The sequence below is a fragment of the Aquarana catesbeiana genome, linkage group LG05 (genome assembly GCF_042186555.1).
Source record: "Aquarana catesbeiana isolate 2022-GZ linkage group LG05, ASM4218655v1, whole genome shotgun sequence".
Classification (NCBI taxonomy): domain Eukaryota; kingdom Metazoa; phylum Chordata; class Amphibia; order Anura; family Ranidae; genus Aquarana; species Aquarana catesbeiana.
In genome coordinates, this window is record NC_133328.1 from 604,886,690 (window position 1) to 604,958,778 (window position 72,089).

Sequence of the window (72,089 nt, forward strand, 5' to 3'; positions counted from 1 at the left end):
AACACATAGCCAAGTATTATTCTACACTATTGTTTTATTGTGCATTAAAAAAAGAAAACAAATAAATTAGAAATGCTATCTGCCAATAGAACTTAACCAAAAAGTGCATTCTATGCATCCAAAAATATAGAAAATATACCAAATCAAATCATTATTATTGAACCAAAAAAATAACATCAAAGCAATAACTCCAAGGCCAATAATAAATAACACGTTATCTCCTCCGATTCGCAACATGGCTGGTTGACTAACGGCCACTCAGAAACGAACTGAAAAGCATGAAATGAAAAGAGCAAACTGAAAAGCACTAAATGAAAATCGCTAAAAGAAAAGCGCTAATCAACACTCACCAAACTTCTACTAACACAAAATTAGCAGAAGAAGGCCAAAGGGTGAGGGACTTACGAGCTGAAAAACCACATAGTACATCACTACGTTTGTAATTGTTGGCCAACAATTGTGTGGCCATGTGTATGCAAGACAAGTTTGGGCAGGGGCGGACTGACAACTCATGGGGCCCCCAGGCAATAGGAGATTATGGGGCCCCCGGGCAATAGGAGAAGATTATGGGGCCCCCAGGCAATAGATTATGGGGCCACCTAGTATACACACACACATACAGTATACACACACAGACACATAATATACACACACAGTATACACACACAGAATACACATACACACACTGAAAAGGTACTGGAGAGGCGGGGCAGCTATAATCTTGGGATTGTTAAAAAAACACAGATTATTACATACTCTCCCTGGTTTTATTGAGGCTGGCAACCCTGATGGGGCCCCTTAGTGGCATGGGGCCCTCAGGCAGTGCCCGAGAGCCCGAATGGTCAGTCCGCCCCTGAGTTTGGGCCAACGCCCTTCGGACAAAATTCCACGGTTTTGTTGGCCAACAATCGAATCATGTGTACGAGGCTTTAGTGTTATACTAAAGCTAGCCATGCATGTTCATTTTTTTTCTCATTCAGCCCAATGGACTGAACAAGAGAAATCACTCAATTTACCCCATCCATGCTAAAGAGTGGATGGGGGAAGCTCCCCTGCCAGCTATTGTGTTCTGACACCCATGGCTGTCTGAATACTCAAGCAGTGACTGCATCTGACAGAATGCAGTCGCTGTTTGGCCAACAGTTTTTGAACTAGCTCCCCTGATTTTCTATTCAATGTTTGTCGAACTAGCTGGTGCCAACAGGGCAAATCCATTTGAATAGTCTGCCTAATGCACCACAAGGAACTAAAATCCATGCTTGCATCATTTTTGGCATTACCAAGCATTGCACTGCAACACAAGAGCACTGGGAAGGGGTGTTGGGATGCCATTCAGGATGACTGGCACTTCTTTACACCAATGCAACACAATGGTATAAAAAGGTGTGTGTATACACTGTACATAAGATAGATAGATAGATAGATAGATAGATAGATAGATAGATAGATAGATAGATAGATAGATAGATAGATAGATAGATAGATAGATAGATAGATAGATAGATAGATCTCCAGTCACATGTTTATGTGGAATATTTACTTTTTGGGATATTATTTTTGGAAATAGTAGAACATTATTTTTTGGTCATTGTGGAGCCTTATTGTGATTATTATTATTATCATGATTGTTTTAATAAAGAACTTTATATACAGTGTGTGCTTTTATATACTATTTTACTTTTTTTAAAGGCGTAAAATGTACCCCTTACTCATTCATATAGTTGGCTGGGCAGATAATTGGGGAACTCCCCTTATTTAACAGAAAGCTTCCAGATACCAGTAAGTTCCCCCTCAGACCCCCGCATCCACTGAGCCATGTGTATGCGGAAGAAGCCCTTGTCCCCATCAAAATGGGGTTAAGGTGCCTTCTCAGGTGCCCCCTGGTCAGGCCCCCTCCCTATGCTGAAGATACATGGCCTACTTTGGTTCAGAAGAGAAGTGTACATTCACTTCAACCCCCCCATTCTGGTCAGACCAGGTTGCAAGATCAAAAAAAAGAGCTTGGTATGGAATTTGAGGGGTCCCCATTATTTATTTTTTTTGCATGGGGCATTCCTTTAAAATTCATACCAGACCCAAGGTGTCAGGGATACATTTGGGAGTGAGGACCCTAACCCTTTTTTTTTGTGGGGGATTTGCATTAGATAGATAGATAGATAGATAGATAGATAGATAGATAGATAGATAGATAGATAGATAGATAGATAGATAGATAGATAGATAGATAGATAGATAGGGCCACTGATAAGGCAGTACACGGCCGCTCTCACCATTCAAATTTGAATGGTGAGAGCGGCCGTGTCGGCTGGCTGAGGCTGGTGAGGTGACGGTAGAATCAGCGGCACCAAATCTTCGGTTCTCCCCTCGTGGTTACGTCACTGTGTGAACGTCAGACATCTCACGTCAGAGGCTGCAGCGCTGGAAGGCGGCTATCTGTCATCTCCATCTTACAGTTATGTCCGTTAACGCCTGAGCTTCTACACGGAGAAGACTCCTTTGGGATAGCACCGCTAGGATTTTTACCATCTATCAGCCCTTGGCGTCTTACCTCCATTGCCAGTGAGCAACTTAAGCCTGTTTGACCCATATAGCGTACGCTCTGTGGGTCCCATCTTTCTGGTAAGCCTCCAGTCTTACGGGTGGTGGTTTTGCACAAGTGTTTATCAGCGCATATCGGATTATATTCAAAAGTTCTCACGATTATACCACTTGGAGTTCATCGCTATTGCATAAACTGTGTTTACCGCACTTGCTTATCCAGTTCAATATTATTGCAGTATTTGTGTTCACCACACTTGTCTATTCAGTTTTGGACAGTATTGTCATTTTTTATATTTTTTATACATATGGTGACCTTAAGGATTCTCAACACGATGGACTTTTCATATGCAAACTTTCATTAATATGCAACATTATTTTTTATATTGCATGTGTCATTGTAGTATTTCTTTTCATTGTTTATTTTCACCACTAAGCACTACACTTGGTTTTATACGTCAACAGAGGGGCCCAGCAGGAGGCGTAGGTGGATAAAGTCAGTGCCCTCAGTGGGGTTGGGTTAGGGGTGCCCCCTCAGGAAGGCCCAGTGATTTCTAACAGCAGCCCTGTAGATAGATAGATAGATAGATAGATAGATAGATAGATAGATAGATAGATAGATAGATAGATAGATAGATAGATAGATAATATAAAAACAAATATATAACATAATAGTTGTACATTTCAGCCTGAAATCCCCCCTGCTCTCCCCCAGCTGCAGGCAATATGAGACAACACAGTCCTAATCATTCTCATACTGTACCTAATAGAGAGGAGGGGCCTTTCAGCAGCCAGATCTCTACCCAGCAGCTAGAATGAATGTCAGATAACTAGCACTGGGACGCCACAACCGGCATATAGAAAATATATTCTGGCACAGGACACAAACTAAGGAAAAAGAGAATATTGGCTGGAAATGGCAGGAGAAAACCCAACTCATTAAATGGACAAAGTACAAGAAGAGTGTACAAAGGGAGAGTCTCCTAAGTGTCATAGTAAACCCGGGGACACATTGTCATAAGACATTGTCATGTGTTGTGTTTGTGTATTGCTATGACAATGGAGAGACACGAGGAGAACTGTGTATTTCAATTTAGGAAATAATGGTTAATCACCCCTATCATGCATGCTTATACAGGATCTGCCCTGGTAGACTAAAGTAGCCCATAGATTAGTCATTTTTTGTAAGAGCTTGCATTCTAAAACATGTATTATGTAATGTCAATGGTCAGCTTTAGGGTTCATATTTATCATCCTTAAGCTGTAAAGGCAGCTGGATGGAAGTATACACATGCCACAGTTGCAATGGTTGGCTTCCCTGTCATGCCCAGTGGGAAGTACTGCCACCGATTGCAAACCATTCAAGTCAATGCATGCAGTTGTAGTGTGACGGTGCAGCATTTACAGGGTTAAAACATTTTTTTTTTTAAGTTCAAATAGCAGGTTTTGTGACTTTTGTACAATCAGCCTGCCCATATATGGATCAAAATTCCGCTTGTCCCTGCTAAACCGACCAAACTTTGATCCATGTTTGGCTGGCTTAAGGCTACATTTAGACACACAGCAGACCTCGCTGCCTCTCTGAAAAGTGATCTGCGGTGAATCGCTTTTCAGAAGCATTTGACAGGTGGTAAGGAGGTGATATGTCTCCTCTTCATCCTCCGGTTTTAACCCTGTAAATGCCACACCACCAATCTGCAGCCACATGCATCGGCTTGAATGGGTCACAATTCATGGCAGTACTGCCTGCTGAGCATGAGAGGGAAGCAAACCATTGCGACTGCGGCGTGTGCATTCTTCCATCGGCTGCCTTTGCGATGTAAAGTGGGGTGGGGAGGGGGGTGATAAAAACAAGTCCTAAAGTTGACCGCTGACAATCCATAATAAATGTTATAGATTGCAAGCTCCCATGAGCAAGCCCCTGAACCCTTGTGTATTAAATTGTATTGTCACTGTACTGTTCCCTTTTTTTCTGTAAAACATTTTTGGGTATAGAGCAGTAGTTGTGAGCTAAAGGGGGGCCTCAGATGTGGCCCCGGTCATCACCAAAGGGTCGGACGTAATGTTCAATATATGTAATGTTTGGGACTCGGATTGTCAGAAACTGCAGACCTAATAGAGGAAATGAGGGTCAGAGAGTGACCAGGGTACATTTTGGTTGGGGATATGCTACGGAAGACAATATGAAACTGGGAACATGTTCTACAAGGGTAGTAGAGATCAATGCTATTACCAGAATCAATGTTCCAACTACAGATTGCTGAGGTCAGAGGGCCACATAGCATATACCACAAGGCCACATGAGGCAATCGGGCTGCAGGTTGGGCACCAGGGGTATAGAGCGTAAATTGCGGGCGTATTCGCGTTCACAGGAGTCAAAGCTGCTGAGTACAGCTGACCATTATAATGAATGGTTTATGCGTAAATGTGTATTACTGTACCTCCCTCCCCCCCCCCCTCAGATACAGACTGCCCAGGGTTGTACTGCGTCTGCATGCCTTTACACATGTAGCAGCATAAACCCGCATACAGTCCTACATTGCTGAACACAGCAACTGTATGTCCCGAGCACCCACATTTTATGTTCTATACCCAAAAGCGTCCATGTCCATCTGGTTCTAAGGACTTCTCAGCTGCATGCTACATTTTTTATACAATGTACCTGAATTTTATTAATTTTTGAAAATAAAAAGCTTCGTACACGCGATTGGATTTTCCGACAGGAATTGTATGATGACAGGCTGTTGGCGGAAAATCCGACCGTGTGTACGCTCCATCGGATAATTGTTGGCCAACTTTCCGCAGACAAATCTTGGATCGCAGGTTTATACATTTTCCGCGGACAAATGTCTGTTGTCGGATTTTCCGAGCATGTGTACACAAGCCCGGCAGACAAAAGTCCAAAGTACAAACACGCATGCTCGGAAGCAAGGACGAGCCAGAAGCGGTCGGTCTTGTAAACTAGCGTTTGTAACGGAGAATTAACATTCGTGATGCGGCAAATTATGAAATCTCCAAATGCAGCGCACAATTCTCTTCTTCTTTAATGGGATAATAATGAAGCTGCTTTGCTGGTGATACTGATGGAGTTATTGCAAACAAATCTTCAAAGGCTTTTTTTTCTAGTGATATAAAGAATAATATTATTATGCTTTTTTTTTTTTTTTATTTGGGCAAGTCACCACAACACCATTATCCCATAGTTTTTAAGATCAAAGATACAACTATGTTGGTTTCCCTTGTCAATTTTACATTGTATTTTATACAATGTAACTGCCTACTCCCAAACTGTCATTTGAAGTAAAACACATAGCCAAGTATTATTCTCCACAATTTTTTTATTGTGCGTTAAAAAAGAAAACAAATAAAAATAGACATGCTATCTGCCAATAGAACATAACCAAAAAGTGCATTTTATGCATCCAAAAATATAGAAAATATACCAAATCAAATTATTATTCAACCAAAAAAATAATGTCAAAGCAATAACTCCAAGGCCAATAATAAATAACACGTTATCTCCTCCGATTCCGCAACATGTCTGGTTGATGAACGGCCATCCAGAAACAAACTGAAAAGCACAAAATGAAAAGCGCAAAAAGAAAAGCGCGAATCAACACTCACCAAACTTCTACTAACATGAAATTAGCAGAAGGAGCCCAAAGGGTGGCACTAAAGAGCTGAAAACCCACGTAGTATGTCCCTACGTTCGTGATTGTTGACCAACAATTGTGTGGCCATGTGTATGCAAGACAAGTTTGGGCCAACGCCCTTCGGACAAAAATTCACGGTTTTGTTGGCCAACAATCCGATCGTGTGTACGAGGCTATAGAGTCATAGAAGCGTCAAACGTACAGGCTGTTATTAGTTATTACAACATTTGCAGTAGAAATATGTTCCATTTATATTAATGGGTTCTGATACACTTTAGTCTAATTATTTATTTATATATGTATATATTTTATAACATTTTATAATTTATTTTATGTATGTATTTATTTATTTTTATTTATATTGCATATGATTCCCATTTCTATGCAGAAACATAAAACATTTTTATATTTCCTAACCAGCCTATTATGGTAATATGTTAATAATTATTTTTTTATATATGTATATATTTTATAACATTTTATAATTTATTTCATATATGTATTTATTTATTGATTTTTATTTATTTACAGTATATTGCATGTGATTGCCATTTCTATGCAGAAACATAATATATATGTTTCCTAACCAGCCTATTATGGTAATAACCCCCCTCCTTGTCCCCTCTTCCACACTGCTTTTTTTTTCAGAGTGCTGTGCTTTGTAACAACCCCATCAAAATCATGTTAGCCAGTTCCACGTTTGCAATGAGATCTATGTGCCAGTATGTTTATTCACCTCTGGGGGGGGTAAGGAAGGAAAGATTTCCAGTGGCACTATTCAATAATCACTTGTCCCCCCCCCCCCCAGCCATCAGCAGAAATGGGTTGGTAATTTTATAGGGATGATGCTGTGGCACTATCACTTATTTACTGAGACTTACAGTGATTATTGCAAACTCAGCTGGGAGCACACTACAACTCTTGTTCCAGCAAGCTTGCAGTGTTCACAGCATTTTTGCAATACAGTGGAGTCTCACAAGCAATTCAGCAAGAGCAAAAAAAAAAAAAAAAAAACTTGCCATGAATTTCTCCATACTGTATATTTATTATTTTCTCAACAGCGCCATCTACCGACAGTTTCTCAAACTGCAGCCTGGCTCAATGACATTTAACTCTAAGTATCTTTTTTTTTACTATGGACTGAAGGGGAACTGGAGGGAAGTCCGATAATATGCTTGTAACTGTAGGAGGGGAAGGGGGCACCTTTTTTTCTTGGAAATCTGCGATGTTAGGAAAAAAAAAACTTTTCCTCCAATTAAAATAAAAAAGTGGTATTTTTTTACATCTCTGTCTTTTTAACCCTTCAATGGCTATGGAGGTAATGGTTTTAGAAAAGCAATCTGTCAGTGAGTATCGGGGGATGCTTTAATGGTCCAGTAGGTTGGGTGGTCACGTAACTACAGCAGCTGTCAAACTGCCTAAACATTTGCAAAAGTTTTCTGATGGTTAAAAAAATAGTAAAATGAATAAAAAAAATGCATCAGTTCTAAAAAAAAAATCTATCTAGTTCTAATATATATATATATATATATATATATATATATATATATATATATATATATATATAGATAGATCTATAGATAGATAGATAGATAGATAGATAGATAGATAGATAGATAGATAGATAGATAGATAGAAAGATAGATATAGTTCTACATTTAAATAAATCGATATAGATGATAGATAGATAGATAGATAGATCTCTCTATATATAGATATATATATATATATAGAGAGAGAGATCTATCTATATATATATATATATATATATATATATATATATATACAAAATGTTTTAAATATATATATATATATATATATATATATATATATATATATATATATATATATATATATATAACAAAAAAATCAAAAAAAGCATCAGTTCTAAAAAGTCTCAGATTTGCAGCAGAAATGCCCCCTCTAGCAGATCTCTATGTACAATATAAAAAATAAAAAATAAAAATTAGGTGGTGACAGCCTATGTTGGCTCATGCAATGGTTGCAATTATGGTATGTATGCTTTTTTTTTTTCTTCTTTAAACTCACTCCTGCCAAGAGAAAAAAAAGTGAATGAGTTTTTTTTTTGGTGAAGTCCCCTCCTCCCTGAGTCCCTCCCCTAATAAAGACAGGATCCCCAGCTCTATTTGCACTGGTTTAAAGACCCCTGTAACTTGGAGGAAGAAAGGCAACAGCATAAAAAAAGAGGAAATGTCAAAGGAGAAGGTCTGGAAAAAATTAATCGCTGATGGTTTGGAGAAGTTCTCTTAAAGAGGGCTCCACACTGGTGTGTCAGCCTCACAACAGAGACTGTACACTGATGCTGCACATCTGGACTGCCCACTGCTCAATGCCTTGCACTGTATGTACATTACCAGTCTTGGGTAGATAGACAATATAGGCTTTTTATTTAGTTTTTATATATTTTTAGTCTAGATAGATTTTTTATTTTTTTTAACTTGGAATACAAGTGGATTTTTTTTTTAATTTTTAATTTTTTTTTTTTTAACTCAACCACTTACTTGCTCCAAGTGGTTTTTCACTTTTTTATGGTTGCTTTAACATTGCTGAGCATACTTCATCTGTTATATTACCTCAGTGTTGGAAACTGTTTGTTCAAGAAGACCACACAAAGCCTGTGACCACCGGAACTCTGGGAGACTCAAGGTACAGTGATGCTTAAATGCAGAGCAAACTTTCTACTGCTACTTGATTTTACACGTGGTGCAAAAGTTTCTACAGTGCTTATGGGCAGGCTGTTGGGCTGGTATGGTGACCAGCTGGGATTTGTAGTTCTACAACAGCTGTAGGGGGGGGGGGGGTGATGGGTATGATTCTGTTATCATCATTGATTTTGGGGTAGGCTGTGGGACTGGTGGTCTGCAGGAACTTGTAGTTCTACTGCAGCTAAATGGGCACAAAGTGCCTGCTTCTCCTAAAAGTGATCTTGATTTTGCTTTAATTTTCTCCAATCAGTGATTCTAGGGGTAGGCTGTGGGGATGGCAGGGTGAACTACTGGGACTTTTAGTTCTATAGCAGCTATAGAGGGGTGATGGGTCTGATTCTGCTCCCATCAGTGATGCTAGGGCAGACTATGGGACTAGTATTGTGATTTACTGGGACTTGTAGTTCTACAGCAGCTCTAGAGGGGTGATGGGTCTACTTCTGCTCCGGTCAGTGATTCTTAGGACAGGCTGTTGGACTAATAGGGTGACCTATTGGGATCTGTAGTTCTATAGCAGCATAGAGGGGCGATGGGTCTTATTCTGCTCCTATCAGTGGTTCTGGGGGCAGGCTGTGGGACTGGTAGGGAGGTCTGCTGGAACTTGTGGTTCTACAGCAGCTAAATAGGCATATTGTGCCTGCACTTCCCCTAAAAGTGGTCTTGATTCATAGTATAGATACATAGAATTTTTTTCAAAAGGGGATGGACTGTGACGATGGTAGGGTGACCTACTTCGATTTTTAGTTATTTGCTAGTTATAGAGGGAGTGATTAGTCTGATTCTACTCCCATTAGTGATCCAAGGGGCAGGCTGTGGGGCTGGTATCGTGATCTACTGGGACTTGTAGTTCTGCTGCAGCTCTAGAAGGGAGATGGGTCTAAATCTGCTCCCATCACTGATCCTAGGCACAGGCTGTTGTACTGGTAGGGTGACCTACTGGGACTTGTAGTTCTACAGCAGCTATAAAGGGTTGATGGGTCTAATTCTGCTCCCATCAGTGATCATAAGGGAAGGCCGTTGGACTGGCAGGGTGACCTACTGGCACTTGTAGTTCTACAGCAGCTATAGATGGCTGATGGGACTGCATTTGCTCCCATCAATGGTTCTGAGGGTGGGCTATGGGACTAGTAGGGTGACCTGCTGGGATTTGAAGTTCTACAAAAGCTATAGAGGGGTGATGGGTCTGATTCTGCTCCCATTAGTGGTTCTGGGGGCTGGTTGTGGGACTGGTTGGCTGGAACTTGTGGTTCTACAGCAGTTAAATGGACAAAATATGCCTGCTTCCCTAATAGTTGTCTCGATATATAGTATTTTTTTTACATTTGTTTGCAAAATGTTTTAATATAGTAGTTTACATTCAACTGGACTTTTCACTCCAGATTTTTTTTTTTTAAATTAGACTTAGATAAATAAAACATTCACAGTTAAATATAGATATAAGTAGAATATATATAAATATATAACAATCATTACAATAAAAAGTGGAATTTTCATGCAATAGTAACATGATATAGATAGATAGATAGATAGATAGATAGATAGATAGATAGATAGATAGATAGATAGATAGATAGATTTTTTTTAAACATATGTGCTGTTTACAGGCAATACTAACATTTATTATATATATTTATAAACAGAAGTGTCACTTACATGTAATAGTAACATTTATTATATATATTTATAAACAGAAGTGTCACTTACATGTAATAGTATCATTTATTATATTCAGGCATGCAAAGGACATCCTCAGGCAATATATTCTCACAGTTGCTAATAAGTGTTACATGTGTGTATTGTAATAGAATGTATCCATTCATTGTAGTACTCAGCCCCTTCCCTTATAAGTAAGGCAGGCGATGATGTCTGCAGAGGAGGGGAGGGGGATGTGGCTCTGATTATTGCCTCCAGGAATATATAAATACGTGCCAAAGACTTGTCTAGGTATGGGGGTGGGGGGTGTCAAGTCCAACCTCAGGGGCAATGACAAAAAGACTTAAAGATGATGTGTCCCAGACACCTCTATTGGAATTGTGGATCCAGGATGGGCTTTGTCCAAGGCTGTCCCCATTGGCAGGTCTGTCTTCACACCTCTCCAGCTCTGCATTTGAATGAAAGAAGGATGTTCTGTTCAGCATCCCACCTTGTCCCAAATAACATTAGTGTTGCCGGCCTGGAGGAGTATAAAAAATTATCCTAATACACAACCTTCTAGTTGCTCTATTGTATCACCAGTCTGTGGGTTGCTAAACTGTTATATTGTATCAACACTTCAAGATTCTAGATAGAAAAACCAGGGTGAGGGGAACATAGTGGCATCACCATTGTAACCAATCACACCTTAGCTAATTCTGAGACCTAGTGCCAACTTTTTAAATATGTTGCCCAAGTCAATAAAGACCTTTTTGTGGGGGTGGAGGGGAGGGGAAGGGGGGATTTGCCATTGAGACCCTCAACATTATTAGCTTCTCTAATAAAAAAACCCCAACTGAGTATATGATCATCTGCAGAAAAAATTCTTGGACCTCATTTGGGGGGCGGGTGAGTCAAAGCTGTGCATCCCTGTTGGATGTTGGAGCCCAAGTCAATGAAGACTTCATCCCTTTCTGATCTTGTACTATGGATTCTTGTTGCTATTAGCAACAGGTCTTTGCTTTACTGTAGCAGCAGTATTTAGAGTTCTAAATCATTAAACTGTGCCAACAAATTAAAATTTTATAACATTGACAATAGTTGACTAAAAAGAGAAGCAAGGGTAAAAAAATGATTGTTGCCATAGCAACCAATCAAAATGTAACTTACATTCTTTAACATGCACAAGGGATGGGTCTATTCAATGTACCTGCTTTTCCCTTCTGCACTGTATCATTGTTATTAGAATTCAAAAGTTGCTACATTGTATCAGTTAAGAGTTATTAGCTAGCTACAGTTTGTGGTTGCGCTGCATCAGCATCTTAAAATTCCATACCCATTACATGACATCATCAGTTTAGAATTCTATAATTGTTATATTCTATGAACCGTTTAGAATTTTATAACTGTTATAATCCAGGAGCCTTTTAGAATGCTGTAACTGTTACATTGCATGGGTCAGTTAGAGTCCTTTAGATGTTACCTTGTGTAAGCCAGTGTTTCTCAACTCCAGTCCTCAAGGTGCCCCAACAGGTCATGTTTTCAGGCTCACCATTATTTTGCAAGCATGATGTGATCAGTTTCACTGCCTTAGTAATTACCACAGCTGTTTCATCTGAGGGAAATCCTGAAAACATGACCTGTTGGGGCGCCTTGAGGACTGGAGTTGAGAAACACTGGTGTAAGCCATTGAAAGTTCTATAGATGTTCCATTGTAGGAGTCATTCAGAATTCTATAGATGTTACATTGTCTGAGCCATTGAAAGTTCTATGGATGTTACATTGTATGAGTCATTGAGAGTCCTATACAGTAGAATAGATGTTACATTGTAGAAGTCCTTGAAAGTTCTATAGGTGTTACATTGTTTGAGCTATTGAAAGTTCTATCGATGTTACATTGTATGAGCCATTGAGAGTCTTATGGATGTTGCACTGAGTGAGCCATTGAGAATCCTATAGATCTAACATTGTAGGAGTCATTAAGAGTAGATGTTACATTGTGAGAGCCATTGAAAGTTTTATGGATGTTCTATTCCACAAACCATTGAACATTCCATAGATGTCACAGTGTAGGAGCCATTGAGAGTTTTATAAATGTTACATTGAACAAGCCATTGAGATTTATATGGATGTTCACCTTGTTTGAGCCATTTAGAGTCTATAGATGTTACATTGTATGAGCCATTGAAAGTTCTACTGATGTTACATTGTAGGAACCATTTAGAGTTCTTTAACAGTTACAATACAGGAGCCATTTAGAGTTCACTAGAAGTTACTTTGTAAGAACCATTTAGAGTTCTACAGCTGTTGCATTTGTATGAGGCTTTTGGAACTCTATAACAGTTAAATCATAACAATCCAAGCCCTAGACAGCCCAGGTTCCCTTGCTTTGATAATTAGACTGAAACGTGGCATGCAGGGTACCTACTTCAATAAAAGCCTGTTTAATGATGTCCAGGGTGAGGTTACTGGCAGCTGAGCAGCCTCCAGATAGCCATGCTGTATTAGAAAACCACATTTGTGATCCCTCCCTGTTTGGGCTCGAACCCAGAGCTCCGCTGGATCCAACAGTCGGGGTTATAACGTTATTCTGGCAAATTTCTAGCATAATGAAAAGCTAAGTCATTAAGAGAGGCAGGGCCAGCCGGAAAAGGGAGACAGAAACGAGCACGTGGGATTATAACACGCGCATAAGGCTCAGTTCACAAAGCTAACACAGCGGGATAAGTACCCTTATTCAAAAAAAAAAAAAAGTGACAGTTATTTTCAGTCAAGTCCAATGACATTTGACAATTACAGTCACATGAATAACAGCAGAGGGGGCGATTTACTAAAACTGGAGCGCTCACAATCTGGTGCAACTGTGCATGGTAGCCAATCAGCTTCTAAACTCAGTTTGTTCAATGAAGCTTTGGCAATATAACCTGAAGGTGATTGGTTTCTCTGCAGAAGTGAGCCTAATTTTGCACTCTCTAGCTTTAGTAAATAAACCCCAGAGTGCCTTAGGCTGATGTTAAAGTGGTTGTAAACCCTTACAGACCACTTTGACTGACAGGTAAGCCTAGCTTTGTAAATGTGATTTTTTTTTTTTTTGCAAGAGGCACAATTTGCGACATGACTTATTTTGCGTGAAGTCAGCAGCGTGCTTGTTTGCACAGAAAGTCAGGAGCGAGCAGATTATTTAAATCATAAAACTCGCTGTACTGAGAGAGCAGTGTATGAGGTTTGGCTCAGCTCCTGAGCAGCAAGCTCCCAGAGTTATGAAGTTGCCTCTTGTACTCTATTCTCCACGTGATCCATGTAGGGGGAATACCTTTGACGTCACCGAGATGTAGACCTCCCTGAGTGACGCAACATCTGCTGTGCCTGGGGTTGGATGGCTGCTGTAGACTAGATGAGTTCCCTGTGTTGGAAGGCTGAGCTAGAGATAGCAAAGAGGGATGGATGGTTTTTAGAGAGGTGATGACAGCCCCCAGATAATCTGGCACTTTATTCTGGGAGTCTGAAGCTGTTCCAATGGGGACAGGAAGCTGTTATCTCTCCATACATTAAAAGGGTGACTTCCCATTGGATAATAGTGGCACATTTTCCAAGGCTTTGGATTCTTCACTGTCACCTTCTGCCTTATCTACTATGACCAAATATAGAACCTACGCTTTTTATTCCATTTATAGTGAGCAGGCTATAGTACTTAGTCCTTGGGTTTCTTTTCAAGGAGGCATAGACTGAAGCTGTATGGAAACTGCAATTGCTGAATATTTGAAGATGCTAGTTGACTAGTTATGATGATCCAAAGGCTTACATGCTTTCTGAGTTCATGTAAACATGTAGATCAGGAGTTTTGATTTTTCTGACCTCATGTTCTGGGTGATTGGCTAAAGAAAGCATTCTCCGGGATAAGGAGAGTAATGGTCGCTTTCATATTTCTCCCACTACAGTTTTCCTGTACAGGGCCTTGAAAAAGTATTCATACCCCTTGAAATTTTCCACATTTTGTCATGTTACAACCAAAAATTTAAATGTATTTTATTTTGATTTTATGTGATAGACCAACACAAAGTGACACAATAATTGTGAAGTGGAAGGAAAATGATAAATGGTTTTCAAAATGTTTTACAAATAAATATGTGAAAAGTGTGGCGGGCATTTGTATTCAGCCCCCTTTAATGGGATACCCCAAACTAAAATCTAGTGGAACCAATTGCCTTCAGACGTCACCTAATTAGTAAATAGAGTCCACCTGTGTGTAATTTAATCTCTGTATAAATGTTCTGTGAAGCCCTCAGAGGTTTGTTAGAGAACCTTAGTGAACAAACAGCATCATGAAGGCCAAGGAACACATCAGACAGGTCAGGGATAAAGTTGTGGAGAAGTTTAACCACTTCAGCCCCCAGAAGATTTGGCTGCTCAATGACCAGGCCATTTTTTGCGACACGGCACTGCATCGATTTAACTGACAATTGCACGGTCGTGCAACGCTGTACACAAACAAAATTGCAGTGTTTTTTTCCCACAAATAGAGCTTTCTTTTGGTAATTGAGCACCTCTGCGTTTTTTGCTTTTTTTTGCGCTATAAACAAAAGAAGAGCGACAATTTTGATAAAAACAATGTCTTTTACTTTTTGCTATAATAAATATCCAAATGTAAAAAAACAAACAAACATTTTTTCCTCAGTTTAGGCTGATATGTATTCTTCTACATACTTTTGATAAAAAAAATTACAATAAGCGAATATTGATTGGTTTGAGCAAAAGTTATAGCGTTTACAAAATAGGGGATAGTTTTATGGCATTTTTATTATTATTTTCTTACTAGTAATGGCGGTGATCAGTGATTTTTATCGTGACTATTGCGGCGGACACATCGGACACTTTTGACACATTTTTGGGACCAGTGACAATTATACAGCGATCAGTGCTATAAAAATGCACTAATTACTGTATAAATGTCACTGGCAGGGAAGGGTTAACACTAGGGGGCGATTAAGGGGTTAACTGTGTTCCCTAGGTGTGTTCGAATTGTGGGGGGGGATGGGACTGACTAAGAGGAGATCGGTGTTCATACTCAGTATGAACACACAATCTGTCACCTCTCCCCTGAGAGAACTGGGATCTGTGTGTTTACACACACAGAGCCCGGTTCTCGCTCTGTCAGGAGCGTTCGCGGGTGCCCGGTGGTCATCGCACTTGTCGGGCACTCACATTGACTCATTGAGCCGCGGGCGTGCCTCCGGCGGCACCTGCGCGCCCCCTAGTGGTCAATAGGCGAAGCGACGTAAGGTAACATCGTTTTGCCTAGGGAAGCCAACCTGACACAGTACAACTGCATCGGGAAGGGGTTAAAGCAAGGTTAGGTTATAAAAAAAATATCCCAAGCTTTGAACATCTTACGGACCACTGTTCAATACATCATCCGAAAATAGAAAGAGTATGGCACAACTGCAAACCTATGAAGACATGGCCTAACTTGAGAGGCCGGGCAAGGAGAGCATTAATCAGAGAAGCAGCCAAGAGGCCCATGGTAACTCTGGAGGAGCTGCAGAGATCCACAGCTCAGGTGGGAGAATCTGTCCACAGGACAACTATTAGTCGTGTACTCCACAAATCTGACCTTTATGGAAGAGTGGCAAGAAGAAAGCCATTGTTGAAAGAAAGCCATAAGAAGTCCTGTTTGCAGTTTACGAGAAGCCATGTGGGGGACACAGCAAACATGTGGAAGAAGGTGCTCTGGTCAGATGAGACCAAAATTGAACTTTTTGGCCTAAATGCAAATGCACACTTTTCAGATATTTATTTGTAAAAAAAAATTGGAAAACCATTTATCATTTTCCTTCCACTTCACAATTATGTCCCACTTTGTGTTGGTCTATCACATAAAATCCCAATAAAACACATTCAGGTTTTTGGTTGTAATATGACAAAATGTGGAACATTCCAAGGGATAGGAATACTTTTTCAAGGCACTGTATATATTATAAAATGATATAGGTGGTATTCCTTCATTGTTATTTTTTTCTGTCAGCACTCTAGAATTCCTATATTAAATGTCACAAAACTCTTGCACCCTAAAACAATATAAAAAACCCCATAGGCTTGAATTTTGATCCCTTCCTCCTGATTTGCCAAACTTTGAGTCACGAGTGGCCCTGCAAGTACCACCCTGCTCAATATAAGTCAATTTAAAAATCAACTGAGACTGGGAGAACATTTTTGACTAAATGGTTTGGCAATGCCATTGTCAGCCAGGGGTGCCACGGATGCCTAAATACAATAGCTGGCAGTGGAGATGCCTTCAGTCACTCAGTTAGCATGCTAACATGCAAACTAATCAGTTACCTGGTTGATTGATTATTTCAATTTTTTTAAACTATATTGCATATATTCCACTGCCATTTGGTTTCTCCTTTTGACACTTTAAAATAACCAGGCTTTGATTTTTGCTTTTTCTGGAGCCATTAAATTATTTATAGGCTTGGTTTTAATTAGAATAAAACTAACAATAACCAAAATGAAAAAAAAATATAGAAAAAAAATCATTTTTTTCCAGTATGGTGCTGACTCGCTGTATAATATCTTCTCTTTTGTGATGGTGACCTGCAGAGACCACATTATTAAAAGCAGTAAATATGTACAAAGCATAAAACAATAGAACCGTTAATGTCAACATTATTAATTGCCTTTTGTATCTCATACAGTAGTAGTGCCATCCCACTGGAGCCCCCTACTGGCCTTTTGTTGCCTTACAGTCTGAGGGTGGTCTATTCCTATCCATGGGACCAGTAGCACTTCATTTTCCTTAAGATTCCAATTTATATTTTTTACTCATACTGGAGGAAGAGGAAATGTTTTGAATGTTTTAGCATGGGAAACGTATTAAATAACCCACAATGATATTTCCATAATCTTTCCTTGTGGCAGTCCTCTAATAATCCTTTCAGAGTGGAACATTACATCCAGAGAAAAATAAATTCTCAGCAAAGTGGCCCACTTACATCCCTTATAAGCTGATAAACCGACAGTCCAAATAATTCATCGTAAGTTTGACAGTTTGACTTGAAAGCAGGAGAGATGAGAAATATCATTGGCCTTAACCAAGATTTGACTCCAAGTCAAACTCATAGGTACATGGATATTGGTAAATACCGCAACCAATGAATCCCTACTCATCATTGAAGTAAATTGGAAGAGCGATCTTTGGGACCCTCTCTACTAACAGTCCTTATCCAATGTCTAGGAGTGCAGTCTCCCTTCCCCCCACTCTCCTGCCCTTCAAAATCCACTAGCAGTGTGTGTTTTAGATAAATGACCCAAAATGACTTATAGCGACTCTCTTGCTACATTATATATATATATATATATATATTTTTTTTTTTTTAACGGCATTAAAGCAATTCATATTTACCTACTTGCTGTCTGTGCCACTCAACTCTGCTGCATTAAAGACCCAAGATTGTTGAGGAGTGTTCAGCATTGGACACTTATGGAATTGTCAGTTGCTTGCCTTCCCCTTCTGTGCTAAGGCCTCCTATGACAGTCCCTATGCAGTAGTGTCGGTGAAAGGAACCACAGGGTACAACTAGTGGACCAGACATTGGACACACCCAGAAGCATAGGGGCAGCATAGTGACTTATTGGTCACCCCTTTTCCTTGCGGCACTGGTAAACCCAGGCTGAATCCCGGTCAGGACACTATCTGCATGGAGTTTGTATGTTCTCCTTTTGCTTGCATTGGTTTAATCTTGTTTCCTCCCACACTCCAAAAGCAAGCTGGAAGGTTAATTGGCCCCTGTCCAAATTGGCCCTAAGGTGTACTGTACATACTGTATCTATATGAGACAGAGACCTTTGATTGTAAGCTTTTTGAGGACAAAGACAGATTTGAATGCACAGTATGTAAAGTGCTACGTAAATTGTCAGCACTAAATAATTGTGTTAATAAATAAGAATGATCATCACTCAGCAAGCTTAGATTTTCAACACAATGAAGTTTAATGCTACAGGCAGTAGGACAGGTAAGGTCTGCCATCTTTCCCCTTTTTTTTAGATTATCAACAAAGTTGCTTTAACCAATAGGAAATAAGGGGGCTATGATATTTTCTAACGAATAAGTGATATTATTATAAATAATGTGAAGGAGCATGCATGAACCATGGACCAAGTTTAAAAGACCCCTTTACCAGTTCACTTTAAAGGGGGTGGGGTTTATTTAACTGGTAAAAAAATGTGTTAGGATTAACAAACATTTAGGATTACAATAAAACTAGATATAAAGTACATGAATGTTGTATTAGGCTTTATTCACTAAGCTATAACCTATGTATTGTTACCCACAATGCTCTCTATTTTCAGCCAGGTGACTGTTATTTTTATTTCTCATTGGCCTGCCATTGCTGAAAATAACATTCATTTGGGTAAATTACAATACTTCTGTTTTGTACAATGCAGAATCGTTGTATACTTATTGGTACTTATTGACCCCCTTTTTTCTTTTCTTATTTTTTTTTTTTTTTGCATTGAAGTGTCATGACATCTGTCCCTAGCAGTTGGGTAGGATATAGATGTCGGCAAGGGTGTCACCTCCTGCCACTTGTGTCCTCTTCTGCACCTCTCTGAGCTGGTCACTAGCACCTGGTATTTGGCATTATTTTCTCCTGGGAAGGTGGAAGATCTAAATACTTGTAGTGTTCTGTTTTTTCTAACTTAACACATATAATTTGTTATATTTATATGGTTATATTTTTGCTATATTTAAATAAAAATCTCGCTTTAAAAAAAAAAAAAAAAAAAAAAAAAGACTTTTCATACTGAAAGGTTTTTTTTTTTTTGCAAATGTTATTTCAGATTTCTACCTCTTTCTTTTTTTTTTGATGATGATTCAAACATTTTTCTATTGGCTGCTTAGTTTTCTTTTCAGAAAGAGTTCTTCTGTACTGAGGATTGCAGGGCTTGTTATCTTTGCAGCAAACCAGAGAGTTTGGGTAGCAGAGAGATTCAAAACGCAGTGCTAAGCACCTTTAAAGCCAGTATTTAGGTGGCAGAAAAAACAGAATTAGAGCAGTTTTACACACTACAGGAAAAGGTTAATAGATATATGTTGCTGGCACCAGGGTCTGGACACCAGTGTTTGTCAGTGCAGGAAAGTAAGGCTTTGATGCAGAAGTAAGATAGTTAGTGTTAGCAAAGGAGTTACAGGGAGCAATAGTGCTGGTTATTGTCAGAGCTACAGGGAAAATTAGTATTAATGCTGGGGTTAAAGGGAGGGTTTGTGTGAGAATTAGTGTTAGGGTCACAGGAAGGATTAGTGTTACAGAGAGGGCTTGTGTTAGTTTTAGGGTTACAAATATGATTAGGTTAAAGAAGAGGTTAGTGTGGGAGTTAATGTCAGTGTTACAGGGAGAATTAGTGGTGGGGCTACATGGAGTGTTAGTGTTAGGGCTACATGGAGTGTTAGGGTAACAGGGAGGATTTGTTGTAGGACTACAGGGAAGGAGGTTAGTATGTAAGTTATTGTTAGGTAACAGAGAGGGCTAGTGTTAGGGTTACTGTGAGGACAATTTACAAATTTTTCTAGTAGTAGTAGGGTTACAGGGAGCATAGTTGTTAGGTTTACAGGGAAGGTTAATGTTAGAGTTGAAGTGACAGTTAATGTTAGGGTTACGGGAGGGGTAAGGATAGGGTTACAGGGAGGGTTAGTGGTAGGGTTACAGGGAAGATTAGTGGTAGGGTTACAGAGAGGATTAGTGGTAGGGTTACTGGGAAGATTATTGATATGGTTACAGAGAGAATTAGTGGTAGGGTTACAGGGAAGATTAGTGGTAGGGTTACAGAAAGGGTTCGTGGTAGGGTTACAGAGAGGATTAGCGGTAGGGTTACAGAGAGGATTAGCGGTAGGGTTACAGAGCGGATTAGCGGTAGGGTTACAGGGAAGATTAGTGGTAGAGTTACAGAGAGGATTAGTGGTAGGGTTACAGAGAGGATTAGTGGTAGGCTTACAGGGAGGATTAGTGGTAGGGTTACAGGGAGGATTAGTAGTAAGGTTACAAGGAGGATTAGTGGTAGGGTTACAGGAAGAATCAGTAGTAGATTTACAAGGAGGGTTAGTGGTAGGGTTACAGGGAAGGTAAGCATTAGGGTCGGTTTACAGGGAAGGTTAATGTTAGAGTTGAAGTGACAGTTAATGTTAGGGTTACGGGGGGTAAGGTTAGGGTTACAGGGAGGGTTAGTGGTAGGGTTACAGGGAAGATTAGTGATAGGGTTACAGAGAGGATTAGTGGTAGGGTTACAGGGAAGATTACTGGTAGGGTTACAGAGAGGATTTGTGGTAGGGTTACAGGGAAGATTAGTGGTAGGGTTACAGGGAGGATTAGTAGTAGGGTTACAGGAAGAACCAGTAGTAGATTTACAAGGAGGATTAGTGGTAGGGTTACAGGGAAGGTAAGCATTAGGGTTGTAGGAAGAATTTGTGGTGAGGTTACAGGGAACATACAGTATGTGTAAGGGTTACAGGGGTGATTAGAGGAAGGGTTACAGAGATGGAATGTTTTAGGGTTACAGAGAGGATCAGTGGTAAGATTACAGGGAAGGTTAGTTGTAGGGTTACAGGAAGGGTTAGTGTTAGGATTGCAGGGAAGGTTAGTGTTAGGGTTATAGGGAAGATTAATGTTAGGGTTACAGGGAGGACTAGTGGTAGGGTTACAGGGAAGGTATGTGTAAGGGCTACATGGAGGGTCATGACTTTCATGGATGAGGGATGTTTTTAGCATTTAATCATGTAGTTATATCAATGTATACAATTGTGTTAGTTAAACAATACATTTATCTATACAAATCTGTGTACAGTATAAGATATACAAGAGGAACAATTGTGGAAGAAAGAGGAATGTACTGATTTGAGTTGACAAAGGGCAACTTAGAGAATGATATGCAGTAACTTATAACAACCAATAAACTTTTAGCAGTTGGCTGTAATCAGACATAATAAGGGTGATTTGGTAAGTTGCTGTGGGTTACCATCCTATTGTTATGCTGCCCACACTCTGCACCTAATAAATGAAAATCCGTGATTGTTTTTCCTCAAACCTATTAAAAAATACGTATAAACCGTTTATGCTTGGATTCCCGGCATCTCCTAATTCCAGGCCCCTGTGAAACTTGGCAGCAAGGCGATCTATGGGACCACAGTAGACATGATATAATTTTCCAGCACAGTTGTACATGCATCCAGTAACACAGACCCTGCTGGGTAATCCAGTTAAGGCTGCATTCTTTACATTAATCCATCCCTTCCTATTCACTTACATGCTTAGATTGTTCCAAGATTTCTGTTAAAAAAAAGAAACTTGTATTGTTATTTGGAGAACAAAAATCTATCAACTGTGCTGTGCAAGGGCAAAATATCATAGAGTATACAGGATGGATGTCTTGCTGCTAGCGATGGGGATGAGACATCTATAAAGCCTTTATGTTATGGTACATGTTCCAGGTTGAGAAAGGAAAATTCTGTCTTGTGATGGTGGGAAGCGCTAGTTTGTGCACTATATGGAAGATCTATATGGTTTAGTCCTCACTTGACTATCTCACTGGGCTGCTGGTTCGAGATGGTACTTAGCCAGCCATGTAGAGTACCCTTATACTGAGAGGCGGATATCTCATTAACAGAGGTGACTCCCGAGACTACTGCCTATAACTGACTGCACTGCCATGATTCTGGGACCTTCTATAATGTCCCATCTGGGTTAACTGATGAGCGTGGGCACACATGTACAGTGAAGTACTTATTTCCACAAAAAAAAGAACCTTTCCCTCCCTCTTGCTATCTCACCTAACAGCTATGAAAAGAGGCTGCTGTAAGAGCTTTATTTCATCTTATCCACTATCAAGCTCCATAGAAATCCCCAGATAGCAACTATGCAAAAATGGAAAGAAGTTAATGGAATCCCCTTCTCTCACTAGCATGGACCCAGAAGGGGTTGCTAGTATGCTGTCAGCTATGCAGCATCACTGGTTGCTAAGACATTTTTTTATCTACACAACCTCTTTGGTTGCTAAGACATTGTGGACTACACAGTCCCACTGGTTGCTAGGACACTGCCAGCTACACAGCATCACTGGTTGCTGGGACGTTGTTGGCTACAATGTCACTAGTTGCTAGGATGCTGTGTTGACTACACAGTCCCACTGGTTGCTAGGACATTGCCAGCTACACAGCATCAATGGTTACTAGTACGTTGTTGGCTATACAATATCACTAGTTGCTAGGAAGCTGTTGGTTACACATGTCACTGGCTGATAGGATATTGCAGGCTACACAACATCACAGGTTGCTAGGATGCTGTTGCTATGCAGCTTCACAAGGTTGCTAGGATGTTGTTTGCTACTTGGTACACTGGCTGCTAGGATGTCGTTGGCTACACAGTATCACTGGTTGCTAGAACATTTTCGACAACACGGTGTCCTGGCAGCCAGTGATGGTATACATCCGCATGTCTCCATGTGATAAATTCACGTAGCTGTTTCCAGAAGAGACATAAATATATTTCCGGGATCAACATTTGTTGCACAGAGACACAATACAATCCTAAACTTTGTCTGGAATTTGAAAGGTAAAGGCAATTTCTGAAATTCTGCAATGCTTTTTGTGCTCCACCATTACTGGCCTCACAAGTGACGAAGGTGTATTAGCGGTGCGTGGCGCTCTGTTTTCCTGCCTACAGCTGTGCCAGGCAAATAGGAAAGCAGACACAGAACAAATACAGACTTTTCAGCCTAGTGTGTGCATTATATTAGGGCATTGTACACTAATTGGAAAACATGGCTGGCCTAATGATCACAATCTGGTCCATTTACTATGTATGAAATAATGTGTTACCAAAAATCGGTCAATTAACATCTTACAATAGTCCATGTGGAATGTTTTTCAAACAAAGCATGTGCGGGATGATTATTGGACTGACTCCAACACAGGAATAATTGCTGGAAATTATTTTATGAATTGGAGTATGACTAACACTTTAAAACCTTCAGTCTTTCAAAGTTGGTGGTAATATCATAAGAGCATTCCTTCACAGTAACTATCTATAGCTAGTGAACCTGCCATAAGATAAATAGGGGGCTGCCATTACTTATTTCTTTCTGAAAATGCTACTTTTTTGGCTGTTATGCTGATCCTCTGGATTTAGTTTTTTCTAAATCTCTTATCTGGCACAAGTACACCAATCAGAAAGTTAGAGGAAAGTAAGAAATCCTTATTTGCATGATTGTTCTAGGTCAGCCTTTCTCATACTTTTTACCCTAGAGGTACCCTTGAAATAAGAGCCCAGGGAACCCCTGTTAGGATTAGTTCTTTGGGGAAAATGCTACAGATTGGTGGTGATATAGCCAAAGCTCAAGGAACCCCTAGCAACCTCTGGAGGAACCCTAGGGTTCCACAGAACCCTGGTTGAGAATGGTTGTTCTGGGTTATAGGTTTAAAGCCATTCTAAGGCTAAAATGCAACTGTGATTAAAAGGGCTTCCTGCAAAGAAGATAGTACATACCTCACCCGCTGCCCGTACCACTGCAATACAGAGAATTCGCTGCTCCAAGACTCTTAAGAAACCAACACTTCAGGGAGTGTTGATCTCCGGATCCCCCACTGTGCCCAGTGGTGCCTCCCGCCAACTCTTTTGTCACTTAAGGTAAAACTAAAGGGGTGAATACTTACCTGTCTAACCGTCCCTCACCAGCGCCAGCATCTTCTTCTGAGTGTCGGTCTTCAGGCCTCTTTATTGGCTAGCGGGGGATGACGTCACCCCTGTGTGAGCACAGAAGCTAGTCATCTTGACACTCAGAGACTGCACCAGCACTCTAAACTAAGCTGCGCTTGTGCAGCTCAGTTTGCAGCGCCAGAGAAGACAGCGAGCAGGCAGGTAGGGGCAATTTAATGCAGAATAGACAGTGTTTCCGGGTCCCATGCTGAGTGACTGCCTTGCCACACTTAGTAAATACAGAAGGTCACTCACTTGGCATGGGCACCATTCAATGTACAATTTTCATTTTCGGAATGAATGCAAATCATTCTCTGATTGGATGAGTCCATTGTGACATCACTGCCCCACCTCACAAGAGTTTCCACGGTGATCCCACAGGTATGGCACATACATACTTACATTGGTCCAAGCTGTAATGAAACTATGCTAAAAATGCCATGCCTAACAGTGGCCCTAAGATCCATGTTTAAAATGTCTAATGAGAGCAACCAAAATTCCAGAGATCCAAATAATTTTAATATTAGTGTTTGCTCGTAACAAGACAACATGGTGCAGCCATCATGTTTTGGGGGTTTAGACACTCTTCCTTCATCAGGCTTATAAATGCTGTAACTTGACTCATTGGGGTGCTTTTAGCAGTTGTTTGCATAACAAAGAGCAGTACACTCCTCTGGAATGCAACTTGCCAATACTGCCAATACTGCTCTTTGTTATGCAAACAAGCACTAAAAGCACCCCATTGAGGCCAGTTATAGCATTTATAAGCCTGATGAAGGAGGAGTGTCTGAAGCCCTGAAACATGTTGGCTGCTCCATGTTGTCTTGTTATGAGCAAACACTAAGATTAGTGAGATTTTTCTTCACTTCCTGTTCCTGTAAAGCCTGCACAAAAGTGGGGAGAAGACAGAAAGGCATAGATAAGAAAAAATAAAACACTGTGAGGAGTTCTAATCCTTTCCCACTCTTCAAAAGTAATGTTTTGTCTGGGTCTTTGTTGTACAGATTTCCCCTCCTGTCCTGACAGGAAGTAAGGAACCCCCCCCCCAACAGAGACACAAATGGCAGTAAAATCCTAACAGAAGCTCTAATCCTTCTCTTCTCTTTTCAAATGAAGTATTTGTAAAGTTTGGCTGGACTTTAACATATGTAGGCCAGAAGGCCGGAATCACAGCTGGGTAAACAGAAATTTAGAAAGGGCAACAATTGCAGCCATGCCTCCCTCATGACAGGGTTACTTTAAAGTAGAGCTAAAGGCAAAACATTTTTGTTTTAATTTTGGATATAGTAAAGGAGATTTATAACCTCTGTCAGTTTTGTTTGCATCGGTGTGCAATTATGGGAAATTTCCTTTTATTTCCTGTTCCATAACCACAACAGGAAGTGAGAGGAAATCCCTCCAAAGCGAGGGGATCCTTGTTTGTTACCAGAGTCACCAGAACTAGTGTCCCAATTTGAATATTTCCCCTCTATTCCTGTTCTGGAAACATTCCAGAAAAACATTCCATATTTTCTTCCATTTTCACTCTCAGTGATAATGGTCGCCATGACAAATAGAGTGAATCTTTGACCCCATCTTCTAATGGGGGCAAAGGCAATGAAAAAAGGTGTTAAAATCCCTCTGTGCTTTATCCAAAACTAAAAAAAGGTTTGCCTTTTGTTATATATTAAAAAGTTAAAACATCACAGAAGGGGTAGTTAGGAGGACTAATTTACCCTAATGCATTACACTTCTTGTCAGACATTTTGGAAACCATGGAAACCAGCAGGCTAACTCATAGCGTGCTCAGTTTACCATCTGTGTCTGCTTATTTTTTTTTTCTTCAGGAAACATAGTATGACTAGTCAGTGTGTTTTCTAATCAAAGTCACCAGCCCAGCGTTAATTGCATTATATTAGCTCATTTACCGCAGCCTTTGATGAACAGCCCCTATATTATTTTCACCCGCCGATAAACATCGCCGACTTTGATATACATTGAGTACTTTCCAAAACTGTGGACGCTCTTGTTGCTTTTTTTCTGCCCCTTTAAATGTACCCTGAAAGGTGATTCTGTCACATTCGGTGAAAGTACGGACTTTTGTGCTATTAAAAATAACATGTGCTATTTGAGGTAAATTCACAACATTCCAGCACCACAGAGAGGCCTTTAAATATCCTGGCGTTCAGCCTCACAGCATAATGAAGCGCGCGGCTCTTCGACAGAGAGGCCGAGCTACCATACCACCGAGCCTAGGAATGTGCAATGTCTTTTTGAAACGTTGCTAAAGAAAACCTGTCATGAGAGAAACGTGCCATTTCTTTTGAAAATGCTAGTTTCCCAGCCCTCTAGATTAAAAAGCCAGTCAGTGACATGGAACACATATGCAAATAAGGTCTTCTGACTTTTTACTGACTTTCCTGCATACTTGTTCCAGCCAGTGAATCAAAAAGCATAGGAGAGCCCATAGGTGTGCACAGCCTATTGCATTAGGGTGTGCACCCCAACATGCGTGTGTATGTGTCTATATATATGGCCCTGGCACATAGATCTCCCTGCCGTCACAGTGAAAGAGAAGTGGGTAAGCACTTCTCTTATGACATAGCTGGTAAGAGGGAGATCTTTCCCATCTCCCCGCTGCTACACAGAGCAATAATGCTAATGCGCACTAGGTGATTAGGGTGTGCCCAGGCACACACAGCACACCCTGTGTGCACGCCTATGGGAGAGGCTCAGCATCATAAGTGTGCGCAGCCTATTGCATTAGGGTGTGCACCACAAATCTCAAACACACACGCCTTTCTCTGCAGCCTCAGCGGCACAGGACAGTGAATGAATGGGAAGTGCTCTGCGCTGAACGGCTTCCCGTTCATTCACAAACTGAAGCCTAATAAACACATTTTACTATGCTTCAGTTATAAATGGACACAGTGAATGAGTGTGTTCACTGGGTTCATTTAGAAAAGAAAGGGGCCAGTAAATGACATATTGACTAGCCCTTTTCTCCGCTCTCCATCCTGAAACATCCCCTGCAGCAGCCGAGGTAAGCCAGCAGCACTGCGGGGGGTGGGAGGGTAAACATGGAGGGAAGCCTGGGCAGTAGGGGGAGTCAGCACTGCCCGACCACCCCCCCCCCCTCCTGTGCATGCCTGTAAAGAGCCTCTCCTGTCTCTTCAGTGCGAAAGCCCTTGGGCTTCAACACTGGAGCAGTGAGCTTGAAGGACGGTAAAAAAAGTCCTGCAAGTAGCATCTTTGCAGCGCTGTAGGAGTGGTGTATACACCGCTCCTAAAGCGCCCCTGCCCATTGAAAACAATGGGGCAGTGCCGCTGCAGCGGCACTTTGCGGGTGGTTTTAACCCTTTTTCAGCCGCTAGCGGGGGTTAAAAATAGCACCGCTAAAAAAGACGGTAAATCGGCGCTAAAAATAGCCCAGCTTTACCACCAACATCAGGGTGCATTCAGTGTGAAAGGGCTCTTAAGCTAAGACAGTTTCAGTAAATACAGAAAATACCTGTTGATCTTGCCAGAAATGCTGTCTGTCTGTCAATTCCTGTGAATTGCACAGAAGAAAATCGTCTTTCCTAGCTATCTTGTAATGGAGATGAAGAGATATGGACTGTTTGCAGTGCATATCAGAAGAGCAGGCTAGAGTAACAACCTGGGCTCCCTCCATAGATACAGTGGAGGAGTGATGTTGCCACCCAGGGACAGGAAGTAAGTTATTTGAATTAGGTGAAAATAATACAAAAGATGATAGAAAGAAGGTAATCAAATGCAGCCACCACACCAAGGACAAGTAGGTGACAATATATTACATTTTTGGCTTTGGGTATAAATACACTTTAAGCCATTTTCGTTCCCTATTGGGCCTGTTGTACATTCCCAGGGGTAGTTTTGAAACCCTAATTCCATCTTTTTGTCTCCATGCTCCCCGAGCTAATGGAAGTGGGCCAGTAATGGCAGGCTCCATGTTTCATCTGGGAAAGGTTTACTTTGACTCACCAATATCTAACAAAAAAAGTTGATATATAAAGCAGCAGTGTCATCTAAACACAGAGATACCACTACTTTTTTTTAAAAAAACTCTCTGGCATAGCATTGTATATTACAAATCTGATTCCTGTTTTGCTTGCTTAGGGATCTGAAGCAACCAAACCCCCACTGATGCTAATAAATGGGGGAAAACCAATTACCAGAAGGGGAAACACATCCCATGACTTTGAAAGGAGACGTAACAAGGCTCTCCTATCCTGAAGTGTCCTTTGCCACTGTAGTCAGAAAACTCTTTCAAGGATGCCACAGGCTCAAAACCTTTCTACGCATGGTTTACCAGGGGTCTCAAACTGATGACCCTCCAGCTGTTGCAAAACTACAAGTCCCATCATGTCTCTGCCTGTGGGAGTCATGCTTGTAACTGTCAGCCTTGCAATGCCTCATGGGACTTGTAGTTTCGCAACAGCTGGAGGGCCGCCAGTTTGAGACCCCTGGTTTAAACAAAACACAAAGGGGTACTGAAACTGGAGCGTGCAAAATATCAGCTTTCAGGTTTTATTGTCAAAGCTTAATTAAACAAGCTGAAGTTAGAAGCTGATTGGCTACCATGCACAGCTGCACCAGATTCCGAGTGCTCCAGTTTTAGTAAATCTCCCCCAAAATGTTGATGTATTGTGGTCTAATCACTACAATGTCCTACAAAGAGCATGGAGCAGACATCACGCTGCCTTGTAAATGTAGCGCTCTGTATTTTTTTAAGATAGCATAGCATCCTATGGGTATTCCTCTTCTTTGACAACATAATTAGAAATTGGGTTTGGGTATACATCAGTGATACCCATATACCCATGCTGCTTGATATCGTAAAGAAAATATAGGACACTCAGGGGCTAACTTACCCCAATTGACCTTTGTATTAGTTTTCTCTTCTCCCCAGTACTGAAGAGCAAATTTAATCTCCAAATTCATCAAATAGCCAGCAAAGGTGCTCATGAAAATTTTTCTAGCCAGCAAATAGCACAATTTTAGAATACCTAACAGTGGACTTTGTGGAGAATAGTCTATGGCTGCTTTCACACTGCTCCATTGCAACAACGTGGTAAATACGCATATGAGTTTTTGCAGTGGGTTTTCTGGTTGCTTGATATCAGCATGGACCTGTGAAACATCGACATGTGTCTTAAAAAAAACCTACCAAAAATGGCACTGCGGGTAATTAAATTTAAATGGGTAGATGTGTTTTTGGTGTGGCTTTAAACATGCACCGAAAAATGCAGCAAGCAGGACTTTTAAAAACACAACTGACCAGTGTTAAGAGTTCCATAGGAGTTAAAGGAATGAAATTTTCATTTTTCTTTTACGTTTTTTAACTGAAAAAACTGTGAAGGGCCTCAAAAGTAGATTTTTTATTTGGGAATAGCTGTTAGCTGAAACTTTATACTAAGACAATCAGCCTTCGTTCTTCTTCAACTTCTCCTAGCAGTCTGAGGCAAAGTTGATCCTACTGTGTAGACTGTAACATTTTAAGTCAGGCTGTATTTGTACTGCTTTAGACAGCACAGGAAAAGCAACATTTGCTGTTGCATGATGTAAGAGGGTGTTGTTCCAAGAGGCGGCTGAAGCCAAGGCATGATGTGAGATGAGCCTAATCAGAGCAAGCTCCGCTGGCTGATAAAATACAAAGGGAAGAAAGGCCAGCAGCAAGCTTATCATGCTGTTCCCAGGACCCAAATCTATTCCCTGAATAAAAACGAGCTACCACCTAAGCTTATAATCTGGGTTGTCCTGGGGTTCTGGAGGAGGCTGGAAAAATTGACTAAAAGCATCTGTGCCATTAAATCAGATCCTACTTAACCTCTGTACACAGAGGCTCCACCCAACATACCTAGTTTTAAAAAAACAAAAAGGGGCATCTAAACAGATCATTATACTCATCATTGTGGAGTTAACTTTACAATTAAAGCTCCGGGAAAGACACAAATCGCCCCTTTTAGCTGCCCCCACACTGCATTGGTTAAAGGCTTGTTTAGGGTACTGGAAAAAACACTTTTATAGACTTGATTCCCTGCTCATGCAGGCTCTTTTCATACTGCTAGACTGGTCTCCACAGCCGCTTCTCCTCTATGGCCTTGCACTGGATGTGTGAGGACGCCAAGGGACATTCTCTGCCAGAGCATAGAGGAGAAAGGTAGTGTGCCGACTGCAAGGGCAGTGGGGGATCAGGTAAATAAAAGCGACCTAAACATGCACCTAACCCTTTGAAGGAGGCTGTAGATTTTTTTTTTATTCCATAGAGATAGGCTCTAAAGAGGACCTAGTATCTGATTGTTCATGCTATGTGTAAAGTAAAGCAAAACACTTCCAGGTATTTATTGCGTATCGCAGAGATCACAGTACCCCGTAATCATGCCATTATTTACTTTTTACCCCAAGAGGAGAGAGACAATTTTGTGTAGACATCACCCAGGGTCTAAAAGCCATGTCCTGGACTGAAATGTTGGCTCAGAGATGCTATAACACTCGGGGAGAGGAGGCTGAGCATACTTCCTCTTGCTTGCAGCAGACTGCTAACACCATCTCAGCCTAGGCCAAGAAACTGGACTGGAGCTCTAGGAAGGCTTTTTAACAACAAACTTCTCACTGGCCACCAATGTAAGGTGCCTTCTCTCCACTGAGGCTCACTGAGACCTGAAAATTATTTCAAAGGTTCCTCAGGGTTAAAAAGGTTAAGAAAAGCTGCTTTAGGCCTTCATACATAGGCTGCTTATTTATTTATATATCTGTATTTATATAATACCCCACACTTTACATATTGTACATTCATATTGGTCCCTGCCCCCAAGGAGCCTACAATCTAATATTCCTGTCTCACATGTATGCCTACTAGAACCATTTGGAAAGGAGCCATTTAACCTATTAGAACAGTGATTCACAACCGGGGTTCCGTGGAACCCTAAGGTTCCTCCGGCTATTGCTCGGGGTTACTTGAGCTTTTGCTGTCTGACCTCCTATTTAATGACACCTGCATTGTTCCAGGGCCAAAGCCATTTAGTAGAACCCACAGCATGACACCAATAATCTTTTTAGCTGCCTGTATGGGTGGAATTCTGACCAACACTAAGGTGGTTCAAACCTCCTACTTATCACCACCGCAAGGAGCATTTTTTCCTATTAACCCCCGATAAGTTGGTTTTAGTAAGAGATATGAAAATTATTTTAGGGGTTCCTCTGGAGTAAAAAGGTTGAGACAGACTGTATTAGAATGTCCTTGGAGTGTATGAGGAAACGAGTAAAGCCAAGCAAACACAGGGAGAAAAAGTAAACTCCATGCAGGTAGCCTTGGTTGGGATTTAAACCATTTCATTTAAAATACTTCTACTATTTGTCTTCCCACACTCCCCTGCATAGCATAAATTAAATTAGAGATGAACTAGAGACTTATGAAAACTCTTGTTATATGAATTGCATGTGGAAATGTGCTGGTAGTGTAAGGGATAGCATCATTCACACCAGAAACCTTTGGCAGAGCTAAGTCCAGGGTGAATCTACTGGTCACGTTGGAGTTTATTGACCAAAACACAGTTATTCTTCCAAGACAGTGGCACCAAGGGAAAATTGGCTCATCATTTTGGCTACCTGCAAACATATGACCACATAATGTTTTTTTCCCAATCATGTCATTAACGGATTTTGTGTCTCTTTTGTTGCAGATGCATTGTGAACGATTTATTTGCATCTTAAGAATAATTGGAACAACCCTCTTCGGAGTGTCCCTCCTACTAGGAATTACGGCTGCTTATATCGTAGGGTATCAGTTTATCCAAACGGACAATTACTACTTCTCTTTTGGACTGTACGGTGCAATCTTAGCCCTCCACCTTCTCATCCAAAGCCTCTTCGCTTACTTAGAGCACAGAAAAATGAAACGTTCCCTGGAGACCCCTATAAAACTGAACAAGTCCGTCGCCCTTTGTATTGCTGCATATCAAGAGGATCCTGACTACTTACGAAAATGTTTACTCTCCGTCAAACGGTTGACCTACCCCGGGATGAAAATCATCATGGTCATCGACGGCAACTCCGATGATGACATCTACATGATGGACACCTTTCGCGAAATCATGGGCAACGACCTAAGCGCCACTTACATCTGGAAAAATAACTTCCACCAAAAGGGCCCCGGGGAGACGGAGCAATCACACAAAGAGAGCATGCAACACGTGACTCAGTTGGTGCTCAACAACCGATATATTTGCATCATGCAGAAGTGGGGTGGGAAGAGAGAAGTGATGTACACGGCATTCAATGCACTGGGGAGAAGCGTGGATTATGTGCAGGTAGGTCATAAGATGCTGCATGTTCAGACAGAAGGGCCTTTGTATAAGGCCAGCAGAAAGTTACAGGATACAGCAGGCTCTTTTGAACATAGTGGCCCATTCACGATGTTTAGAATACTCTGCTACATGAAAGTGTTTTTTTTTTTATTAACCTTGTACAAACTGTAAACTGTATTGAAAGTGCATAACGTCACTCTGGAGAAGTGAAGGGTCTCAAATCTAGCCTTAGCCCCCCCCCCCCCCCCATCCCCCAACACTCACATATGTTCCTAGAAAGGCGCGACCCTTCAAGACGATGGGAAAATGAAACTCATTCATCGAATGCCAAAACAACACACACGTACACTGTCAGCTGTAACTTGTTTAGGTTAAAATAATACATGCAATGGGCGGTACAGTACATTAACATTCTGAAAGTAAGAAGCCTGCAGCTTGTTTGCCTAGCACTTAGCTATAGACAACTTTTAAACTGAACTTCGGCCTTATGTTTAGTCTTGTACAGTTATACAGATTCCTCTCCTGTGCTGAAATGACTTACTCTGATGTCACTGCACACTGTGAGCTTCTCACAATGTGCATTAAAAGCTGCAACAAGATAGAGCCTGAATTTTTTCCTGGTACCATCTAAGCCTTTCCTCTCCAGCTTTACTGTTTTTGGCCCACCCCTTTCATTTGTTGGATTTCAGTTGTTTCAATCATGGAGGCTCAGCATCACATCACATAACCTAGGAATGCCCTCTTCTCCAGACTGATATCTGGTTTGTTTTTTTACCTCCCCCAACTACAAAAGTAAATAAGGCCTTGATCTTGTGATTATCATTGACACTTATTACATTATAGTGAATTTAAACCAATAACTGCCCATGTTCCATCGCTTTAAAGCAAGTCTTCTTCAAGTTGACAACAAAAATTCAGTCATGGTGTATGACAAGATACTGTGAACTACAACATAAATGAATGCAAATATGTATCTATATAGAGCAGTGGTCCCCAAACAGTGGCCTGTGTGCCAGATGTGACCCTTTGCTTGCCTTTATGCGGCTCTTGGGGCACCATTGCTTCCAATGATACAAAGCACTATGCCCCCCGGGGACCATTTTTTCCCCAGGTTTAATTCCACTTTATATTTACTTGTGCCCCAAAGTCATGCATGCAGCGGTCTGATCATGGAGAGAGAGAAGACAAAGAAAATACTTCCTTCTACCCCCAGCAGAGTGATCACAGGGGGTAGAAGGGTTCACTCGGTTTTATTGGTTTGCCACTTTGCTGCTAAATCATTCTGTTATGTTAAGCTAAAACCATTTGTTAGAATAGACCTTCCCTCACTTCAGTTGCTGGCAGGCCACTTTATTGGTTAGGTAGGATCAGGAGTGAGGGCCTCTTAATCTAAAGGGCTTAAACCATAGGGAGCGATATATAGTAAAAAAAAAAAACTTTTACGGGCTGGTGTTCCCTATGGTTTAAGCCCTTTAGATCAAGAAGCCCTCACTCCTGATCCTACCTAACCAATAAACTGGCCCCTTGTTTAGAAAGTATGGAGACCCCTGATATAGAGCATAATTAACAGAGAGCTCACCCTATCACTATGCTGCTTCTACTTTAGATGTGCTGCTGCTACAGTAGATGTCAATGACTTGGTTGAGATGTCTAGCAGGGGTTCCTCGATCACATTAGGTGCGCAGAACTACTTGGCAGGCAGCATAATTCACAGATATGCATTTCAGCTGTGTCTTTAGATGCTTTCCTAGAATTCAGCTTCACAAATTAAAAAAAGCAGCACTGAAAATTAGGCAATACATTGCATACATGGATTTACTGTTTTTCACCCAGGCAAAGCTGTGGTGCACCAGACCATCCCGCATACAAAATACCTTCCCATTATCTAATGTCATTATAATGGGTTGAATGTTGCTTTTCTTGACTTGATCACTTAGTTCCCTTGGTCATTGCTGTCAGTTCTGTATCCTCACACCTTACTGACAGCTGCAAAATTTCCACTCAGATACCACTATCATGAAAAACGTCAGAGGGGCTGCCAGCAACTAAAGTGAGGGAAGGTCTATTCTAACAAATGGTTTTAGCTTAACATAACAGAATGATTTAGCAGCAAAGTGGCAAACCAATAAAACCGAGTGAACCCTTCTACCCCCTGTGATCACTCTGCTGGGGGTAGAAGGAAGTATTTTCTCTGTTTTCTCTCTCTGTCATTGATCAGACCGCTGCATGCATGACTTTGGGGGACAAGTAAATATAAAGTGGAATTAAACCTGGGGAAAAAATGGTCCCCGGTAGCTTTATGCCATAATGTAGTAATATCCCAGATATCAAGCAATTGAGCTGCAAGTTTGAAAATGACTCGCTAAGCTATTGCTAGACTTGTCAGGCTTCACAAGTTTGTTGCACAATTGCAGCAAGTCCGCATTGCATGACTCCAGATCAACTTTCTTTGCAAACTTTCTGTAAGTCTGCTGCAAGTTTTGGTTCAGTTATGTTGTGCAATAGTCATCCCACCACAGGGGTCACTGTGGCTGAATTTTAATCCTGTAGACTTCCAGAGCTCTTGCTACAGACTCACCACTGCAACTTTGCTCTTGCTAGAGACTTGCCATCCAAATTTGCTACAAATTGAAAAGGTGTCAACTAGAACTTGTGCTTCAAGTGCTCTGCAAGTGTATAACTTGCCAGTGAAAATGTGCAGCAAGTTAACAGACTTACAGTTCAACACTGCCACACATTTGTGGCAAGTTATCCTTGCTTTTTGGGATGCACAGCATAGCAGCACATTATGGCAGACTTACCTGCCAAGTGATCCCCTCCAGCACTTGGTTGTCAGCTCTCTCTGCTGTCGCCGGTGCTTCCATTTTCTTCCTGTCTTCCTTCTGGGTTCAGGCTCTTCAGATGCTTGATTGGCCATGCTGCAATGACATCGCTCCTGGACATGTGCACGGGAGTCATATTATGACGGGACAGAGGGGGGGGGTATCGTAAATGTACAATGAGCTGCATATGCGCGGCTTAATGTACATTAACCCTGACAGGCAGGGAAAAGCAGTTATGACATAATAGACTAGCAGGGTTTCCTCTGTCATAACTGATTCTCACTGCCATTGTACACTGCACGCAACTCTGTGTAGAATTTTGGCCTCCGCCGAGAAGAATGAACTGCCTTGCATGCGTAAGCGTGATATCATCCAAGCCTATCAAAATGGTTGAATATCAGAACCTGAAAGGAGACCGAATGAATATGACAGCGGCCAGCAAGGGACTTCATGGCTGTAGTGGAGGTGAATATAGTTCCACTGTCAGGTCCCATCCAGCCCCGAAGCCTCAGAAAGCATCTATGGCGTTTGACACTTCCAGGAGTGTCAAATGTCCACCACTGACTGCTGGTTCCATCTTCTGATCTTTAGACCACTGCTTGGTCCTGTTGTCCTGTCTGGGTTGAAGGAAGGTACCAAAGCACAAAACAGGAGAACAAAAGGGAATTGTACACTGAGCGACACATTTTAGTGTTGTTGACATTGCTGGTAGACAAGCAAGACCTTTTTCTTGTTTTTTGAGAAGAGACAGCACCTCCTCTGTGCTATAAACCTGCCTGCCAGCAGTATTAAACCCAAAAGCAAACATTTCTTATATTGCAGCTTACCAATTCTTAGATGTGATGACTGCATTCATTTTCTTTCTTAGGCTTTCTTTCTTCTGTTTTCATCTGGTGATCCAGCCAGTAAGTCGATTGTTTTTCAAAAGCGCAAGCTCTCTTGAAGTTAGAGAGATGATACACTGACAGGGGTGCTTACAAAAATCAGCTTTTATTTATTCAAATAAAAACTTTATCCCAAAAGGAACAAAACTGTTTGCTGATTATGCTGTTAACTGATTATGGAGTCTGGCCTCAACTTGTTAGTGTATTTAAATTTTCTAGCACATACTCCCCAGATTAACAATGCCGCTGTCAGAAATGTGACCCCTGTGCTCCTTCGTTCAGAGTGGGGGCACTCTAATACAGGAGGTGTGTTAGTGGCCTGATCACCAGGAGGGAAACAGAGGAGTGGGGGTGGAAACGAAAAAAACTTAACGAAAAAAAATGCAGCCACCACATCTTATGGTTGGTAAGCTGCAATATATTCAATTTTTGGTTTTAATACCACTTTAAACATGAGTTTAGTTCCATGTTAAGTTCCCACGCTTCTTCTAATATCCCATTTTAATTTTTACAAAAAAATATTTTTAACTTTTATAACAAAGCTGCCTTTTCATTTCATAAGATCCTGCAGATGAAACACATGTCAGATTTAAGCCGTGTGTTCCTGATGTACATATGGTCTACACACGTTCCTTCAGTTCTCATGCTGAACAACACCTGAAGGTTGGCAATGGTCTTTAATGTTAGCTGAGGTCAAGCCAGCCTAATCCTGTGAGTTTTAGGAGTTTACGCTGTCTCCAGGCATGGGTTAGGAAGGCAGTAGATTTGTAAGTGGAAACGTAGCTCGTTGGCAAGGTGAAACAAAGCAATGTTTTCTCCAGAGAAAGCCATTTAATTTTTCTACGATTCCCCGGATGGGTATCACCTTTCAGAACCATTTGACTCTCCTAGCTATGAGTCAGACAGGTCTCTTATCCCTCAGGACTCTCCGTAGGGAGGGTCTCCTCACCCCGGTACATCTGGTGAAAGTTGTTTCAGCGGTTGATGTTAAATATGTGAATTTTCTAATCCCTGAACAGTCTAGTGGCATTTTTCCAGGAAACTCAGTTCTCATTTTAAGGAAAGATTTTTTTTTCTATTCTATTATCCTTTGTGTTCTGTTACTTCTTCTCAGGACAGCTGATCAACTTTTTGTTTATGTTTGAAGGATCATCTAAGCCAATATTATAATGAGGTTTATGAAAAGGAGTCATTAAAATATCAATTTTCTTTGTACATATGTAAAGGTTTTAATGGCTGTAGTGCTTTCCCCCTAAGGAGCTACTGGATTTTTCAGCCTGTAGGTGGAGTACAACGTGGTGCGGTGGCAATATTTCACACAGACAGGTCTAGTAAAGAACTTGCAGGAACGGTTCACAACAGCACCTGGGGGAAGAATCCACTCAGCCGAGTACATTCACGTTTTGCAGAACTGAGGACGAGGCGATGCTCTGCTGGACTGACAGCATCTGTAAAGAGAGCAGAATGCGGCCTGGCCTTCTCGTGCCCAGTTGGGAAGATGTCCAAAGGAATCACTATTCCTATGCTTTCCCTTCTTGTCAGGAACCTTTCCCTACTGCTAGTACTGTCCCTGACAGCTAGGGTACCTCTCCCTACACTGTCCACTCACATGAAGCGCTCCAAACCCAGGTGCCAGGACCTTAAATAGACCCGAGATGGCTGATGGACACACGGGGCGGCAGCAGCCAATTGGATAGCTTACCTAGTGACCCAGGGAAACTAAAGAGGAACCCTGTTACTCTTGACTTCCTCCTCCAACGACAGTGGCACATATGAGAGCGCCACCTGTCATGGAGAAAGTAGACTGCACCTGCCTACAAGCACCTATTGGTGGCCTGGCATTCAGCACATCCTAACCTGCCGGCAGCGAGAAAATGACTATTTTCCATTCTGTTAATCTTTACTTGCAGTTTGTTTGGCTCAGTATCTAGCAGAGAGAATGACAGGGTTTACAGCAGTGGTCTCCAAACTGTGGCCTGGGGGCAGGGTGTGGCCCTGTGCTTGCTTTTATGTGGCCCTTGGGACACTATTTCATTCACTAACTCGAACGATGGGGCAGAATTCCTCCCAAGGACACCAAAGAAGGGGTCCAATGACACCAACCATGTGGCACAGTTCCTCTCAATGGCACCAATGATAGGACACAATTCCAACCAATGACACCAATGATGAGGCATTGTTAATTCCAACTGATGCTGGGACATTTTCTATTTTCTACTCCCAATGGCCACAGTCCGGCCCCCCTAAAGTCTGAAGGACAGCAAACCGGCCCCTTGGTTTACAGGATACCTAAAATGCACTGCTATTCCCTACAAACAAAAAACTTGAGCCCCTCTAATGAGTCAGGAATGTGCCTTTAGACCGAGACAGGCAATGGACTAAGTAAACTTGTCTGGAGGTGGTCCCCTTAGTAACTATCTTCCTGTCTTCTAGGACAGTGGTCTTCAAACTGCAGCCTGTGGGCCTTATGTGGCCCTTTGCTTGCCTTTATCAGGCCCTTAGGGAGCTGATCCTCCCACTGACACCAAAGATGGAGAACTATTCATCCCATTGACGCCATAGATGGGGCACTATTTCATGGATGGGGCATTATTCCTCCCACTAACACTTAGAATGGGGATTGTTCTTTCCACTTTTACCAATGATGGGGCACTGTTCTTCCCACTGACACCAATGATAAGGCACTATTCCTCCAACTGAAACCAACGATGAAGATTGTTCTTCCCACTAACACTAATACCTCCTACTGCCCACAGGCATTATATAATTATTTTACCTCCACTGACCACCAAGTCTGAGGCATTTTCTACTCCCACTGGCCGAAGGCTAAAGATTTCTGACAGCCTACTGTCAAAATACCCAAACAGCTACTGGAACTGATTGGATACAGCTGCTGTTTAACTGAAAATTTCCACCCGACTTTTTGATTTATCATTCGGATGATGTTGATTGGGAGGTGACTGACAGGGCCACTACCAAGTGAGTTTCAGACGAAATTTCTACAGTGTATGGCCAGTTTACAGCAAACAAAAATTAAATTTTTAAACCTGTTAGCACTCATTGATAGCATTGCTTTCATTAATGCATTTTCAAATCCAAACTTTTTATAGTATAGGGTTTTTAAATCCCCAATTGAGTTTGGGGTCGGAAAGTTTTCTTTTCACTTCCTGTTCCAGAGATACAACAGGAAATGAGTGCCAGTTTCTCTTAACTGGGGGAAAATCCACTCCTAGACAGCTGTCATCACCATCCTGTTTATTTTTTTACTGTCAATGTTCTGTTTGGGAGATTTCTACTCTTATTAGTTCCTGTCGCTGAGATGCAACAGGAAGTGAAAAGAGATTTATGTTTAGCCATCATCTTTATTTTTATTTTCAATAGAGAGTTGAAGGGTTAAAACCCATCTCAGTTTATTTCTTCCTGTCTGTCTCCTGTTAGGAAGAATTACACTCCTTCACTTCCTGTCTCAGCGAGTCAACAGGAAGCAAAAGGAAATCTCTCCAAAGTGTAGGGAATTCCTTTTTTTTAGATATTTGTCACCGTAATTAGCATTCCCAGTGGGAAGATTGTCTCTCACCTGCTGTTTTGGTGACAAATGTAAAATTTTAGATTTCCCATGACTTTCTTTCCCGGTAGTAATGGTGACTAGGTGAAATAGAGACAGAATCTCCATAAAGGGGACACAGATAGCAATAAAAACCTGAATGAGGTTCTAAAAAGTCTTGGCTTTAGATATACTTGTAGCTGATCATTGCGGTTCCCGGAATATCAATGGGGAATATGCATTTTGTTATGGCATTGCCCTTATATCGCATCAACTTCTCATTCAGCGCATACCATATAACATTAGTCCCTGTCCCCAAAGGACCTCAAAAGTTAATGTCCCTACAAAGCATACATTAACCTACCGGTATATTGTGGATTGTGTGGGAAGCACCCAGAAGCAATTTCTACAATCACGAGGACAGCATACAAACATCATACAAAAAGTGTCAGAATAGAATGCTAACAACTTAAGAAGGAAGTTGCACTTTGTAAGGTTATTTTACCTAGCTTAGTGAATGTTGAGAAATTTTACTTTGCAAAGAATACCCAATCACAAGCAAGGAAAATGAAGAAACAGCATTTTTGTTTGCATGTTATCAAATAATAGACATCAGCAGAGCTTAACCTTATCCACTAAGCTCTGGGAAAAACGCAAAGAAAACAATCTATTTGCCTGTAGCAAATCAGCCCCCCTGTGGCTTTCAATTTATTGACATCTGCTCCTCTAATTTACCAAAGTCTCTTCAACTCTAGCTAATTTTCTATTTTATTTTTTTTATTTGTAGTTTTAGATGGACTTAGGAAGAGTAAATACTTTGGTTAAGTTAATACTGGTCAAGCAGGGAATGGTTATAACTTGTGTTCAGATTTTTAATGCTGTCTGTGTCCCGTGTGGGTAGATTCACCTTCTCAAATTGTCCCGAAAATCATTGTCCCCAAGACAGAAAATGAGTGAATGTCCAAATGTTACACTAACACAACCAGGACAGGAGATGAGGAGGAATCTTCCAATAAGGACAGCTGTTCTGGTGATAATAGTGCTGGAGGGGATTTCCCCCCACTTTGAAGAGGTTTCCCCTCATTCCTTTTTGTAACTTTGTAACGGGAAGTGAAGCTCCCTAAGAAAACCACCAGGAGTTTTATTAATCCCTCCTTACTTTGATACAAACAAAAAGAAGACTTATAGGCTAAATATACACTTTAATATTCTGTTATAGTTGCAAAGTATATAGTTTGGGCCCCAGCTGCCATCCACTTGGCAGCACACTGTGATGCCCAGGTCTTCATTGTGGTGGTTCTTCACCTTATTGGAACCAGGGTCATGTAAATTCTTCCAAAATCTTCCATGCCCCAATATAAAAAAAACGTTATACTCACACAGTAAAGATATGGATGGGGCTAGGTGTCACTGTGGGAGGATGGGTGTTCTGGAGGAACGTAGGGGACTCTGTAGCAGACTTGGTGCCCCCCCTCCCCCAAGTAATGAGGTTTCTGGATCAAGCTGGGGTAAACTGTGAGGGACAAGGTCTCTCCAGGAGACTTGGAGCTTTGCAACGGGATGAAGGGCAACTAGAGGTTCTGAAGCAAGCTAGGGGGTACTGCAGGGTGCTGGGTGGCATTGTGGGAGGTTAGGGAGCACTGCAAGCCACTATGGGAGGTTTGGAGGCACTATGGGAGCTTAACGCCACTGTTGGAGGATGTGGGATCTCCAACTGACTGGAGACCCGGAAGGAGGGAGGCCATGGCCTGGTGGTTCAGAACAATTAGACAATAATCATTACTGAGTAACACACAAAATGTTAGAATACTGATCTTTAATGTTGCATTAGCTGAGATGTAAAGCAGCCTGAAAAATATTATATTAGGCCCTCCTTGATGAGACACAAGAAACAGAGGAAGGCTAAACTTTTTTGTGTTGGGATCATCTTTCTCTACAACTCGATGATGTTCCCACAGTACGAGGCACCTGCAGTGTGTCTGTTACAGCTATACAGCCTGGAGCTGTGCCTCTGCTACATTCATCTAATCAGAGATGGCTTTCACAATTGACACCGAAGTGGGAAATGATCACTGATGGAGCCAGAATCATTTAAAGATCATCTTGAGGAAACCCTGCCAAAAGCTCAGATCTATTTTTTTGGTTCAGGGGAAAACCGAAACCTCAGTTTTGTCTGTGTTCTTAACACTTAGGAAAGAATTTGAATTTTCTCACAGTTAATTCTGCCAACCAGGAATTTCAAGCGCTCCAGAGAAATAAATAAAACCAGAGATTAGTTTACTTGTGTATTCCTCCCAAAGACCCCAAATCATTTTTCTTAGTTCAGTTGGTGTTGTTATTCACAATCTTTTTTATACCGAAGCTTTCTTCACACCTATGTACTGCGGTAATGGGTGGTATAATACCTATGGCATGTTACCGTAAAACACATGGCACGCTGTGTGGTGCCATTAGGTCATGACAGGACTGCACTACAGCACATGGTATGCACATTGTGGTATGGCTGTGGGTAGGGCTATCCAGGTGGTAAAGATTTAAAATAAATAAGTGGTTTAACTCCTTCTTTAACAAGGAACTAAGGTAATTTTTTAAACTATTATAAACCAGCAGCTAAAACATTCTGTAGCTGCTGACTTTGAAGACATTCACCAGCCTAGGAGTCCAGCACTGTCTTCACTTGGGTAAGTTCTTGGCTGGCCTTCAAATCCCCAGTGCCAACATCTTGGCTGTGAGAAGCCAGCTGTGACTTCCTGCTGTTTTACAGCCGCTCCTCACTGTGCATGCACAAGATAGTGCTGCGCTTTCAGACTGGCCTGCAGCATACTGGGACATATGGATATATGTTATACATTCACATCAGTCCCTGCCCTCAAGGAGCTTACAATCTAAGGTCCCCAACTCACATTCATAGATACACATACCAGTGTCAATTTGGACAGGGGCCAATTGATCTTCCAGCATGTCTTTGGCGTGTGGGAGGATGCTGGAGTACTTGGAGGAAACCCACACAGGCAAAGGGAGAACATGTAAACTCTGTGCAGATGGTGCCGTGGTTGGGACCTGAACCAACGACCCACTACTAAACTGACATAGATCCATACTCCAAATAACCCTAAAAACATATTTAAATTAAAAAAAAATATGGGGCAGACTCAATGGACCACTTGGTCTATTTTTTTCTGCCGTTACTCTTCTGTTTCTATGTTTCTATCATTTATTATTTTAATGAAAGCTGCAGATTAAAACATTTTGAAAATTGTTTTTTGAAGTTCCATAATGAGGTACAACTTGAATGAGAATTTAGTGACTGGGTTTACGTCTACGTTAGGAAGCCTATTGTATCTAACTCAAGGGATTAATAAAAAAAAAAAAGAAAACATTGTATTATTGGTAAAGTAATGGTAATAGTTATAAATATTCTGAATAGTAACAAATGCCTATTTTCACAGATTGTATATTTCACATACAAATACATTATTGATTTATCTAATTTTAGATATTTATTATGGTTCATCTAATGTCCATTATGTTTCTGTTTCTTAGGTCTGTGACTCGGACACTGTGCTTGATCCGGCATCATCTGTGGAGATGGTGAAGGTTTTGGAGGAAGATATCATGGTTGGCGGTGTCGGAGGAGATGTACAGGTAAACACTTCAACTTAGATATTGATTTTTTATTGGTTTCCTATAGTATAGCTAAAAATCCCACCCAACTGCTGGTAATTGAACTTGCATATTGCCCTTTCATGCCATAGGGGTTGATTTACTAAAGGCAAACACACTGTGCACTCTGCAAGAGTAGTTGCTCCAGAGCTTGGTAAATGAGTAAAAGCTCTGCTGACTTCCATCATCCAATCATGTGCAAGCAAATAAATGAATTTTTTTTATTATTTACCTTTGCATATGATTGGGTATTCTTTGTAAAGTGAAGCTTTACCTCCTGTACTAAGCTCTGGAGCAACTGCACTTTACAAAGTGCACAGTCTTTGTGCCTTTAGTAAATCAAACCCATAGACTGGTTTGTTTAAAATGTATGTCTAGTGCAGTTTTAGGCCTCTTGCACACAGATGCCTAAAAAAGCCACTTTTTTAGGCATATTGGCTTGTACAACATGCCCCAAGAAAAGCTAGAAGAATTGTATGCATCTACGAGTATGCACAAAAACATGCATTTACTATATAGCCCATCCTTGTGTTTTTAGGCAGGATATTTCTGCCAAGAATCTGATTTTCATACATCAGTGTTGTGTGCAAATACCCTTTGTTTTTAATAGAGTAGGAAAGAATTAGAGCCCCTGGCAGGTGTTTCCTGCTCTTTAGGGCTCTGGTAAAGAGATATCCCCTCCTTCACTGTCCTGGTGGTTTTAACCGTTTTAACAGCCAGGAAATGATTAAAAATCTTTTTTATTGCTGTCTATGTCCCTGATGAATCTTTTCTCTTATTTTACTCACTGCTTTCTGAACAAATCCCATGTATCCTTAGTGCATTGTATTAATAAAACTATCTGCAGTTTTCGTTTATTTAAAGCTGAACCTCACCAGCCTTGCACAATTGTATTATCATTTTTATATAAAAATTGATAAGGAGATTAGCGTATTGATGATGGAGAAATGAGAAACCGGGGAAGGTAACATATAAGCAGAATAAAAGTCAACTCTAAAGTCTATGACAATCATAGGTGTGTGCAGCCTATTGCATTAGGGTGTGCACTCTAAAGCTCAAACAGGTGTGTGTGTGTCTACATATATATGAGCCGGGCACCTTGATCTCCCTTCCAGCACAGTGAAAGAGAAGAGCATAAACACTTCTCTTATGGCATAAACGGCAAGAGGGAGATCCTTCCCATCTTCCTGCCGACATATAGAGCGATAATACTAATGAACATAGGGTGATTAGGGTGTGCCTAGGCACACCCGGCACACCCTGTGCACATGCCCATGATGATATTCTAAAACTTTTTTTAGTTTTGTATCGAGATGGAAAGGATTAAAAACCGTTCAGTTTATTTTTTGGAAAGTTTTCTACTCCTTCAGTTTCTGTTCCAGGGATGCCAAGGAAAGTATGAGGACATTTCTCCAAAGTTAGGGGAGATCCTCTTGGGCAGCCATCACAGGAACAGGGGTTAACATTGGGAACATATCCTTACTTCCTGCTCTGAAGACACATTTAGAATTTCTCTTTTTTTTTGTATCTGTGGTCACCAGGGTAAATAAGGAGAATGTTACCTCCCAGTGGGGACACAAGCAGCAATAAAAAAAATGGCAGTAGTTATTTACGCTATCCAAATAAAGTTGCCTATACATTATTCCGTAAGGCACTATAAAGAGAAGATATAATTTACAAGTACATTAACCCTCAAGCAGCCAACCAAAATCATTTTATTGTAAATCAGACAAGTGAAATCTGGATGCTGCATCTGGTTTTTGCACCGTATGCCCCCTTTGTACTTTGCACTTTTACCACACCAAATGAACCCGAGCTTGAAAGAATACAGTTGCCTAATTTTAGTATTATGTAGTTTTATTTACATGACCTGGCCGACATCTTTCTCTTATAGGGAAGTCTGCCTGTAACCCAGCCAGACAACACTGCTTGTCCCTTCCCAAAGTTTCTTGCTGGTTTAGGCTAATTCCATCCCTTTGAAAGTAATACCTCCTTGTAGTCACTTGGATGACATGGGGCTCGTCGAAATACAAATTTATGACTTTCCCGAGGACTGGCAGGAAGTGCAGCTCTGCTACAGCAGCAGTTGTGCTTTTACAATTAAAGTAAAATATGAGCAATGGAGGAGAAAGACTTAAGATCTTCCTTTTGATGTTCAGCTCACTGCCCTATTGTTCCTCGTCCCCATACATATAATTTAACCTCCTCATGATGTTTTCAACCGAGAGTAATTATTCCTGTGTTAAATCTCCTACATTTAAGTTGGCACCATACACTTCCTTTGAGTATCTTCTGTATATTTTAATTATTGTTATTAGTATGCTTGTATCAGGAATGCAGAAAGGGTTTGCAACAAAACTGATAAATATAAAATCAAATAAAATGTCTTGCTTTCCTTCTTTCTTTCCTTCTTTCTTTTCTTATTTTTTTTTTTTTTTTCATTTTCTATGTATTTCTCTTCTGTTCATTGCCTTTTTTTTTACTTTTTTTCCTTCTTTCCTTTTCAGTTTCTTTCCATACCACTTGCTTTTATTTTATGCTTCTTTCCTCTTTTTTTCTTTCTTATTCTTTCTTCCCACGTAAGTAACTATTCTCTTTTGCTACAATAGAAGTGGCCATCAATTAAAATTCTCCAGTCACTTGAGCTCAGCTACCTTACAAGGTTAACAAAAACATACACAGGTAGAAATATTGCCCTCCTCAACCACCACCAGCTGAATGGCCGGTATTGGCATACTATTGGACCATCCCCTTAAAATGCTTGCCAATTTAAAAATTATTGGGGGTGAATTTTTGACCAACCTAATGGCTTATTCCACCTAACACCATACCAACACCTAGATATTTGGTGGCCTCTACAACCTATGCTGGGAGCTTCACCCAATGCCAGCAATGAGGTTTGCCTGATACAATCCCTTGCCTGCTTCTCATACCGAAAGTGAATTGACACTTTGTTTAATAGGCCTGACTACCTTATCTGGTTTAAAGCCAAACAACATAGCGATGGCTGCTATGACTGGCACCTCCAACAAGGTGTCATCTCCCCAGCTTCATCAAGTCTTTTGGTACCATAGGTTTTATATCATCTATGTAGGTTTTTTTTTTTATTTGCTGGATAACATAACGCTTAACCCAGCTGTCTGCACATTGAACATAAGTTCTGTAAAGTACAAGACACAGAAAAAAGAAAAATAGCATCATTTTAAAGTTTACTAAAACAATTTAGATAAATGTACCAAAGTCCGGTAGATTTAAGTTTGATTTAAGTTTGCTTTGCGAAGCAGAATTCAGCAATGTCTCCTAAACGTAGTATTAATTGTATCAATAACTAATGTAATGTCTTCTTTTTTTTCTGACAGATTTTAAACAAATATGACTCATGGATCTCCTTCTTGAGTAGTGTGAGATACTGGATGGCCTTCAACATCGAGAGAGCTTGTCAGTCCTACTTTGGGTGTGTTCAATGCATCAGTGGACCTCTGGGAATGTACAGAAATTCACTACTACATGAATTCATAGAAGATTGGTACAATCAAGAATTTATGGGCTCCCAGTGTAGCTTTGGAGACGACAGGCATCTAACTAACCGGGTCTTGAGCCTTGGCTATGCAACCAAATATACAGCACGGTCTAAGTGCCTTACAGAAACACCTACTGAGTATCTAAGGTGGCTTAACCAGCAGACTCGTTGGAGCAAGTCTTACTTCAGGGAGTGGCTGTACAATTCAATGTGGTTCCACAAGCATCATCTATGGATGACCTACGAAGCTGTGATTACCGGATTCTTCCCTTTCTTCTTAATTGCAACAGTCATTCAGTTGTTCTACAGGGGACGTATATGGAACATTCTACTCTTCTTGTTAACTGTGCAGTTTGTTGGCCTTATCAAGTCTTCCTTTGCCAGTGCACTCCGAGGCAATATAGTAATGGTTTTCATGTCTCTTTACTCTGTCTTGTACATGTCCAGTTTACTACCAGCAAAGATGTTTGCTATCGCCACCATTAACAAGGCTGGGTGGGGCACTTCAGGTAGAAAAACTATCGTCGTCAATTTTATAGGGTTGATTCCTATAACCGTTTGGTTTACAATCCTCTTGGGTGGAGTCTTCTACACTATATGGAGGGAAACAAGAAAGCCATTTGCAGAATCTGAACAGACGGTTCTGATCATTGGTGCAATACTTTACGCGTGCTACTGGGTGATGTTGTTGACTTTGTACGTGGCGATGATAACAAAGTGTGGCAGGAGGAAGAAAGAACAGCAGTATGACATGGTACTTGACGTATGATGATTACTTACCTACAACGTTTGCAAAACTATTAGACTTTCTGAAAAAAAATCTTTAATAGACTTAGAATTCCTAGAAGTATTAGGGACATGAAGTCATGTCTTGAAGGGAAACGCAACACTGCTGCTGGGACTTAAACAAACACTATTGTGACTTGTCATGCATCCAAAGCAAAAAAATTGTAGAAAACTTTCGAGAAAATGAACACAACTTTAAACCAGGCCTTGCCTTGTTTTGGTGAAGCCATTTTATTATGCACTTTTTTTGATTGTGCATATGCCTGACAGTGTTATGTTCTGAATACCTCACTGGTCATGCTTATGTCGTGGTGAACAAAGCCTTCTGAAATATTTTTAGGCCTACAGGATCTTTTCTAAGTGTGTATTTTTCCTCTGGGAAAGTTCCTTAAAAGTGGGCCAATCGGCTCTAGCAATAAAGGACAACCTTATTTATAAACTTTGTTTTTTAAAGTTCTTTTTCTAATTTTATTTTATTTTTTTGTTTTAGGGATGGCCCCACGGCCATCAATTTATAAATGTCATACGTGCTTTAAATACAAGCACGGTGGAATGCTGTATTTTTATATTATTGAATTAATTATGTTTTTTATTTGTATGCCAATGTTTAAAAAAATGCATATTTTATATTTTACTTATCCGATAAATAATTTGGTTCTCTATTCTTTTTAAAATGTGTTTTAAATTTTTTTTATTTTTAACTGATACTGGTCAAAATGTGAAGCTTTATAACAGTTCATATTGTTCACCAACAAATGAATAAAATAATTATTTGTACTTTAACCTCTGAATCTATTTATTCCATCATGAAGTGATAATATGAACACACTCTATCTAGGGTGCCTTTATGCGCAAAATGATTGGTTCCCTGTCTGTCATTTCCCATTGGGGCTTGTTCATATGGCTAGTATAAGAGCTAAATATTAAAAGCTATAGGGAAGCATTTGTAATGGTTTTGGCAAGATTAGAGCATCTTTGATGAGGCACATTTCATCTCCTCATTTCATGGAGGTCCAAAGTGTGTAGGGACTGTAGGGACCTTAATGAGAGCCCTGGCTGTTACTTTAAACAAGCAGCTAGCAGACTTCAGCAGGTTTTTAAAAAGCTTTAAGTAGTGCTGAAGCAAAGTGAAAGCCATCACTCCTATTTACATCTATTTAAACTCACTATACTGGAGCCACGTGGTGCTTTAAAGGGTTTAACCACTTGCCGTCTGCCATATAGCAAAATGACGTCGGCAAAGTGGTTGCGATATCCTGACTGGACGTCATATGACGTGGTCAAGATAACAAGCATAACAAGCAGGATAACACTGCAACTCCGATCTAGGTGAAGAGTCTCTGACGGAGACTCTTTACCACGTGATCAGCCATGTCCAATCACGGAGAGGAGAGCCGATCGGCTGCTCCTCTGACAGAGGGGGTCTGCGCTGATTGTTTATCAGCGCAGCCCCCCTCGGATGCCCACCCAGGACCACCAGGGATGCCACCAGGACCACCAGGGATGGCCACCACTGATGACCACTAGGTATGGCATCCCTGGTGGCAATGTGTGCCCACACATAATGCCAATGTGTGCCCACACATAATGCCAATCAGTGCCCACCAGAAATACCTGCCAGTGCCTCCTAATCAGTGATGCTAGTGACATCTTTCAGTGTCAATCAGTGACACTCACCAGTGTCCATCAGTGCCACCTATCAGTGCCCATCTATGCCCCTCAGTGTCCACCTATCAGTGCCACCTATCAGTGCCCATCGGTGCCACCCATAAGTACCCATCAGTGCAGCCTTTCAGTGGCCATCTGTGCCGCCTATGAGTGCCCATCTGTGCCACTTATGAGTGCCCATCTGTGCAGCCTATGCATGCCCATCAGTTCTGCATATCAGTGCCATCTATCCTGTGCCCATCAGTGCAGCCTATCAGTGCCCATCAGTGTCTCATATCAGTGCCCATCATCAGTGCCCATCAGTGCCACCTCATCAGTGCCACCTCATTAGTGCCACCTCATTCTTGCTCATCAGTGCTACCTTATCAGTGCCCGGCAGTGCAGCCTCATCAGTGCCCATCAGTGAAGGAGAAAACGTACTTATTTACAAAATTTGATAACAGAAACGAAGAAAAACTTTTTTTTTTCACAATTTACGGGCTTTTTTTATTTGTTTAGCAAAAAATATAAACCGCAGAGGTGATAAAATACCACCAAAAGAAAGCACTATTTGTGGGAAGAAAATTATAAAAATTTTGTTTGGGTACAGCGTAGCATGACAGCGCAATTGTCATTTAAACAGTGACAGTGCTGAAAGCTGAAAATTGGCTTGGACAGGAAGGGAGGGAGTGCCCAGTATTGAAGTGGTTAACAAAGCCGCTCAAAGCTAGCTAAAAGCTTTTTAAAGTTTGGTGCACATACCAATCTTACACAAGCTAAAGCTCATTTGAACAAACCTTAAACCCTAAGTGAAGCTAAAATAAAAAGCACAAATATCAGCACAAGGGATAAAACTTACAGTCAGTAGGATGTGTCCCTTGTACTGATGCCTCATCTGGTGAAATCTTCTGCATGCCCCCTCGTCCACTCCTGCAACCACAATCTTCAGGTGTGGCAGGGGCTATTAGAACTAAGGGACTGTCATGGCCTCTTGTCAAGAGTGCCTGACCATGCCTACCCTCTCTGCCAATCTCCTCCATTCATAGAAGCCATACTACTGCTTTTATGAATGAAAAATAATCTACAAATGGAGGACGGGAGGATGAACAATAGGTTTGCCCCCTCCATTCATGGATCCTGTTTCATTTATAAAGGCTGTAGCACAGCTTCTATGAATGACAGGAAGGGTCGGCATAGTCAGTCTCTCTTAATGAGAGCCTGCGACAGGCGCTTAAAAGGTAAGTTCACCTTTACAGAAAACTCTGTAAGGTGAACTTACACAGGTCCCCCTCCTTGCCCCCCCCCTCCCCGGTCCCGCTGACCCTGGACAGCGGTAATCTCTGGTTCTAAGCTCCGGTATATCCGCACCAGGAGCCCGGGGCTTAGAAATCCTCTCAGGGGGAAGTTTTGGAGCATTCTAATTGGTCAGCACCATTACATGGGCCATCACATGGGCCCCGGTATATCAGCGTCAGGAGCCCGGGGCTTAGAAATCCTCTCTACATCCACACGGCCGCTTCATCGCTGACAGGACGGGCTATGCGACTGGTTGGTCGGTGCTGCCCATGTGATGGCGCTGACCAATTAAAATCTTTCAAAACGTCCTCCTGAGAGGATTTCTAAGTCCCAGGCTCCTGGCACGCATATACCAGGGCTTAGAACCAGAGATTATCGTGGTCCAGATCAGCAGTACCGGGGGGGGGGGGGGAGCCTGTGTAAGTTCACTTTAAAGATTTTTCTCTAAAGGTCAACTTACACTTTAGTTTTTTATTTTGGCTGCACTTAAGCCTACTACTCACAGGCCAAATGTCGGGCAGCATCGAATGGTTCAATAGAAACTGGCTGACAATCATCCCTCTCCTGACCGAAGAAGGTCTGCTGACCGGAGTCTTCTGGTGTCCGAGCTGCCCCCCTGCCAGAACACAATAGCTCAGCAGGGGAGATCGCTGTACTAATATCGGATTTTGAAAAAAAAAAACTAGTAGTGTGTACAAGGCTTTAGGCCTTATAGTATATCTAAATAAGAAAAATGTATACTTTGCTTATACTTTTTATTAGACTAAGTTTTCCGCAAATACATAAAATGCACAAAAAAAAAATACCTGTTGATCCTGCATACTGAAGCAAAATCTTAACCGCTTGCCGACCAGCCGCCGCCATTAGACAGACTTTCTCACTGGGGCTGCAGAAGAGGCCGTTTATAGGGGCTTTTCAGGCGCTATTTTTAGCGCAAGAACGCCTGTAAAACGCCTCAGTGTGAAAGTGGCCCTAATCTTTTTGTTAGATCATTTTTTTTAGACATGCAAAGTTACAGGTTAGAAGCAGAAAAACATTATAGTGAAAGGTGATGGTGATGGTACAAATTAATGCAGGACAATACATATTTAACTTACAAGGAGAGTAGAACGCAAATGAGTGACATAAAACATAACTATAGCTATAAGTCATTGTAGTCATAATTTTCTCACGTGCGTCACAGAGAAATGATCTTAATAGGAGAAGACTGGCTTTAGAATTCTCAAGATACAAACACATACAGAACAATAACGCTTCAAAGCGGTCCAAGAGGGTATTGAAACCATCGCTAGTGCTCTCTTCCTAATGCAAGCCTACACCAAAGCATCCAGAACATCTGCATATGATCTGAGAACTAGTCACTAAAAGTCGTGAGCAGATATGTTACCCTTTCAAAGGATGTGTAAAGAAGCAGATCTTCACACATATTACATAACTTCTTGTTCTATGAAGCGCAAAAAAATCAAAACATTTGAACCCTCATCGAATAGACTGTCTCAGCAATGGCACGAGGAAGGTGGCACCATTGTCAATGACTAGAGGAATTAGGAAAGAGGGAAGGTGGAGATTGAAAAGAAAAAAAGAAAGAAAGAAAAGGGGGGTTCAGGGAAAGGTGGATAGGGAAAGGGATAGATTACGAAAGAAACAACCCTCTGTTGAAAAACCACTCAAAATACAGAGGTGATATAGTTTAGTATGAGGTCGCTTGAAAGCCCTCTGAAAAATATTTTCATATGCGCATTGCTTTATATGGGGGAGACAGGGAGCCACTGGATCGATCTGGGGGTCATTACATCCATATAGGCCATTGTGGTTTTGAAATGGATCTAACAGACCCAAGTTTTATCGAACGCTAATGCCGTGTACACACGGGCGGACTTTTCGACTGGACTGGTCCGGCGGAATGAATCCGTCGGACAATCCGACCGTGTGTGGGCTTCATCAGACCTTCAGCAGACTTTTTCTGTCGAAATCAGACGGATTTTAGATTTGGAACAGGTTTCAAATCTTTCTGCCGGAACTCCGCCGGACCCAGTTCCTATCGAGAAATCCGCTCGTCTGTATGTTAGTCCGACAGACAAAAACCGACGCTAGGGCAGCTATTGGCTACTGGCTATGAACTTCATTATTTTAGTCCGGTCGTATGTCATTACGTACGAATCCGTCGGACTTTGGTGTGATCGTGTGGGGGCAAGTCCGTTCGTTAGAGAGTCTGTCGAAAGTGCGTCATAACTCAGTCGAAAGTCTGTCGGAAAGACCGTCGGACCTTTTTGATGCCGAAAAGTCCGCCCATGTGTACACGGCATTACAGTCTAACTTGGGAAATGTATACGTTCCTCCATCCTGTTTAGTCTGGTAAACCAGTCCTTGAGTGAGGGGATGTGAATTTGCCTCCAGAAGCGAGGAATGCACATACGTGCTGCGATGATCATGTGCATTGCTAATGATTTGAAATACGCATGTCCCATAGATGTGGAATGGTCAATCAGTCCAATTCCAGCTGGTAGGAGGTAAGTTCTGAGGTAATGTCCCGTACGTCTGTCCAATAAGGTTGTAAGAGCTTGCACTCCCACCATATATGAAGTATTGTGCCCGTCTACAGCGACATCATTGGTTAGAGACGGTTGGGTATATTTTGTGCAAAAGGGAGGGAGTTCTATATCACCTAGAGAAGAGTTTGAAGTTATGTTCCTTTATGCTGACATTCATGGAACCTTTATGGATGGTGGTATGGATCTTATCCCAGTCTTCATCTGTGATTCCCAAATCCTACTCCCATTTGGAAGCGAAGCGACACTAGATGTGGGAGCGATTGTCAATGACCAAAGTGTAAATAGATTAAATTGGATTGGATATGAGGGGATTTGGAGGAGCACAAGGTTTTGAATGGCGTAAGAGATCTGCTAAATGCGGGGCTATTGAGGAGGTGGGACAAATAAGGCTGGAGCTGAAGATAGGGCCACCATGGGAATGAAACTTGAGAGTCATATAGTACTAACTGAGATCAATGTGGAGTGCCAATTACATATACTCTCACTCCCTTCTACTTACTTCTCACACTTTTTTACTATTTTTTTCTGCTGTTCAATCTTTCCTTGACCATCCTCATAAAAATTCATAAGTAACTTGGGATACCATAACCATTGCTACGTTAACTACTCATATACATATTCATACATGTTTCCATAGTAAACACACCTTGCATGACCTAGGGGTAACATGCAGGCTCCCAGTTTCCTTCTTTTTCCTTTTCTTCTTTTCTCTTTCTTCTTTCCCTTCTTTTCTTTCCTTTTTTTCTCTCTTCATTTGTTGGACTTCTGCACCCCTTGCTTTAGAGTATACTGTACCATACTCTCTGCTACATCAGTTTTTATTGATTCACATATATACATTTTACTTATATACTCTATTACAGTAAGTATGCTCTGCAAGGATCCTGGGTGACATTTGGGTCCAACTCTCTCTTCCTCCTTCCCATTTTTTTGCCATGCCTGCCCTACGCCTGACCTTGATCTTCCATGCTTTGGCCTTCCTTCCTTCAGCTCCCGTGGGAGAGTCTTTCCGTTCGCCCCTGCCGGGGGTTGGCCCCTGGGGCCAAGTACCTAACAAGTAAGTATGGGATCACTAGTTCTGGCTTCATACTTTTGTCCAATCATAGCCTATACTCCAATCTACTCTTTTACTTATTGTTACAGACATCAGATACACACATCAGCCCCTGATGATGTGAGGAGAGCTCGCAAAACACGTCGGGTTAGAGATGTATTATGTGTATCTGTATTTATAATACTTTGATGTATGTTCCTTGGGCTATGCTTTTTAGGACTATCATGTTATGCTGCTGTTCTTGTGAATTGCTCTCTATATGTATGACCTGTATTGGATGTTAATGATTCTAATAAACTTTGATATTGTTTATACTATCATATTTATTTACTTGTGATCATCATGGATACCTCATTTAAAGTCCCATGGGCAAGCTTTTATTTTTGTATGTGCAATATAGGGATGGAGGTGTCTCATGTCAAGGAGCAGTTTTCAGCCTTTTTCTTTTTTCTAACTGAGATCTTGGGCAAAATGAGCCTTTGTTAAAAAAAAAGTTTCCTGCTCTGAAGCAAGAAGTAGCATGGCAGATTTTTTGAAAGGAGGGGAAAGGTCGACTATACCACACAAGAGGAGGGTCCAGGAACTGTAGAAAATCTATTATCTTTGCACATTGAGCGATAGTAAAGGAGGGATGGGCCTATCCAAGGATGAGACAATGGCTTGTCTTTTTTGGATCCAGGGAATAACCGTTAAAAGAACATCATTCATACATTGTTCTAGGCCCACCCATGCTTTCACTGTAGCTTAGATATGGCAATCCATCATCTTAGTGAGGTGGCAAGCTTTATGGTAAAATTTGAGGTCCAGCAGACCAATTCCTCCTGCTTTCTTTGGATGAGATAATTGAGAAAGGCTTAATCTCCGAGTCTTTCCTTTCCAGATAAAGTTGAAGAAGAGTTTTCACAGCTCAGAAAAGAAGGAGTTGGGGAGATTAATCAGTATGGCCTGCATTAAAAAAAGACATCTGGGAAGAAAGGTACATTTTTAAAGGTACAGCCCTGCCAAACCACAGTAGTCCTACTTTGTCCCAATTCCCAATCCTGTTTTAGGCTACGAAGTATCATGAGGAAGTTGCGTGGATACAAGTCCATGAGGCAGGGGGGAGGTGGATGCCTCAGTAGGAGATCCCATTTTTTTAAATGGGAATTCTCTTTGGCAATGGGTGACTAGATCAGAAGAGTGATATTTAGGGTGTAAGATTTTGGCAGATTACAGTGGAACTTTAGCCAGAATATTAAGTCCTGCTAGATCACTTCAGGCTGGCCCCTTTTGTAGGTATAGCTTTGGTAAAGCAATAAAATAAGTACCTATACTGTTTAAAATCCAGTAATACACTGTCTCTCACCCTGTTCTGCACATGCTCAGTTGCTCTCTATTTTTAGGCACTGTGCAAAATTTCTAGAGGCCGATCTGCTGACAGCCTAAACGGCAGCTTCTGGCAAGAAGAAACGGGAACAATGCTGGAGGCTATTTACAGCACACACTAATTTTGGTAGTATAATTATTAATATGGAATGTATGTTTCTTGCTAAAGAACAATATTTTTATCAAGTTGTTATGGACAAAGTTCCACTTTAAGTTTAAAAAAGGAGAGGGATTTGTACGTGTGGATTTCTTTTAACAGGGAGGGAAGTGTGGTCAAGGGGCGGGAAAGGAATAAAAGGATGTCATTGTCAAAAGCCAATTTAACCACTTCCCGCCCAAGGTACATCTCAGGACATCCTTGACTTTGAGCCGGTATATTTGAATGATGCCTGCAGCTACAGGCATCATTCAGATATCGGCTTTTTCAGCCAGCGATTCCCTATACCATAAGAATGATCATAGCGGCTGTTCCACCGTTTGATCTTCTTACAGGCAACGAGAGTGGGCGCCCCCCCTCCCGCCGCCCTCCGGTCCTTCTACTGACTCACCACTTCCTTCAGTGAGTCGGAGACAGGATCCGCCAGCCCCGGATGGAGACCATAGAGATTTCCGGTGGACCACATGGTCACTGGAGTTATGACATCACACCCGGCCTCTGCATTCAAACGAATGGCGCCGCCTCGGCTGGGAAGCTGAAATCGTTTTTTTTTTTTATATCAGGCTTCCCAGCCTAGGGGTGAGATGTGGGGGTCTTATTGACCCCATATCTCACTGTAAAGAGGACTGATCATGCCATATTCCTATTACAAGGGATGTTTACATTCTTTGTAATAGGAATAAAAGTGATCAAAATGTTTTTTTTTTTCTTTTTTAAGTGTCAAAATAAAAAAAAAGTAAAATTAACAATAAAAAAAAAAAATGTAAAGCGCCCCTGTTCCCATGTGCTCGCACGCAGAAGCGGATGCATACGTAAGTCCCCGCCAACATATGAAAACTGTGTTCAAGCCACACATGTGAGGTATCACCACGAACGTTAGAGCGAGAGCAATAATTCTAGCCCTAGACTTCCTCTGTAACTCAAAACATGTAACCAGTAAAAAAATTTAAAGCATCGCCTATGGGGATTTTTAAGTACCGAAGTTTGGCGCCATTCCACAAGCGTGTTCAATTTTGAAGCGTGGCATGTTAGGTATCTATTTACTTGGCGTAACTTCTTTTTTTCTAGCAAAAAATTGATGAATTTTACATGTAGGAGAGAAACGTCAGAACTGGCCTGGATGGGAAGTAGTTAATTAAAGTCGTATTTGTGAACACAGATGCCTGTGATATCCGGACTGGCTTGAATGTGGTAGTAAGCATTTTACCAGGACTTTTGCAAATATCCATGTTTAAAGAAGATATAGGTCTATAATTTTAGTCCTGAATGACCATAGTAAATAAAATATGTGCAAAGCCAATATACATCAACTTTTATCAATAATTATAATTGCATCAAATGAGTACCTTTACACGCACATGAACTTTAATGGCATCCCAGTCTTAGTCCGTAGGGTTCAATATTGAGTCCCCCCCCCCCCCCCCCCATGCAGCTATAACAGCTTCAACTCTTTTGGGAAGGCTCTCTACAAGGGTCAGGAGTGTGTCTATGGGAATGTTTGAACATTCTTCCAGAAACGCATTTGTGAGGTCAGGTACTGATGTGGACGAAAAGGCCTGGCTTGCAGTCTCCACTCTATTTGTGCAGGCCAGTCAAGTTCCTCCACCCCAAACTTACTCATCCATGTCTTTATGGACCTTGCTTTGTGCACTGGTCCAAATCATTTGGTGGAGGGGGGATTATGGTGTGGGATTGTTTTCCAAGGGTTGCGCTTGGCCCCTTAGTTCTCCCCTTAACTCTTAAGGCGTCAGCATACCAAGACATTTTGGACAATTTCATACTCCCAACTTTCTGAGAACAGTTTGGGGATAACCCCTTCCTGTTCCAACATGATTGCACACCAGTGCACAGAGCAAGGTCCATAAAGACATGGATGAGCGAGTTTGGGGTGGAGGAACTTGACTGGCCTGCACAGAGTCCTGACCTCAACCCAATAGAACACCTTTGGGATGAATTAGAGTGGAGACTGCGAACCAGGTCTTCTCATCAAACATCAGTGCCTTACCTCACAAATGCACTTCTGGAAGAATGGTCAAACAATCCCATAGACACACTCCTAAACCTTGTGGACAGCCTTCCCAGAAGAGTTGAAGCTGTTATAGCTGCTAAGGGTGGGCCAACTCAATATTAAATCCTATGGACTAAGACTGGGATGCCATTAAAGTTCATGTAAAGGCAGGTATCCCAATACTTTTATTAATATAGTGTATCTGCCTATCCTCAAGTTGTAACAGTGTCAAGACCTAATGAACCATTGACAGAATGCCCTGCACTTTTCCCAGTGAATGCAAGGTGTTCTCTGACTGGATGAAGTGGAAAGGCGGAAAGATTAAGCCACGATTCCTACCTAGTCTAATCAGAGAGAAATGCAAGTCTTCTGTGAACAGAGGCTGTGCTAAATGAGTGACACCCTGTGTTCACTATACAGCATTGCAGACACTTGGCACGGAACCCAGAAGACAGCAGTGATCATTGTGGTGATTGGCATCTTCCACAGGTATGGAATATGGACCAATGTGCCTATGCTTTAAAATCCATACAGCGGGGATCCCCTGCAGATTTTGTAAGTGTGCCGACTTTGCCGCATTGAGGGGCCAATGGACGGGGCCATGTATTGTAAAACCTTGGATGAGAACCTTCTTCCCTCAGCCAGAACACTGAAGATGGGTCATGGATGGGTCTTCTAGCTTGACAATGAACCAAAGTATACCATCAACGCAACAAAGGAGTGGCTCAAGAAGCAGCACATTAAAGTCATGGAGTAGCCTAGTCAGTCTCCACACCTTAATCCTATAGAAAGTTTATGGTGGGAACTGAAACTTTGAGTTGCCAAGTGAAAGCCAAGAAACCTTAAAGATTTAGAGAAGATCTCTAACGAAGAGTTGACCAAAATCCCTCCTGAGATGTGTGCAAACCTGGCAACCAACTACAAGAAACATCTTACCTCTGTGCTTGCCAACAAGGGTTTCTCCACCAAGTACTAAGTCATGTTTTGCTTGAGGAGCAAATAATTATTTTACTCGCTGAACTGCAACTCAATTTATAACATTTGTTTTATGTGTTTTTTCTGGATTTTTGGTTGATATTCTGTCTATATCATTTAAAATACACCTATGATAAAAATTATAGACCTTCCATTTCTTTGTAAGTGGGAAACTTACAAAATCTGCAGGGGATAAAATAATAATTTTCTCTACTGTACCTAGAATTCAGCTTTAAGCCGTTTAACCCTCCTGTCGGTATTCCCGAGTGTGGCTAAATTTCAGTAGCATTAGCGGTATCCCCGAGCCACACTCGGGATTGCATTGCAGAATCCTGGTCCAGGTAACTTACCTTGTTACCAGGATCCTGCGATGTCCCCCCGCCATGTCCCCTGCCGGATCCTCCGCCTGATGCTCTGTGTTCCGGGCTCCGTGCCCTGCGAGCGTCTCAACGAGCGGGGTCAGAGCCCGGCGGCAAATTCAAAAAGTACAAAATACATACAGTACACTGTAACCTTACAGATTACATTGCTGTATCAAATCATTTGACCTCCCTTTTGTCCCTAGTGCTTTGTCCAGTGCCCTGCATGCAGTTTTATATTATATATACTGTTCTTTCTGCCTGCAAACTAGAGATTGTCCATAGCAACCAAAAAGCATCCCTTTACGTCAAAAGCGGTTTTAGACCAGCTAGAAAACAGCGACAGTAAATTAGAATCACTTGCAGAATTGAGCGATAGTGAATCGTGGGGAAATTCATTTTATTATTATTATATTAATATTTTTTAATTATTTATATTTATTTATTATATTATAATTTATGATTTCGTGTTTCAAACTTTATCACAGCTGGGATGTCTATTAGACTCTTGTTTGGACAGATTTAAGTGTGTTATTACGAAGAATTACAGGCCTACAATAAAGAACGCCAAATTTCTATGCAAAACAATGTACCGCTTTGAGATTAAAAAATCTGACATAATCATACTGCCAGGGAGACTACAGTACATATAAATCCAATTTACTGAAATCTCATAGAAGATTTAACATTTTATTGTATTTTTTTTTAATTATCCTTGTTCAGGCACTTCCTTTTTCAAGGTGACAACGCTCTGTCCCTCTCTCCTAATGACTCTCCTCCATTGTCACCACCTCATGATTCCAGCGAAACACATTTAAGAGCCTCTGCTAGGGCCGGGACAAGGGATGGGCAGCTGCCCTGGGTGCAAGGGAGCAGAGAATAGACACAGCGGTACATCCATTCTATGGTATGCACTAACAGTGGGGGTGCAGTTCTGCATCCTTGCCCTGGGCATTGGACAAATCTGTCCCAGTACTGGCCACTGGGTTCTCAGTACCTGTTCAAATAGCTCAAATGCAAAAAAGTTAGCAAATAAGCTCATTGGCTCTGGTAACGCAGCTATAAACAATCAGGCATCCCAGGATGGGTACCCAGAAACAGCATAAAGTTTAGAAATAACTGGCACCAAACCAAAATATGTAGTGTCCAAGATGCCTTTGTTTGTTCATAATTTCATCAGTGCTACAAAACAGACATAAAACAACAATGAAAAAAAAAATGAAAGAAAAAAGTATAAAGGTACATGTTTGTATACATAAAGCATGTTTTTTTTTTTTAAGTATACCAATTTACAATGAACCATAATAAGGGAATTAAAAAATGTCCACATAGGGAGAAATATTTTATATGAAAAAAATAGGATTGCAAAAAAAAAAATACATACTGTATAATCAACCAAAAAAAAAAAAAATACTTGTTTTAAAAATAGCCACAAAAGAAGCTTTTGTCACCTTGCAAATTATTTGAATTTAGGCATGGGTAACAAAATGAAACTTTGTGACAGCTATTATATTTCAGAACGTTACAGCCTTGCAGATGTGCTGCTTAGCAAAACAACGCTTTGTAACAACTACTATCTATCACAATATTGCTACTTACAATGGATCATATCTACACTTTTTTTCACATTTAGGACACAGATTATAGTTACATTTTTCCTTTTCTTTCCCCTCCTTTTTTTTTTTGGGGGGGGGGGGAGTTGAACATTGGGTAAAGCTTCTTGATGTTCTGCTTCATAGTAGCTTAATATAACTCTTCAGTTTTTACTCTTTTATTATTATTAAATATTATTTTACGAAAACTTTTATATTATTTTTACAAATTCTGGACACAGATTTATTTTTTTTTTGAGAGGTTGAATGTTCAATGAAGCTTCCTGTAGCTCTGCTTCTATGTAACCTAATATCACTCTTCAGTATTCTCTCTTTTATTATTATTAATATTTTACAAGAATTTTACATTTTTTTTACAATTTCATTTTTATTTTAAATTTTTTTTTCTGAAAGGTGGGTGAAGCCTCTTGTAGCTCTGCTTCCAAGTAACCTAATATTACTCTTCAGTTTTCTTTCTTTAAAGCGTTTGCTAATCCCCAAAAATATATATATATATATATATATATAGATCCTGGTCCCTCAACCTCCCTGGCGGTATTCCGAGTGTGGCTCGGGGTTAAATTTCAGTACCATTAGCGGTAACCCCGAGCCACACTCTGGATGGCATCTCAGGATGTCCGCCCCGCTGTGTCCTCCGCCCGATGTCTCTGTGTGCCGGGCTGCGTTCCCTGCGAGCCCTGGGGCGGCAAATTCAAAAAGTACAAAATTCATAACACATACAGTACACTGTAACCTTACAGATTACAGCACTGTATCAAATCATTTCACATCCCTTTTGTCCCTAGTGTTTTGTCCAATGCCCTGCATGCACTTTTATATTATATATACTGTACTTTCTGCCTGGAAACTTGCGATTGTCCATGGCAGCCAAAAAGTGTCCCTTTAAGTCAAGACAGGTTGAGACCAGCGATAGTAAATTAGAACACTTGAAGAACTGAGCGATAGTGAATCATGGGGAAATTAATTTTATTATTATTATTGTTATTATTATTTTATTATTATTATTAATGTCCCCCCTCTACATTTTAAAGCGCTGCGTAAACTGTGGGCGCTATATAAATTTTGTTTAATAATAATAATAATAATAATAATATTATTATTATTATATTATTATTTTTTATAATTATTTATAGTTATTTATTATATTATAATTTATGATTTCGTGTTTCAAACTTTATCATACCCAGGATGTCTACTAGACTCTTGTTTGGGCAGATTTAAGTGAGTTATTCTTAAGATTTACAGGCCTACAATATAAAATGCCAAATTTCTATGCAAAACAATGTACCGCTTTGAGATTAAAAAATCTGACATAATCATACCGCCAGGGTTATTATTTTTTTCAAAAATATTACATTTTTGTTCAAATTTAGGACACAGATTATAGCTCTGCTTTTAAGTAATCTAATAATATTCTTCAGTTTTCTTTCTTTCTTTCTTTCACTTGCCAACCGCCGCACGCCGATGTACGTCCTAAGTTTGGCGGCGGATATCGTTGTTATGGCAGCAGCTGGCTGCCATAACCCTGGTATCCCTGTTTTCGTGCGGCGGTCGGCTACAAGATAAAAGTGGTCTCTGCGGGGGATTCACCGCAAGATCACTTTTATCGGTGGCGGGAGAGGACCCCCCCTCCCGCCGCGATCCGGTGCCCTCCGCCGCTTACCGGAGCTGTCGGTAGCGTCAGGAGCGATCATGTCTGTCCCCTTGTTGTGCCTGGAGACGAGTGAGGGGAAGATGGCGCCCACTCGTCTCCATGACACTGCAGGGCGGAAGCGACGTCAAAATGTCACTTCCGCCCATACGTCTTAAAGGCACATTTTTTTCAATGTCATTTTTTTAAATGACTTTTTTTCTTTTTTTTTTAATTGCATTTCAGTGTAAATATGAGATCTGATTTCTTTTTGACCCCAGATCTCATATTTAAGAGGTCCTGTCATGCATTTTTCTATTACAAGGGATGTTTACATTCCTTGTAATAGGAATAAAAGTGACACAATTTTTAAATTTTTTTTAAACAGTGTAAAAATAAATAAAATCTTGTAAAATAAATAAGAAAAATAAAAATAATAAATTTTTTGAACCCCCCCCCGTCCCGACGAGCTCGCGTGCAGAAGCGAAAGCATACGTGAGTAGCGCCTGCATATGAAAACGGTGGTCAAACCACACATGTGAGGTATCGCCATAATCGTTAGAGCGAGAGCAATAATTCTAGCCCTAGACCTCCTCTGTAACGCAAAACATGCAACCTGTAGAATTTTTTAAACGTCACCTATGGAGATTTCTGAGGGTAAAAGTTTGACGCCATTCCACGAGCGGGCGCAATTTTGAGGTGTGACATGTTGGGTGTCAATTTACTCGGCATAACATTATCTTTTACAATATAAAAAAACTTTACTTTTGTCTTATTCTTTTTATTTAAAAAAGTGAATTTTTTCCAAAAAAAGTGCGCTTGTAAGACGGTGTGAAAAAAAGTATTGCAATGACCGCCATTTTATTCTCTAGGGTGTTAGAAAAAAAACAATATATAATGTTTTGGGGTTCTAAGTAATTTTCTAGCAAAAAAAAACTGTTTTAAACATGTAAACACCTAAGTTCCAAAACGAGGCTAGTCCTTAAGCGGTTAACATGTACCACAGCTAGGACCTGGGTTTGTATTACTTCAAAGTTGTACAAGAGCATTTGGTAAAACATTACAGAAGGTCTCCCCAAGACCACCAGTGACTGCTTCTCATGAGACAGCTGGAGCCATCAGGCAATTTAGGAAGCTGACATCTCAACCTCTGGAGGCAGCTGACATCATTTACATAGTCAGGAAAAGCAAAGGACCATTTCACAGCCTGAAAATTGATCAGTGATTTCCTCCGTTTACTTCGTAACCTCCTACATGGCCAGTGGGGAGACGTGACAACTGGGAACTGCTGAATGGCAGATCTGTACAATGCCACTGTGATGTGTTGTTTGTTTTAGTTTTTTTTATAGCTATTCTTCAAATTAAACATCCAAAATTGGGCTACAAAAGCGGAATTGGACATAAAAAATGCAGCATGGAAAATAATAAAATATCAAAGATAATAAAAAGTACACAAAAATAACCACACATTCCCTGGAGTTAAAAAAAGTGTCGCAGATACTCTTAACAAATCTCTCGGCAGTGCGACAAATGAAGGCACTTGCGACAGATTGATATGCATGTTAGAATGAATAGCCAGTATGCCAAAAATAAACTTTAAAGGGGTTGTAAACCCTTGTTTTTTCTTTAATTAAAATAACAAACATGTCATACGTACCTCCAATGTGCATTTCCTTTTGCACAGAGTGGCCCCGGTCCTCCTCTTCTGGGGTCCCTCAGCGGCGCTGGCGGCTCCTCCCCGCATCGAGTGTCCACGTTGGAGAAGCGCTCTCCTTGGTGGACACCCGTTCGGGACTCGCTCTCGAGTCCCGCATCGCTGTCCATTCACACAGAATGCAGGACTCGGCCCCGCCCCCCCCCCCCCCCGGCGCAGCGTCATTGGATTTAATTGACCGCTGCAGGAGCCAATGGCTGCGCTGCTGTCAATCTATCCAATCAGGACACGAGACACCGGCTAAATCTGGTGTGCTCGTTCCCGGACAGAGGATGACAGCATTTAGGTAAGTAAAATGGGGGGAGGCTGGGGGGCTGCAGCACACAGAAGGTTTTTCACCTTAATGCAGAGAATGCATTAAGGTGAAAAACAATGATATTTACAACCCCTTTAAAATTGAAATCAGCCATTCTTAGCTATGGTTCCATGGAACCCCAGGGTTCCTCCAGAGGTTACTATGGTTTCCTTGAGTTGTGGCCAATTGATCTCCCTCTGATGGTGCCTTCATAGGTCCATCGCCAACTGGCAGAGCTGGTGTCATGATGCCAATATTTTTTTAAACTGATCATAATGGTTATGTAGCGGGCACATACTTTCATGTAGGTGACTCTTTTCGCTAGTTTACTGTTTCAGGTACATTTAGGCAGGCCTGTACCATTATAACAGGCCTGTTTGTTTATTTGGGATAGGAGTGACAGGCAGTTTATGTGTGAGTTCTGGCCAATCATTAATTTGTTTGGTAGGAGGCGGGACTCTCAAATAAAAGGTGGGGTCACATGGTCGGAGTTAGTTCGTAGTTCGGAGAGGAAGCCCAGCCTGGTTCCCAGAGGGGAGAGGTTCCCCCACCGGGGAGCCAATGGAGCCACCCCTGCGGGGAGGGTGGGGGTCCGGCACCCGCAAAAGAGTTGGTGACACCGTCCAGTATGTAGTCGCTGGTGTCGCTGGACGCCCCTGCGGGGAAGGGAGTGTGCCAAAAAGGAGGAAAGGGATGGAGAAATCATTGCAAAAGAAGTAGCAACTAAGCGGAAGACAACTGGGCGATGGATCGTTTATGAGTGGCACATGGACTATTGATCACGTGAGTGCAAGCCCAAGGGAAGGGTACTGCCAGAGGCTGAGGGATGTTGGTACCCAAGTCAGTGAGACAGGCGGTGATGGCCTGTGACTTTGGGTTCAACAATTCCAATCAGTCAGGCGGACTGAACAGTAATCTCTTCTTTAGCTCAACTTGGAAGTACCATGCAGATGGGAAGTAGTGGTAAAAAGGTGGCGGTAAAGCTTCAAGCACATAAATAGAGATACAGACTGTTCTTGAAAAGTTCTGCAGGTAAAGAAGTTATTCAGAGTGACTCTACCAAATATTCTCTATCAAATCTACTTCCATCTTCCCTGATGAAGAAATCATCCAGAGTGATTTCCTATTGTCCACAATGATTCTAATGCCGCGTACACACGGTCGGACTTTTCGTCTACAAAAGTCCGACAGCCTGTCCGACAGACTTCTGACGTACCTTCGGCGGACTTGCGGCAGACTTTCTTACGAACGGACTTGCCTACACACGACCACACAAAAGTCCGACGGATTCGTACGTGATGACGTACACCGGACTAAAATAAGGAAGTTCATAGCCAGTAGCCAATAGCTGCCCTAGCATGGGTTTTTGTCCGTCGGACTAGCACACAGACGAGCGGATTTCGGGTCCGTCGTACTTACGACGTAAAGATTTGAAGCATGTTTCAAATCTAAAGTCCGTCGGATTTGAGGCTAAAAAAGTCCGTTGAAAGTCCGGAGAAGCCCACACACGATCGGATTACCAGCCAGCTTTAGTCCGTCAGCGTCCGTTGGACTTTTGTAGACGAAAAGTCCGACCGTGTGTACGCGGCATAAGTCTTTGCATGAGAGGCAGAGAAAAGATTATGAAGCAACAAAAGAGCATCTCAGAAAACCCTTCTCTTATCCCAGTTTATGTTACGCAAATAAAAGCAAGAGAAAAATACAATATTGAATGTTTCTAATTTATGGGCTGCGATGGGCTAGGTGGTAAACGTGAATTACAGATATAATAATTAATCAGCAGCTCCTTCTGGGGTTAGTGCTACAGTTAGTTTACACTATGGTTAGCCACAGAGGAGGCATAGGTGTTGATTTACTAAAGACAATCACACTGTGCACATTGCAAAGTCCATTTGCACACTACAAGCGCAATTGCTCCAGAGCTTAGCAAATGGGCAGAAGCTCTGCTGACTTCCATCATCCAATTACGTGCAAGCAAAAATGCGTTTTTTTTTTCTTTTTCCTTGCACGTGATTGGTTATTCTTTGCAAAGTAAAGCTTTACCCCTACCAGTGTGCAACTGCACGTTGCAAAGTGCACAGCCTTCTTTAACCCCTAAAAGCCCACATCATCGTGCTGCAACTATACTACGGCCACATTCACTTGACTGGGTCACTCTCGGTGGGCAGCACTGCCTGTCAGTTATGAGAAGGGTTTTAATTCTTGCCCTGGCTGCAAAGCAAAGCATTATGGCTGCGGCATATGCACACCCCTATCTGCTGCCTTTCCAGCTTGGGGGGGGGGGGGGTGGGCAGTAAAAATGTAGCTAAACCACATGTTTTTGCAATCCTTGAACCGCAAGTGTAGATGAGCCCTAAAGGTTGTAGAAGGGGGCATGCTCCCTGCTGACCACCAATGTAAGGATCATTTTTCCTATGACCCCCAATAGACCATTATTAGAAGGGGCTCCATGAGACTTGAACAATTTTTCACTTTCAATAGATTTTTATTGAAGTATCTCTATACAGATAATGTGGCGCTAGTCACTAGGACTATAACCACCAAAAAACATCATTACAATCATAGACATACTTGATTTGATTGTAGCCGTATTAGTGCAATTGTGACAGAGAAAATTGAGTACTGTCCGTGATACTTTTTTTATTTGCACTAACATACAATTTTTCAGGACAAGCTTTCGGGGTATGTCCCCTTCTTCAAGGTCCACTGCTTGGACCTTGAAGAAGGGGACATACCCCGAAAGCTTGTCCTGAAAAATTGTATGTTAGTGCAAATAAAAAAAGTATCACGGACAGTACTCAATTTTCTCAATCATAGACATAACAAGAGTCCACAAATAGTCAACACAGTAAGCCATTAATATAAAAGTGAGTGTTACTCACTGGTACACTGACTGATAAGTATTGCTAGATCCAGGGGGATAATGAGGTCTGTTTCAAGAAAGAAACAAAAAGTTTTGTGTCGGAAGAGAGTGGAATAAAGGTAAGATGGGGGGGGGGGGGGGGAGAGGAACATCAAAGATGCCCAACTCAATGATTTGAAGCTCAGAGCCTAGGCATAACCCTATGGGCATTGAGGGATAAGCATACTGTATCCACGAAGTCCATAGGTTAAGGAATTTCTTATGTATACGTTCACGTGTACTGTACACGTATGTGTACAGTGCACTGAGTCATGCATGTGTACATTTAAGGCACGACTCTGAGCTGTGACGATGTTACTCCTGTGCGCATGAGCAGCAGTGATGTCATGGCGGCCTTGCCAATAGGGTTGCCACCTCATCTCTTTAAACCCGAACACATATTAATTACACAGGTTCTGCGGCTGATTAAGGTGGTAATTAAGCTCACCTAGTGCCTTATTTGCATTCAATTAGCCTCAGAACCTTTGTAATTCATATGTGTTCGGGTTTAAAGGGATGAGGTGGCAACCCTACTTGCCAACCAAGCGGCCAAAGAGTGGAGTCCTGGAAGCAAGACCAGGAGAAGATGGTTGAGCCTGTGAATGGCAGGAGCACTTATAGTGCAGCACTGGAGGGGGAAGACTAGCGAGGCAAGTCTGCCCTAATGTGCTAGTATTCAGTGCATACTAGCATATGATGGTAAAATGCTTCTGGGGTCCAATTTACATTTTTTTTAAAGAGGTTTACTTCTGAATTAGAGGCCCATCTGTGTGTCACGTGAATGTGTGGTTTTTGCTAGTGTGCTTTCTTTTTGTGTTTTGGTGCGACACGCATAGGGCAGTTCATTCATTTGAATGGGCTACCCTATCCACGACAAACGTGCTAAAGAAGCTCCTGCACCTTTTCGGGAGTTGAGCTTCTTGCGTTTTTTTGCTGTGTGTTTCGGCGCATCTGTTGCACATTTTGCCGTGCGCTTAAATTTCTGGCCATGTTTGAGGTGCCTTTAACAATGAATGAAATGTGCACAAGAGAGGGAAGCTTGATGCCGCGTACACACGAGCGGGCTTTTTGACAGACCAGGTCCGACAGTCTTTCCGACGGACTTTGCAGCGTAGGTCCGCCGGACTTTCAAACGAACGGACTTGGACACACACGATCACACCAAAGTCCGACGGATTCGTACGTGATGACGTACGACCGGACTAAAACAAGGAAGTTCATAGCCAGTAGCCAATAGCTGCCCTAGCGTCGGTTTTAGTCCGTTGGACTAGCATACAGACGAGCGGATTTGAAACATGTTTTATTTCTAGGTCCGTTGGACTTTTGGGGAAAAAAAGTCCGCTGGAGCCCACACACAATCGAATTGTCCGACAGAGTCCGGTCCACCGGACCAAGTCTGCCAGAAAGTCCGCTCGTGTGTACGCGGCATAAGAGGCACAACACATCCTCTTAACAGCTACTCATTACTGTGATAGTGGTGCAGTGAATGGGTTCATTATCTAGTTTTTTAACCAATATCAAACAACACTGTAAAATCTCTTGCACCTTCTTTTTTCCATGAGAAAGGAGAAGGATCCTTGTATAGTGCAGAGGTCTGCAGTGATTGCTGCGGCTGGTACTCAGCAGCCGCTTTCAGGACACCTAGAAATCCAGTCCTCTGTGGCTAGTTTTCTCCTTTCTCTTCCACTGTTAGTTCAATTTGTTGTGTTTATTTGTAATGAGCAAGAGGGGTCTCAGAGAGCACAGTGGGTGATGAGTGAGATGTTTTAAGTTTATTTGACTTCTGCCTTTGTGCCGTGTTGGACTGGTTTTCAATGACACAACTAATGACTTGAGCAGAGACTAGAATAAGTGTGCTTTAACTTTCTGACCGGGACTTTCTGTCACCAAAATAGTACAATGCAGGCCTGTTACCTCATCACATCAAAACCAACCACTCCATAAATGTCTCTACATGAAAAAAATTACAGGCAATAACAGAGAAGGCAAAGAGAAAATGTAAATCTAGAGAGCTACTACTAGGTGACTTTAATAAGGAGCTCTACAAATTACTTTGTTGTTAGTGCCCTCAACTATTCTGACTTTGGGATAAGGCTCTTCTTGTCCACCATCCTTCTGTCCGATTAATTTAGACAATATCTTTGGAAAGGGTGACCGGTGGGAAGAAGTTAGCTCCGAAGGTCATAGTTTTTGCTAATGTGTACCATGTCCTCTGTGTTGAATATGGTGTGTACTGCTGTGAACCATGTCCACAGTGCTGGCCTTGGTGTGTGCTGCTGTGTGCTGTGTCCACTGTTCTAACTAAGGTGTGTGCTGACGTGTGGGTACCACGTCCACTGTGCTGGCTATGATGTGTGCTGCTGTGTTCTCTGTGCTTGCTTGGTATGGGACGTGATGCTGTATTTGCTGTGCTTATTTATTATGATGTGTGATGTTACATAGCTCCCAACTGTCCCTGATTTCGAGGGACTGTCCCTGATTTGGAGCAATGTCCCTCTGTCCCTCTTTCCTCCTCATTTGTCCCTCATTTTGGTCTGATCTATATAGATGTATATAAAATACACTTTTTATCTATCAAAATGTATTTTCCAGCACTAAACCTTTCATCTGATGCCTAAATTGCTGCATATGTAAATTCTAAAAGCCAATATAAAGGAATAGTAGTGGTTTAACCAATCTTGTTTTTTTTGGAAAATTCTCCTTTAAGGGGGTGTGGCAAAGGGTGTGTCCTATGCCTGCATACTTTTGCTGATAGGTGTCCCTCATTCCCATCAAAAAAAAGTTGGGAGGTATGCTGCTGTGTGCTGTGCCCACTTTGTTGCATGTTAAGATGTATGTTGCTAGGGTGTGGGTGCAAATATGTATTGTGTTAACTGTGAGTATGTCCATTTTGTTGCATGGTATGGCATTATGATAGATATTATAGATTATGATGTATGCTTGTGAGCAGAGCTTACTGCGCCCAAGTGGAGGACCCTGAGAGAGGGCTTGCTAGTGCCACCAAAAGGCAGGCTGAGGTTGCACTCCAATGCAAAAGTGATGCATCTCCACACATATATGGTGGACTTTCCGCCAACAAATGTTGGCTAGCAGGTTCTCAAACTTTCCGCCATCAAATGTTTGTTGTTGGACTTTCCGATCGTGTGTACACAAGTCTGTCGGAAAAAAGTCCACGTATGCTCGGAATCAAGTACGAGCCGGAGATATAACTAGCTTTTGTAATGGAGACATCACGTACGTCTTGTACTTCACTATGTTCATAATTGTTGGCCAACATTTGTGTGACCGTGTGTATGCAAGAAAAGTTGGAGCCAACAACCTTCGAACAAAAATCCATGGATTTGTTGTCGGAAAGTCTGATCGTGTGTACGGGGCATAAGTATCAGTTCCTCATTACACTCTATGCACTCCGGATAACAGCTCTTTAATACACTTCATAACTCCTCTCTCACTTTAGTTTGTAGCAATTCTGAGCCGGTACCACTGAGCCTGTACTGGTCTCCACCAGCCCAGTAACCAGTCACATCACTCTCAGTGACATTGATACGTATGTATACTAGAAAGCTGAACTCTTGTATATAACCAATGCTTATTCTTCTTCCAAGGCTTCACTCCAAGTTCTGTGACTCCCAGACTGGGTCTCTAGGGTGCCCCATGCCACGACGTGGAACCCAGCATTGCTGCTGGGAAAGGAGCATAAGCACACAAGCTCCTTCGCACATAGACACAAGTGTGGTAGTCATTGGCACTGGCAATATGGCCTTCTCTAAACAGCTTCACTGCACGTTAAACATTTGTACTGTATCTCCTCTGTCTTGTTTTGTCCCCTATTCAAGCCTTGTTCTTTGTGATTTGTCATACATGCATTGCACTCCTTTAAGTTGTCCTCAAGTAACTTTAGACCAGGCCAAGTTGGATAACTGTAAACATTCTTTACTGAAGTTATTTAAGTGTAACAAATGAACAGTCAACACAAGATGTCTTCAAAATACAATCCTGTACATGATCTTCTAAGTGTCCCTTGGTAATTATCCTGGTGTGTCTAAGGATCCCTTTGAGGTGGCCTTACCTTGATAAGATGAGTGAGTCAATTAGTCCTTGGTAGACTCTATGGGGGTTATTTACGAAAGCCAAATCCACTTTGCACTGCAAGTGTACTTGGAAGTGCAGTCGCTCTAAATCTAAGGGGTAGATCTGAAATGAGGGGAAGCTCTGCTGATTTTTTCATCCAATCATGTACAAGCTAAAATGCTGTTTTTTATTCTCCTTGCATGTTCCCCTCGAATCTACAGCGTCTTTACTTCCAAGTGCACTTTCAGTGCAAAGTGGTTTTTCCTTTAGTAAATAACCCCCTATATGTTATAAGATGTTGATTATTTGTAATTCTTTTCTAAGTAGGCCATTTCTCTTTGCTGCCAAGTAAAGGAGGTCCTACGGAAGCCTGTAGTTGCGAAATGTGTCAACCTCTTGGACCACATAGCAAAGATCATTTGTGATAGTTTATTTATATTGCATACAGTATATCGCATATAGGAATATGTTGTCTATGGTTTTAATATAGTATTTATAAAATGAATAAAATTGCAGCGCAAATACCATGTGACATAAAAAGTTGCAACAACCAACATTTTATTCCCTAGTTCCTCTACTAAAAAAACATATACGGTATATATAGACATATATAACATATATATAGAGAGAGA

The 72,089-nt window shown here is 41.4% G+C and overlaps 1 protein-coding gene across 1 annotated transcript; it reads left to right on the forward strand.

Annotated features, from left to right (window-relative positions):
• The first annotated feature begins 8,090 nt into the window (after positions 1-8,090).
• HAS2 (hyaluronan synthase 2) lies at positions 8,091-48,602 on the forward strand. Its single transcript, XM_073632203.1, has 4 exons — positions 8,091-8,858; positions 31,977-32,603; positions 43,394-43,495; positions 46,873-48,602. Exons 2-4 carry the CDS (start codon positions 31,977-31,979, stop codon positions 47,800-47,802), a joined length of 1,659 nt encoding a protein of 552 aa, XP_073488304.1. The 5' UTR covers positions 8,091-8,858; the 3' UTR covers positions 47,803-48,602.
• The last annotated feature ends 23,487 nt before the right edge of the window (positions 48,603-72,089 follow it).

What these genes read in the sequence shown, in the direction of transcription:
- HAS2 (XM_073632203.1), top strand. Translation starts at nt 31,977, where the DNA reads ATGCATTGTGAACGATTTATTTGCATCTTAAGAATAATTGGAACAACC. An exon ending in GAAGCGTGGATTATGTGCAG is followed by an intron (nt 32,604 to 43,393) that starts GTAGGTCATAAG and finishes TCTGTTTCTTAG; the next exon opens with GTCTGTGACTCGGACACTGT. An exon ending in GTGTCGGAGGAGATGTACAG is followed by an intron (nt 43,496 to 46,872) that starts GTAAACACTTCA and finishes TTTTTCTGACAG; the next exon opens with ATTTTAAACAAATATGACTC.